Source organism: Xyrauchen texanus, chromosome 3 (genome assembly GCF_025860055.1).
Source record: "Xyrauchen texanus isolate HMW12.3.18 chromosome 3, RBS_HiC_50CHRs, whole genome shotgun sequence".
In the NCBI taxonomy this organism is placed as follows: domain Eukaryota; kingdom Metazoa; phylum Chordata; class Actinopteri; order Cypriniformes; family Catostomidae; genus Xyrauchen; species Xyrauchen texanus.
Genome location: NC_068278.1, coordinates 12,724,239 through 12,796,327, shown reverse-complemented (window position 1 = coordinate 12,796,327; position 72,089 = coordinate 12,724,239). Strand labels below are relative to the sequence as shown.

At 37.1% G+C, this 72,089-nt stretch overlaps 2 protein-coding genes across 3 annotated transcripts; both read left to right on the top strand.

The window, feature by feature from the left end:
• Positions 1-16,831: 16,831 nt before the first annotated feature.
• On the top strand, positions 16,832-27,314 carry LOC127622126 (layilin-like). Its single transcript, XM_052096070.1, has 8 exons — positions 16,832-16,948; positions 17,364-17,381; positions 18,460-18,757; positions 18,913-19,070; positions 23,177-23,221; positions 23,547-23,633; positions 24,418-24,520; positions 26,673-27,314. The coding sequence occupies exons 1-8, from the start codon at positions 16,873-16,875 to the stop codon at positions 27,022-27,024; spliced, it is 1,137 nt and encodes a 378-aa protein (XP_051952030.1). The 5' UTR covers positions 16,832-16,872; the 3' UTR covers positions 27,025-27,314.
• Positions 27,315-29,680: 2,366 nt separating this feature from the next.
• On the top strand, positions 29,681-71,782 carry LOC127620736 (serine/threonine-protein kinase SIK2-like). Of its 2 annotated transcripts, none has more exons than XM_052093943.1 (15): positions 29,681-30,039; positions 31,988-32,104; positions 33,615-33,678; positions 40,179-40,340; positions 46,347-46,471; positions 46,898-47,021; positions 49,678-49,904; positions 51,023-51,175; positions 51,823-51,981; positions 52,881-53,097; positions 57,459-57,722; positions 59,422-59,582; positions 62,283-62,402; positions 66,044-66,138; positions 68,321-71,782. In XM_052093943.1, the coding sequence occupies exons 1-15, from the start codon at positions 29,902-29,904 to the stop codon at positions 68,763-68,765; spliced, it is 2,571 nt and encodes an 856-aa protein (XP_051949903.1). In that variant the 5' UTR covers positions 29,681-29,901; the 3' UTR covers positions 68,766-71,782. The 2 variants fall into 2 exon arrangements, with proteins under 2 accessions (XP_051949903.1, XP_051949908.1); XM_052093948.1 differs by having other exon boundaries at positions 68,286-68,457.
• The last annotated feature ends 307 nt before the right edge of the window (positions 71,783-72,089 follow it).

Here is a 72,089-nt window from a genome sequence, read left to right as displayed (position 1 = left end):
ATGAGTATGTTGGTTGTTCAGTGGTTTTGATATTGGTGCTTATAGAAGCAAATTTAGAATTTTACCTTTGTTGAAAAAATACATGAAAACTAAGTTGATTATAATGAGTGCTAGGCTAGGCTGTATTGCTATAAGCTTTGTATGGCCTTTTGGTGACTGACAAAACTGTGCATCTATGGTGCAGTGTAATGTTCCAGTGGCTTGTTCTTTGAACTGTGGACCAGAAAGTTCTAGATTTGAATCCATCCTGGGAAAGGCTGGACCTCAGTAATTTCTTCATATTCAAAAATAAATGTTGATGCTATGTACAACTGAATTAAAAAATAAGCGATTAATAACTCATTTGAGTGTCTGCATGCACGTATAATTTAGTTTAGACAGTTGGCTGGATTCTTTAGCGTTCGCAAATACTACAAGAGTGTGATGAAATCGCCTTTTGCTGGGCAGAGCAGAGTTAAAGCGGGACCGGTCTCACTAATCTGATGAGCCTGCTCTGCGCATGCGCCGCGCTGTCCCGAGGTTAACAAATTCCGAGTCGCGTGCGACCAATTTGAATTTAACACAGAATTCTCTGTTATAAACGCATCTGATATGAGACACTTAAAGGCTCTGTGCTGAAGCTAGTTGAAACAAGATTAAACACCCCGTCTTATTAAACTACAGTGACGAGGTAAACAGGAAAACATTGTTCAAATCACAATGGTAATTACAGGCTTTTCATTCCACAAATCAGCACACTTATAGAAATATACCTGACAGTTACTGTAGTAACATTAACTGTAGTAGTAACTATGGTATTTTGCCAGAAATAGTGCATATATTTGTAATACATTTTAATATTATTAGGCTACAAAAAATATGAAATATTACATATTAGGGCAATAAAAGTCACTTTTATGGAGGTTTTTTTTTTTTTTATTTCTACATGTGTTTAGGACACTCTTGAATTAAGGATGAAGTTATCACTTTTTCTCCTTTGTAAATATGTTCTTTATGTTCTAATGACCTTCAATTGAAAATGGGTGAATTAAAGGTAGCTACACTCAGTAACTCTTTGTTCATGTCATCTTGGACTTACAATGACACCTATTGGTGTGGATGCAGCATCATTCAAAATCAGCAGATTTCAGTTACAGATGCCAGTGTAGAAAATCACTATTCACAATCAAACTTGATTAATTTAATCCAGGAGTGAAAGTGTCCAATAACAAGATGGTTACTGAGATTAAGCAAATAGTATTCAGATGGTCACGTGATTCTAAAATGGCAGCCCCCATGAGGGCATGTAGAATAAAACACTTAAGGTTACAATAAGGTGACTGATATGACTACAGTCCTCATCTCATGTAAGTGTTAGTGATTTTATACATACAGTATATTTCAAAATTATAAGGAGTAAAACTTTTAAAGGGGAAAAATTACTGAGTGCACCTTTAAATAACGAAGAGTCTGGCAAAAGGAAAACAATTGATTGTTTTGGATAATATTAATATGTAACGAGTTAACATAGCCCAGATAAATTTGTTGTTAATTAACTTTTGCTGTTTTTCTGTAGTTAATATGAGTACATTTTGCTGCCCAACTGAAAATCAATGCTTTTTTTTCAAATTTTCATTTCTATGTGACAAAAATTCAGTATTAATATTGTTAACTGCATTTGCGATTAAAAAAAATGTCTGTATTGGTTTCTGTCCTTTAATTTTTATATTTAATTTTGATGTATAGAATATGTTGTGTTTGTAGGTGTAATTTTGGTAACATTTTGACCTTACCGTGGACCTCACTAATTTTCAAACCCTGGCTACGGCCCTGATCCTGGGGCAACTTGGCTTGTTGTGTTTGCTTGTTCTGTATATCATATGTGCAGTGGTTGCCATGCTGTTGCTTGGCCCCATAATTGCTGCTTGCAGCTACTGTATATTCATTATTAATAATTTTACTCCCCAATGGGAGTCTATGGCAGCCCATAGAACCGTACATAAGAAATGATTGAATTTAGCACACTGATAGGGGTGGTCATGAATAGCCCTCATACCAAATTTGGGGTCTCGGACATACTCTATAGCATCACCACCATGTCAAACATTCGGTTTTCTTTTGTGCGTATATTTTTAACCATTTTTCTTAGAGACACAATCCTTGTTTTGTCTGATTACTATCCTCCTGATTATTCTAATTTACCCTTTATATTAAAACTACGGCCATTACAGTGACTGCCATCTTGGATTATGTCATTCATCGTTTTTTCACTTCTGCTCCTTCAAATGTTGAAAATGTATGCAAACACATACTGTAGTTAACAAGGTGGCTGTGAAATAGGGTTTGAGTCTGTATCTCGGCAACGCTGTCCTATCAAAACAGAACTCGGCATGCCTCATGAGGACCATGGTCTGAGGGCACATGCAGAGTTTCGCGTCAAGAATTGTGAAATTAAATTTTTTTTAACCATATGTCCTAAAATTATGGGGTTGGTGTCTGTGGATTCCTTATGTCATGCGGATTTCAACAATAGCCTACTAGTTTTTCCCCTTATTGGCCATATTGTCTCTCCACCACATTTATTAAAAAATAGATATTTTTTAAATGCATTGTCAGATTTAAAAGAAAATTAGACATCATCGACATCATGTGCTGATAATTCTTGAGGAGTTTGGAGACAGCGCCACCTATAGTTAAAAAGATAACCCACACTTGTGTGTTGACTCTAACTTCAGGAAGTCTCTTTGCAACTCATTGGACAAGTTCATTGAGTGGCTCAGTGTGACAAAGCACTGATATATAAATCAAAAGGTTATGAGTTTGATTGTGTGTCACATTGATGTCATATTGTACTGGACAACTTTGTATTGTTTACTGAATAGTTGCAGGGCTTATCACAGATAATTTCAGTTTGAAGGTATACTTCTTTATCTTCTTTTTCTTTGTCTTAGTGTTGTTCTTCTGATATATTTGGGAGTGATGTCTTTTGATAAGATTGAGAAATTTGGAAACAGCATCACATATAGTTCAAAAGAACATGGTCTGTTTAGCATGGTTATCATGCTACTTGATATGATAGCTTAGCATGCTAATCGGTTAGCATGCTAACTGTTGGATTTTCTGTCTTATAAGTCTATTTGATCACAAGCAACATTAGTTTAACATGCTAATCAGCTAGTATGCTAATCAGATAAATACATGACCATGTTATTTCTTCTATGTTTGATATCAGCCATTTTGAATACCTTTTAATACAAAACCTGATGAATCTAAACTTTGTCATCAACATTGTGTCATCAGCACATGTGGTCCAGCAGTAAGGTGCACCATATGTGTGTACTTTGGAGATTGAAAGGTTGCTGGTTTGAAACCAGCTTGGGGTTGATGGAAAAACTTTAAGTAATTTAGGCCTACATCAAGACTGGTTTGTTCTTTCTATTGTGTTTTATATCAACCATATCAGCACACCACCATTTCAAATCATTTTTTTATTCAAAACCTGCTGACTCTCAGCTTGGTATGTCTCTTTAGCACCTGTGAAACTTTTCTACTTCTCTAATTTATTTGGTGACTTGTGAAGATGTCATATTCATACAATGTGTTGTGCTTATTATTGTGTAATGCTTGCCATATCGGAGATTTCGAATTTTGTTAACTGATTGGTTAACTGGTTTCACAAGCAAATTTTATTTTCCACTTTGTTGAAAAGTTACATGAATATAAAGTTGGTCATGGTAATAGCTGTGCTCGGCTGTAATTCCACTAAGTTCAGAATGTCCCTTTGTTGACTGGTAACTGTTTTCCAGTCTTTAGGTTGTGTTTAGTATTGTGCAGTGGTTGTCATGCTGGTGCTTGGCCCCATAATGGCTGCTTGCAGTATATATATATATATATATGGGTGTTTCTGCAACTATGGGCACTTTTGACTATCCCAATTTAAAAAAAATCAACCTCTATGAATTTCAATTTTAACCATCACGGTCTGTAATACATATAAAAATGTACACAAAATAGAATGTAGTCGTTAAGATTTTTATCTGGAACATGTTTATTTTTTATGTTTTTCGGGTCATTTTCTTAAAAAGTGTCCTTAACGCAACGTTACAATAACATTCATTTTATACATTTTTCTTTAGTAATTTCTATTAAAAAATGTATATATTTAAATAGCTTTTTCAAATTTGATGCAGTTTTGTAAATACTGATATAAAAAAAATTATATACAAAATAGGGAATTTCATGTTTTTTCTATGCCATGTAAAAAATTACAGTAACCTTAGATGTCAATTGTTTCCATACACACAAAAGATAACATATTTAACTTTTTATGACAGATGTTGCAATTTCAATGTGTTAATCATCTCAGCTTAAGTGTAAAAAATGTTTTTTGCAAATGAAAATGTGAAAAAAATGAAAATAGAGCAGTGCTGCGGTAATGACATCTTGCTGTCGGTAAGGACACAATGTTCAACTGCCACGAAATCAAAAACAGGCTACTGTAGAGAACAACAGTAAAAGAACCAGAAAACAAAAGATATTGCATGTGTAAAAGATAGTAGCAGTTTTGCAGTAAATAACTATTTTAATTAACTCTTACTCTTTTAACTGCTTCAAAAATATTGTCTCCTAAAGTTGATGTTGCACGAACATTAATAATATACTAAACTAACACAAACCCATAACACTAACCGCATCTCACCATAACATTACATTTTTGTACCATACCCAATTATTTCTCATTTCAGACTGAGAAGTAATCTCATTGCAACATTTAGGCTTTTGGTACATGTACAGGTAACTAATTAAAACGAGAACAGAGTTCCTTACAAACTGAGTCGGTAAGCTTCATGTGTCTTGATGTCACTGGTTGTGGTTCTGGCACAAGCCCAACAACATTCTCATGAGTGTACCAGATCACATCATCCTTCATTGGCCAAAAAACCTATTGGCCCCAACCCTGTGCATTGTTTTGACGAAAGCACAACTTTGAGTATCAACATCTTGGATGATGCCTGGATATGGGTCATTGTCATACACAATTACACACCATTTACCAATCAGCCCCTCGTTTACATCAGAAATTTTTTTATCGCATTGACTTCCTGGAATGACGGATGATGCTGATGGAGGACTCCTGTGGAATCTTTCCTGCAATCACTTTTGAAGGGATCTGCTTCTCCTTGGGGTTGGTCAGTGACTTGTTACCCTCTTTTAGTTCTGACATAATGACATTATGAAACAGTAAGACCCGTTTAATTTGGTGTTGGGATGTGCGAATCTGGTGGCAAACTTTGGTTTGGGGTGAATCTGTTGGGGACAGTTTTTTTGAAAGCCTGAAACAACGCTTCCTGTATTTTTCAACTGAGGCCACTGACTTCTTTAGCTTGTACTTTGCATCTCTGAGTTCGCAGTACATCTTTGATTGACACTTTTTACTTTTTTACGCCCCCTCTTAAAAGCAGCTTCCACATTAGGTGAAGGTTCTAGTGGAGCAGCAAGTAAGTCCTCATCAGATGGGGATATTGGTGGTGTGTTTGTTGATACAAACTTATTTGAGGCATTCGGTACTTTTTGTTTTGCCCTCTGGTTTTTTTTATTTATCCTCCACTGCCTTCTTTTCAGGTTTTTCTCTCTTTTTGTTAGCTGGGAGACAGTTTTTATCTGCCCACTTTCCTTTCTCTTTTTGTAGCGCTCTTTTTCCTTCTGCAGATATTCTGCATATCTCTCTGGGTCTTTTTTCATTTCCTCTCTGCATTTTTTTGATCGTAATGTTGATAAATTTGGTGTCATCTAGGGTTAAAAAATGGCATGTTTATATATATACTAATATATATACTAATATATACTTCAGTACTAATAATATACTGAATATTTGTAATTTAATATACAGTAAACCTTGAATTTGTCTCTACCGCAACACAAGGTCTTTACCGCAACACCTAAATTTGCTGCGGTAAAGTCATGTTGCGGAAATGACATTTTTGCTAATATATTAGCTAATTGGCAGTTAGCAAGGCCTACCACATTAGTTTTGACTCTTAGCATCTTAATATACATGAATTCAACAGTAAAATAAATTATTTTTAAAATGTAGTTCAAAATACACAATTATTAAGCTGAATGGTAAGGACGCACAATAAATACTAGAGCAGAAAAGATGATGTTTACCTTATTTTTTTGGTATCTTGTGAGTGAGGTAGTGTGGTGGCCTAGTCTGTCAGCAATGTGCTCAAGAGATAATTTCTGTTTCCATAGAAACTAGACTTGTTTGCGTTGGATAAAATTTCATAATAAAAGCTTTTTTTCATTGTTGCGGTAAGGACTCAAAAGTGTGGGACAGGCACATTTAGTTAAAAAAATCATAAAAATGATCAGTAAATAATACAAAGAATTTTAAGATGCTGTAAATGAATCTGTATATTAAACAATTCCATTTGAAATAATGTCAAATTGTAATTAAATTAGCTTATTTTATGTATCTCAACATTGAGACCACAGGTGTGGGACATTAACAAAAATGGTGTTTTTAGCTATAAATGCTTCATAATATTATATTTAATCACATTAATCAGTAATTATATTTTTTGTCAAGGTGTGTAATGGCACTGTGAATATATTTATGAAACATCAAATGACAAATTTTAACATAAATCTAAAATTTCACTGCTGGGACTTAAAAGTGCCCATAGTTGCAGAAACACCCATATATATTATTTTTTTATTATTATTTTTTTTTGTTGTTGACAATTTAACATTGATGTTTGATAAAGAAGCAATGTGGAAGTAAACTATATTACAATACATGAATAGTAAGATATGACTATTGTCATTTGTTTGTACTACTGAAATTATCTAAATTGTGCATCTATTTAGACTCAATGAGTGCCTGAGTAAATACTTATGTGTATCTTATGTGTAGATTATGTGTTATGTGTAGCTCAATATGTGTTTGAAAGACAGTTACTCATGAAATTACAGTGTGAAAGTAATTAATCCTGTTCTAGATTTGTCTTGATTTGTTGCATTATTTATTTGATATCTGAAAAATAAAACAAAGATATATCAAAATATATTTTATTTTATTATTTTCTAATTTTCTTGAAAATAGTTAGAAAATTTGAAAATATCTAGGCATTTTTCAGATCCATTTGTGATAAGTGCCAGGTATCTAAATATAAGTGTTTGGTGCCCTCATGTCATCCTAGATGTGTGACTTTCTTTTTTCTGCTGAACACAAACAAAGATTTTAGAAGAATATTTCAGCTCTGTTGGTCCATACAATGTAAGTGAATGGTGACCAGAACTTTGAAGCTCCATAAAGCACATATATTTTCAATCAATAAAACTCCAGTGTTTTAATCAATGTCTTCTGAAGTGTTATGATAGGTGTGGGTGAGAAACAGATCAATATTTAAGTCCTTTTTCATTTTAAATTCTACTCCCTGCCCAGTAGGTGGTGCTATGCACACACAAAAATGTGAATAGGCTAAAATAAAAGAAGAATGTGAAAGTGAAAGTAGAGATTGACAGTAAAAAAAGGACTTACATATTTATCTTTTTCTCACCCACACCTATCATATCGCTTTAGAAGACATTGATTTAGCCACTGGAGTCATATGGATTGCTTTTATGCTGCCTTTCTGTCCCTTTGAATCTTCAAAGTTCTGGTCACCATTCACTTGCATTGTATGGACCTACAGAGTTGAAATATTCTACTAAACATATTTGTTTGTGTTCACCAGTAGAAAGAAAGTCATACACATCTTTGATGGCATGAAAGTGAGAAAATTTGTGAGAGAATTTGCATTTTTGGGTGAACTATCCGTTTAGTAAACTGAACAAGCCGCAGAAATAAATTGTTTTGAGTGTGCCTAGTTTGACAAAGTGGAATTTTTGTGTCATGGTGGTTTGAGATACCTAAAACTTTAGAAAAAAGGTTATATAGGCTGTATGCCACCTCTTGAGTCATTTGGATAAACATTGTGAGGCATTGGACTCCCAAATGAAATGGGCAGCAGCAAGAATGTGATGAAACGAAAACTGTTTGTTTTTGCTTACTCCCTCTGGGCAAGCCTAGACCTGTCTTCACATGGACTAAATGGTCTCTCTGGTAACCTAGTCCAGAGAACCATTGTCCACTATAAACACAGTTTATACATTGCCACTTCTCAGAGTTGACATAGATATGGGCCTCTTAGATGCAGTGTTGTTGTCTCCAAGGCTCCTTATGCTTCACCTTTTGTTTCCTACAATCTGAAGAATGATAACAGGTAACGGCTGAGCAGTACTACACTTTAATCCTTAGATACTGTAGAACCATCATGGGTTATAATATTACAGATGCTTAATGCATTAGTCATAAACAAGAGTGGCATGATCAACTGTAGCTTACCATTTGGGGAAAAAAATATCAAAGGGTTTGGGAAATTAACTTCACAGTGTTGAATGCTACTGTATTACATCAACTAGAGGGTTTCCCTCTTTCCACAGAAAAACAGCGCCAGTGTGTTTCGCGCTCTTGTGACTCCCGCCTCTGATGGCGCTGAATTTGAACATCTACAGCTATAAATACAGATGGCGTGTGCTGGAATGCGAAACAGAAAGAGATGACTCTTGAGAGAACGCAGAGCTACGGACGAGTGTCTACAGGTGAGATTCACCCTAAATGTTTGCTATGGTGGCTCCAGTCTGTTATGAAGTCAATTAATCGCGAGCAAAAATTGCCTTGATTTTCTAAGAGCTGTTCGTTGAACCCCACCTGGAGTTGTGACGTCAGCAGGGTCGTAACAACAAAGATGAGCACAAACCTGAGGCAGTTCGTCAGATGACTTCTCACTTTAAGGACTATTGTTATTTATTTATTATTTAATTATATTATTGATTATTTTTTTTCTACAGTAATCAGTGAATGTAAAACAAATGGTCTCTCTTCTACATTGGTATGTAAACTGTATTATGTCTTTTTTAGGCCTTAATTTCAATTCCTATAGGGCTACATACATCATGGTTCACTGAACTGGGGGGATTAAGACTGAAGTTGCTGTTTGCTGATATATTTGTCCTGGGTTGGTTTGTAGGCAGTGTACTTAGCTGATTGTTTAATGTAGGTTACAATCACTAACCATACTGCCAACACAACGACCTACAAGGAAACCCACTGAAAAAAAAGCCTGATATAATTATTTTACCTGCTGTTCTGACAGTGAGTGTGACCATAAAGGCTAAATTATAACCTGTTTGTATTAAACAACTCAGATTTTAAGATGCTTGACTGCCACGACATGCATGTTCATGTGGTTTCTACAGAAGACATTAAGATAAAATCAAGACAGAAATGGACCCTGCCAGACATACTGTGATGTCATCAGGCAGTGTAGTTAGTTGATTACGATGTGTAGTAATCACTAACCTCACTACCAGGTGACGACCAGTTAAAACACAACGACTGACAAAACAAATGTTTATGTTTCTTTGTTTGGATGGATAGTGTATCTCAAATCTCATAAAGGGAAAAATCATCATAATTCATTCTAATGTGTCTGTGATATTTATTTTTATTTTTTTTCATATGATATTAATTAAATATGTATTTCCAGAACTGTATTTTATTATATTTAATCATTTAGAAAATTTGGCCCAGAAAATATCACATTTATTTTTAGCCAAAATACGTATTTGTAATTTTCAGTTTTGTTCAAGGTGAATAAAATGTTGTTTTTTTACTGTCCAGAGGTAATTATTTAATAATGTTTTAATATTGGAGGGTTTTAATATAAATCCTAAGATCAGTGTTGCGAAATGTAGTATATAAAGGCTTTTTTTTTTCTTTTCTTTTTTTTTTGAGTGACTATCTGTTCTCCCTTTTGGACTGGTGACCGACATCAAAGTCTGTCTAGCGAGTCAGTCCACTGGCGGCCATCTTTGGAACGCTCTCGGGAGGCTATTTAGTGCAGCTCCTATCTACTTAAAGCCCAAAAACGATTGGTCAAGATTACGATCAAAGGACATATTTCAAATTAGTAGTAAAGTATGACACAACTGGTATCCATAAATTGTGCTTCTTTACCTGAGATTGGGCTAAAAAATGAACTTTTCTCGTATTGTATAGCTATCACGCATGCGCGAATTCGAGTCGAATGACAGGCGATTTCTGTCTCTAAAAGCTGATTGGCTCTTTTACCTGTTAGGCGGGACTTCCTTTCTACATCCGTCGGCTGCCGATGGGCGTTCCAATTTCTCCCATTCATTTTAATAGAAAATTAAGCCTCTGCTAAGTTTCTTTGCCTAAATTACCTGCTAGAATGGCAAGCTCGCTAACTGTTATGACTGACAATCTAGACGAAAAGGTTTAAGACAATCTTGCGGAAATCGAAAAACATTATAAGGTGTTTGATGGAGCATCGCAAGAAGTTGTGGCGTGTGCAAAAGTACTCTGGAACTCTATCTCCTTACATTCGCCAATAGAGTCTCGTCTGACATGTTCAGCAACAACGAAAATACATTTGATCAGTTGCAAACTAAATGCGAATGAGTTGTGTAAAGCCTGTAATATTACATAACTGATTTAAAGAAAATAGGATAAAGAAGAATAATCCTGTTATTTCATTTTATAATATTAAAATATTTATAATTGAATATTTTTCATATTGACATGGGGTTAATTGTGCCCAGGACATATTCTGGACAGGTTATTTGAAGAAAAAAATATATATAAATAATAATAATAATAATAATAACAAAATCTCAGCAAGAGTGCTATTTGACACACAAAAATATGTTTCCCATTTTATGCTATAAGAAATGTCCCAATCTAATAACATTTTAACATGTGTTGTAGAGTTGCTTGACAGGCAGACCCAAGCAGGGATGGATTACCGACTGGGCCAATGCGGCCAGGGGCCCTTGGAGATAATTGGCCCCAGGGCCTTTGCAAGTCATAATCTGTAAAGATATCATGTCAAAGTGCTTTAATCGATGAGGTAATAAGCACTTGCAAGCTAAGCGGGAACAAAAACAGTAAGAAAGCCTCTACTAGTTGAGGGATCTGGCAGATGTCAATCATCAGTCGTCTCACAAATAGTGCACGTGCCAAAATTTAGGTGTTTGGAATGGTCCGAGCTTCAGTCTCAGTTCTTCCTTCCTATAATCTTCTTTTCAGTGCATTGCAGCATAAAGCTTATGAGCCAGCCTATAGTGGGCAGCTATAGATCTCTTATAAAAGATTATTTAAGATTGGGGAGGTTTCTGAGTGTGGATCTGGCAGGCAGGATTAGCCAGTTTTAGTATAACTGCTGCATTAGCAAAAGGATCCTCTGAGGAGCATCAAGGCAATTTAAGATCACAGCATACATTGGAACTCTATACTGCAATTAGCTATACAGTGTAAAAAATAAATCACTTTCCCTACGACTTAATTTTTTGCTAAGGTGAGCAACACACTTCTATTGCTCAAATTTAGGGAAGGGTGGGGGGCAACCTTAAGTGCTTTATGAAACATTGGCACATAACTCCAGAGTGATTCCATTTTTACAGAGAAACTGCTAACACAAAATATAAAAAATAATTTGGACCGGGTTTAGATCTCTTTAAAAACATTGCACTGTTTCTCTACAATGTGTAAAACACTAGACATGTTGTGCTTCATATTACCAGTCGATGAAATTATACTGATTATCCACTTTCAGTGAACGCTTCAATGCTTTCAAACAGAGCTATCTGATTATGCTGCAGATTGAATTTAAAGGCTTCTATTGCAGTCTGTCACGTGTAAACTTTCTCACAGAGGAGCAACTTGAAATGTTATCCTTAAGAGCATGCTTAGCCTCTCCTAAGCCACGCATTTGTGCAGTGATGAATTTCTCCACATTGCTACTTTCCCAACACTGCACTAACCACATCTTCTAATCGGATTAGCAGGAAAGCACTGGTCTTGCAGATCAATTGATCTCAGTACAAGAATAAGGGAGCATTGATTTACTGCTTTCGGAGTGTGCTGCAGGGGCAAGAAACTGCTCATTATTCTACTGAAAGACTTAAGAAGAATCAGCTCTTGGCACATTATAGAAATGGTTCATCCAAATATTACAATTGTGCCATTATTTACTCACCCTCATTTCGTTCCAAACCCATATTTTGTTATTTTTTTCGTGGAACACAAAAGAAGATTTTAAAAGAATCTTCGTGTAGTTCTTTCTACAAGATGCCATTAAGACAGTTCCAAGTGACCAGTAGCTGTCAAGCTCCAAAAAGGAAGTAAAAGCACCATTAAGAGGTCAAAATTAGTTCATGTGCATGTTGTGAACCATTTTAAGCATGCAAGCATTAAGTATCTAAATGCCTTAACTCTTTAGTGCAAGTCATTGGGCATGGCCATGAAGTGTTGGTAATTTCTTGCAAGCTTGTGCTAAAGCTAGGCTCAAGTGGGTTTGGCAAAATCGTAAAATGCTAACCGGGTCAAGGGAGGTTATTTTCAGGTACTGTCTCCATCCTATCATACAGTCCATTCCCTGACAAGCACCAGTGATATAAACAAAGACGGTACATTCATAAAAAGTTGTTAGTGTAAATGGACTATATGCAATACATTGGAAGAATAAAAATAAGGATTTACATAATTTTTTGCATCCTTGTTAAATGGTACACGTTCCTTTTATACGCATGGAAAATGTGGTTCAGGATATGGATGTAGTCTCTGTTAAATTATAGAGAATGTAAGTATTATTAATAATTTTCATCTACTAACACACAAATCATGGCTAGTATTAACAGTGTCCCGCACTCGGCCTGCACTTCACTTCTACCGTTTTGACATTAACTTAATTACAATCTCCTGGTGGAATCTACAAACTGCAAATGCAGGAACTGAATTTGGACTTTACGCTGAGATAAGAGGTGGTATTGAAATTTCATAACAACCAAATTCTTAGGAAAAATAGCAAATTGCACTCTGTACCACTTCATTTACATACAATACAGCACAGTTTATGTGCCTTCACCCACAGTAGCGCAAACACTCCCACTCACGCCCATTTGAACTTTGCGCTGGCATGAAAATTGCACTTAGAATTAGCGTTCTCACGAATATTGGATCATGAAAATAGAGCCTTAGTCATTTTATTTAGCAGTCATCCAAACATGATCACACAGGAAGTTAGCATGTTGCTACCTAAAGTTCCATAACCCTGACATCGTACTCATTATGCTGAGTTACTGACAAGCGCAATCTCCCATCAGACTTCCATCAGTTCATGTGTGTTTACCTTCTCCTTACCATCTCACAGGACCTGAAGTGGGAGACACACATTGACTACATTGTGAAAAAGCCCCAGCAGAGGTTGTATTTCCTTCGCCAGCTGAGGAAGGCCACAGGTGCTGCTGATACAGTTTTACTCAGCAGTCATTGAGTCTGTCCTCTACACTTCAGTAACTGTCTGGTTTGGTGCAGCTACAAAATCAGACATCAGAAGACTACAGAGGACAGTTCGGACTGCTGAGAGGATTACCTATACACTTCCAGAGTGAGGAAAAAGGCTTTAAAAATCACTCTGGACCCCACTCACCCAGCCCACTACCTTTCTGAACTGTTGCCTTCTGGCCGTTGCTTCAGAGCTCTGAGCACCAGAACCATCAGGCACAGGAACAGTTTTTTCCCTCAGGCTATCCACATCATGAACAGTTAAAATTGCCCCATTGAGCAACAATTATGTGCAATACACAGTTAAGTCTATTTATATTATCCAACATATCCACTTCTGCCATTACATACATTGCACTGTACATAATATACTGTTTTTTGTTCTTTATATAACGGATTTGTAATAGATTTGCTCTACGTGTGTATGTGGGTATGTATGAAGGTGTGTGTCTGAGTGTATGTACGTATATGTATAATTATTTATTTTTATTCTTCTTTTTTTGTTTTTAATTATCTATGTATTGCTGCTGTTTTTGTATTGTTTTTGTATTGTTATGCTCCTGTCACCAAGACAAATTCCTTGTATGTATAAGCATACTTGGCAATAAAGCTGATTCTGATTCTAATTTAGATTGTGATCGCATCCAGAATATGGTGTATTTCATTCATACAGCACACGAGAGAACCTATGCGCAAAGTATGTTTTAAGAAGACTTGGAATATAACACTAGTTATATTGTGTGGACTACTTTAACAATACGTCATAATAGGGAATAAGCTGTGTAGAGTTAGGATTTTGATCATGTCATCCAAATGTGCATTAAAAATAGAGTATAATTTCACAAGGTACATCTGCAATACAGTATTCCATCTTCATGTGCTCTTCCACATTCTAAAAAAGCTCATAATGAAGTCAGTTATTCATTAGCATGCTTCTGGTTGAAGACAAGATGGAGTTCAACAGGGCAGTGCCCAGTGCACATCTTACTGTTTATGTTTCTGCTTTCCCACTGTGAGTAATCAACCTAGAAATCCCCAAGATGGATGGCCCTCTGGAGGAAAGATCTAGTTTATGAGTTTACTCTTAGCTAATTAACCTCTTTTTGAATCCCTCTGAAACTGAGAATTTTACATTGGATGTTTTGCTTAAAAATGGCTTGGCGCTATCAAAGAAGCATTTTAGGCTGAATAATAAAAGAATCCCTTAAAAATCATTGTTTAATGTTGTTAGATTACAAAGTTCACTACAATGTTTTAACTTGCCCAAATGTAATTTTGCTTGTGCGTTACCACTCATGCATTCAAAATGTTGTATTCGTTTTAACAAATTACAGCATGACAGATGTTTACATTTGGTGATAATAATCATTCAAGACATTACATTACATTATTATAACTGGTTAACCTGCCATAAAATGACATCGGCTTGAAAAATGGTTTCAATGTACAAGCATGTAATTGATTTAATGGAATGGCATTAAGTGCAGCCAGTCCTGTAGCCAGAAGCTATGGGTGCTAAATCAAAATGATGAGGCTTGTTTATAAGTGCAGCTGCTCCCTATTCAGCAGTACTGTTATACTCAACAAAATATGTATCATCTTCAGTATACTACAGTGAAGTGCAATTCCTGAGATAACTAGTGAAAAAGCTTATATTCTGAATTTCTCTATACTACATATGTTCCCATAACAAATTACATAATCAAGCATAGGTCCCCTTTTTGCTTTAAAGAAATGCACTCAATGTGGCATGGACTGCACAAGTTTGTACAAAATCCATGATATCCAGCATGATTTGAGAACGTTCCCAATATCCTCTTGTTTTAAGACCTATGTGTGTTTTGTGTTATTCTTCTTTCAAGAGGGAAATTTGACCTAATTCACAGTATGACAAGATTGATATCAAAGATCAGTTATAAAGTCAGCAGAATTAGACAAAGTTGGATAATGTACAAATGTTGCTTTGTTTACTATTATTGGGAATAACTTTAACCCTTACCTCTTCAAGTCACATACTCAAGTGATGATGTCATTTGCAGCCCAGTTTGCTGCCCCCCACTTCAAAACTCGTTCCAGCCAAGTGTTTTATTTCTCTCCCATTCATTAGAGTGCTCTCTCTACCTTCCTCAGCACTTTTTCCCCAGAGCCTCAGCGTTTCTCAGGGCATCCTCCCCTATGGAGAAAGAGAATAAAGAAGGGGATGGACTTCATCTAGACTTTGATGTGTCTCTCGGGAGCAGCCTGATGATTACAGGGTGGTGGTGCTTTATCCTGTCCCTGTTGAGCATCTTACAAACCTAGTTTGCAAATATAAGTTGCACTGAAGTCAGTTGTTTTTAGAAAGACCATATATTGCTAGTAATCTAAGGTCTGTTCATTTGGGGGGCTGGGGTGTGATGGATTCTTCATTGAATTGAGCAGACTGTTGTGTTTTTTAGCCATGTAATGTCTTCAAAGCTATATCTAAAATGGAAATGTTCTAATGTTTTTAAACTCAGCAAATAAAGAAACGTCTTTTCACTTCACTGCTTTTATTTTCAGCAAACTTAACATGGACTGGAAATAGCCTCCCGAGAGTGTCCCAAAGATGGCCGACAGTGGACTGACTCACTAGACAGACTTTGATTATACCTTCCAATAAATTAATAGGTATTGTGTGCGTAATAGAAATGTACTGCTGCAGACAGTATAAAGGAGATATTTTGCTGATGTTACTTCTATAAATCACATCCATTTATAAAAGGGCAAAAACACATAGGGCCTCACCCCCAATTATTATTTAAACTTTACAGGAAAACTGGTAAAATGGCATTTGTGCTTGAGAGAGAGAGAGAGAGAGAGAGAGAGAGAGAGAGAGCACTGACAGTTTCTAACAATTTCATTATTCCTTGGACAGCCTAGTAAATTGGAGTTGCAGACCGAATAATGAAGGGATATTGGAAAATCAACTGACTTAGCGTAGATATTGATCTGAAATGTCTGATGTTTTCTGCTCTGCTCTGTAAGGACAGTTCAAACATTGATTAGCTGCCCTATTATCCAAAACAATTTCTTTGCTGACAAATACGCCATGCAAAATCCTTTACTTAATGTCATGTAGGAAGACTTTATCAGCCTGTTTGGTATAATGGTTTGTAGTGACATTACCCCCTTATCTACGCCCCTGATTATACATATCTGTGTACATCAAATAAAATGAGCTTTAAACACTAAAAAATATTGTTTAAATACCAGTCAGCTCTCGGTATACTTGTAAAATTATATTTGATTAGTTCATATGTTCAAATAAAAGCACATGACTTGTTATTTGATGACGTTTCGCGCCCGTGTCTCGTTCTGACCCGCCTCTCTCTGGACGTTGGACGTTTTCTTCTACTGGATGTAGAAGTGTTCTTGTGTGGATGCTCATTCTTAGTTGTCTTGGCATTTCTTATTGGGGTTCTTTAAACTGTTACGTCTAGAAAAGTGGAAGTTTAAAAATGGATTTGATGAAATTATCTGGATGCGTGTTGATTTTATTCGGCGTCTCCGCGTGCGCGTCAACGCTTCTCGGTGGTGAGTAAAAGTGATGCATTCCACTTTCAAAAGATTAAACTCTAGATATTTTACTTAGATTAAAAATGTTATCATATTTGAAATATTACTATTTCAAATATTACTATTGTGACTCTTTTATTCTCTTAATTACTACCATTGAGGCATCATAAATAATAATAATAATAATGTAGAAATCGTTCTATATGCAAGTTTTTTGTTATTTTAATTATGTGTATTAACAACTTTTTTTTTTTTTTTTTCAATTATTGCATCGTTATCTGTGCAGTTATCTGCAGGTTTCATGTTTAATTAATGTTGATTGAGTTGTTTGAATATAGGAAGGGATTCCTTTAGATCATTATTTAACTGTGGCTTCCCCCCTCTCTTCTCGGCTTGTAAACCTGATGTGTTGTCCATTCTCCATGTGGTGCAGACATTTACGAGCCTAGAGGTATGTCATGCCGCAGACACTAATGGTTTTCACTAAATTAAAGCAATTGCTCCCTATCAGATCTTATATCTATATAACTCAGTATCCTAAGGGGTAAATGTAATCATAACATAAACATAGGGCATCCCATACTTTAAAGCATGTATTGATATTGTTAAAAAAAATGTGGGTACAGAAAATGGTTCTTTTAAATTAATAACGTACATGCATCTGTGTAAAAAATAAAAAATAGCTTGTCATTTAGCTAAAATATTTGACTTACACAGTATCCTGCTCGTTAAACTCGTTAAAGCGGCTGTCTCCATTGGAACTTCTGGGTTTATGTTCCATGTTTAAGGGTCAATCAACTCATTAACTCATGGGATACCACACCATGCTTTTATAGAGACCTTTTTTTTTAGATTTGGTAGTATACAAATATTATACCTTCACTGAAGGTGCAAAGATGTTCCTATAAGGTCCCACCACAGTGAGAATCTCATTTATAAAAGTTTAGCAAATATTTTCCTTTTCAGTGCTTCAGAATGGAATTTCTTCTTTCTCTCTATTGTGTGTTTAGTAACTTTATCTCAATACAGCACAAATTATAGTACAAAATGACAATCACAGTCATGCGAACTATATTAAAACATGAATTCATCAAAAATGCTACATAAGAATATGCAAAATCCTTAACAATTAATACAATTTTAGGATATAGAACAGAAGAGCGACATGAAAAGAGTAATTAAAATAAAAAAAAAATGAAAAATCACAGTAAAAATCTTCTTTGTGTCTCTTCGTCTTCAAATGATTATTCCTGAATGCTTCCATTGTTTATGCCTCTCTGTAACATAATGCTGTCAATTGAGCAACTTGTATTGAACCCAGAATATTCTTTTAAGACTGCCAATCCATTACACCATGTGCTTGCCTCAGGCACTTGTGTAAATCCATAACAGCACAGTAATGCACAAAAACAAAATGTTGCAGATAGACATAGAATTAAACATCTTCATAAAACAAAACAAAATTGCATTGTCTTTGGAGCCCAACTGGAGCCAATGTCTTTCCATCCACCTATACTGTCTCTCTCAAGGCCAACAGATCTGCAAGCGTGGCACTGAAAAGCCCTGCTATAAAATCGCCTATTTTCAGGATAGCCAACGTAAACTCAACTTTGAAGATGCCAGCCGAGCCTGCAGGAGTGATGGTGGAGACATTCTCAGTATTGAGTCTAAATCTGAGCAGAAGTTGATAGAGACTTTTATCTACGAATTGAAAGCATCGGACGGAGACTTCTGGATAGGGCTCCGTAGGGATCAAGGCTATGAGGAGGTGAATGGAAACTGCCCATCCCAGTACTACTGGCTAGATGGAAGCCAGGCAACCTTCAGGTGAGATGAGCGATCGCTCGCTCGCTCTTTTGTTGTCCATATCCACATGCTTTCAAACCAATTGACATTTTTAGATACTTACAGTATATTGTTGTGCATAAATATCTTAGAACTTAGTTTATCTTAGAACATTTCAGTGCATGTGTGTGTGACAGGAATTGGCACTTGGACGAGCCTTCTTGTGGGTATGAGGTGTGTGTTGTGATGTACCATCAGCCCTCTGCTCCTCCTGGTCAGGGTGGCCCTTACATGTTCCAGTGGAATGATGACAATTGTGAAACCAAGAACAACTTTATCTGCAAGTACACTAAAGGTTGGATAGGCATATTTTTCCTCAGTTGACTTCTCAGTCTGTTAATTTGACTAATACTTGTATTATTTGAACAAACTTACCCAGTTTCATGACCAGTGTTCATAATGGTTCAAGACGGCAAAATTGTATGAGTTGGCCCAAACAAATCATACAACTTTTACTTCCATAGAGAAAATATCTTAGGATTTCCCTATCTGGTGTGAATTATTATGAATTGTCATGAGACTATGTTGCCAAAATCCAAGTGACTTACTTTGAAGGAGGGACCCAAGCAATATCTATGGACCTGAATATCATATTGGGGGTGGGCTATGTTTAGTAGACAACTAACCAGAACACCCTTGTATAACAATTTGCTTATAATCACTCAGATCGCTAAAGGAATAGTTCACCCACAAATTAAAATTTTCTCATCATTTACTCACTCTCATGCCATCCCAGATGTGTGACTTTTTTTCTTCTGCTGAACACAAACAAAGATTTTTAGAAGAATATCTCATCTCTGTTGGTCCATACAATGCAAGTGAATGGTGACCAGATCCAAAAGCACATAAAGGCGGCATACCAGTGCGGCATACATGTCTTCTGAAGTGATTTGATAGGTGTGGATGCAAAGTCCTTTTGTTTATGATAAATCTCTACTTTCACTTTCACATTTTTCTTCTTTTGATTTTGGTGATTTTTATTCTTTGTGTATTTCTCCACCTTCTGAGCAGGAAGAACAATTTATAGTAAAAAAGGTCTTAAATATTGATCTGTTTCACACACACATAGCATATTGCTTCTGAAGATAGATTTAACCACTGGAGTCTTATGGATTACTTTTATGTAGTGATCAACCGATATGGGTTTTTTAATGGCCGATGCCGATATCCAGAGAGCAGGGTGACCGATAGGCTGATACAATGCAGATATATTAAACAATTTAATATAGTAAATAACAGAAACATGAAATTTCTAGAAACTGGATAAACTCTTATTTAGCACTATATTTACTCAATTTCACACTAAACCTTTAACTTTGTAAAAAAGAATCTTAAAAATTATATTGTATTTTAAATGGTAGATAGCAGTTTCTTCTGATTTCTGTTTAGTCATCAAATTTTAGTAATTTATTTGCACATGAAGAAATTGTTAATATATGAGGAAGAAGGAATAACAGGACACACAGTAGTCCAGAAACCATGTTTAGCAATCCCAATGGCACATGCAGTGCATAGTGAATAAGACATTTACTTATAAGAAACGCTTTTACTTTGAAGTTGCACTCACACCCTCGTGTGGATACAGTGCGAGCAGCAGCAATCTACTGTACTCATAGTTTAAACAGCCTGGATCGCCTGCTTAGATTGTCATGGACTGACTGTCATGATTTGTGAATCAGAGGAACTTTTGATCCTGATTCTGAAGTTTTGATTCTAGCTGATAGAATACACGCTTCAGAGGAAGATAGTAGATGCTGCTGGATCTCAGTGCTGCATTCTATCTTGCCTAAAAACTCAAGGTGATAGAGCTTTTGCTGTGGCAGCCCCTAGACTTTGGAATGAGCTTCCATTGGTCATAAAATCATCTCCGTCTCTATTCTCTTTCCAGGGGGCCTTAAAAACATGTTTATTTTCCCTAGCTTTTAATTAATTGCATTATACTAGGTCAATTTAATCTTTTCCCGTTTTTATTGGTTTTAAATGCTTGTTGCATTCTTAAGCTGTATTTATGTGATTTTATTAATTTTTGTAACTCCATGTACAGCACTTTGGTACCCAGTGTGGTTTTTGAAAGTGCTCTAGAAATAAAATTGAGTTGAGTTGAGTTGAGTTGAGTTGATGAACGTTTGATGGAAGAAAACGCTGGATTTTCATGAGGTTCGTGAATTAAATTTTTTTAAACGAGATATTTGCATATGTGCAGATGGTATATACAGTATCTCACAAAAGTGAGTACACACCTCACATTTTTGTAAATATTTGATTATACCTTTTCATGTGACAACACTGAAGAAATGACACTTTGCTACAATGTAAAGTAGTGAGTGTACAGCTTGTATAACTGTGTAAATTTGCTGTCCCCTCAAAATAACTCAACACACAGCCATTAATGCCTAAACCGCTGAGAACAAAAGTGAGTACACCCCTAAGTGAAAATGTCCAAAAGCATGGTGGCCAAGACTAACAGCGGTTTAACAGGACAGGTTCCACTCCGAACAGGCCTCACCATGGTCGACCAAAGAAGTTGAGTGCATGTGCTCAGCATCATATCCAGAGGTTGTCTTTGGGAAATAGAAGTATGAGTGCTGCCAGCATTGCTGCAGAGATTGAAGGGGTGGGGGGGTCAGCCTGTCAATGCTCAGACCATACGCCGCACACTGCATCAAATTGGTCTGCATGGCTGTTGTCCCAGAAGGAAGCCTATTCTAAAGATGATGCACAAGAAAGCCTGCAAACAGTTTGCTGAAGACAAGCAGACTAAGGACATGGATTACTGGAACCATGTCCTGTGGTCTGATGAGACCAAGATAAACTTATTTGGTTCAGATGGTGTCGAGCGTGTGTGGCGGCAACTAGGTGAGGAGTACAAAGACAAGTGTGTCTTGCCTACAGTCAAGCATGGTGGTGGGAGTGTCATGGTCTGGGGCTGCATGAGTGCTACCGGCACTGGGGAGCTACAGTTCACTTAGGGAACCATGAATGACAACATGTACTGTGACATACTGAAGCAGAGCATGATCCCCTCCCTTCAGAGACTGGGCCGCAGGGCAGTATTCCAGCATGATAACGACCCCCAAACACACCTCCAAGATGACCACTGCCTTGCTAAAGAAGCTGAGGGTGAAGGTGATGGACTGGCCTAGCATGTCTCCAGACCAAAACCCTATTGAGCATCTGTGGGGCATCCTCAAACACAAGGTGGAGGAGCACAAGGTCTCTAACATCCACCAGCTCCGTGATGTCGTCATGGAGGAGTGGAAGAGGACTCCAGTGGCAACTTGTAAAGCGCTGGTGAACTCCATGCCCAAGAGGGTTAAAGCAGTGCTGGAAAATAATGGTGGCCACACAAAATATTGACACTTTGGGCCCAATTTTGACATTTTCACTTAGGGGTGTACTCACTTTTGTTGCCAGCGGTTTAGACATTAATGGCTGTGTGTTGAGTTATTTTGAGGGGACAGCAAATTTACACAGTTATACAAGCTGTACACTCACTACATTACATTGTAGCAAAGTGTCATTTCTTCAGTGTTGTCACATGAAAAGATATAATCAAATATTTACAAAAATGTGAGGGGTGTACTCACTTTTGTGAGATACTGTAATAGATGTTTTATTGATATTTGTCTTTTATCATGAGAAACGTTACAGGGAAATGCTGAGGAGAGACTGTTAGAACACATGTTTCAGAGGAAGATTTATGAGCATTTCATAGGGTGCTGGATCTGTGTGAGGTTGGTTTATTACATCTGTTTAAACGAGATATGTGCATATTTGCAGATGTATTTGATATTGGTTTTATTGATATTTGCCTTTTTATCATTGGACAAGACTGTTCAAAGATACAGGGAACTGTTGAGGAGAGACGGAGAATGAAACAGGCGAGCACTTTAACATTATGAGCTCAAGCGCGTCTGCTGCTGCTCTGATATGCAGACCGTTTAAATGACACTGTGTTGCACACTGGTCTATTATTGTAGTAACACAATGGCACATAACAACAACACAAACCATGACTGGTCGTTTACATGTCTCAGTCACTTCATATGTAAGCAGGCGCTTCTCAGCGCCCTCAAGAAACAAACTGACCAAAGGAGAAAATATATCGGCCGATTATTCGGCCTCTGTGATCAGGGCCCATTAATGCATGTGTGTTCAGGATACGAAAGAAAGTCATACACATCTTTGATGGCACAAGGGTGAGTAAATGATGAGAGAATTTTCATTTTTGGGTGAACTATTCCTTTTAGCAGCAACCTAGCAATGGCCTGGTAACCACTAACCAATAAAATGTAAACATATTTAACGTAGAACTAGTAGAAGCAATATTTGAATTCAGAACTACCTAGAATTACCATAACTGTAAATATGTGTTAACATGGTCATAATATGTTTTTTCAGATAAACTTGCAGCACCAATCCCTAAAGAAAATGGAACATTTGGAGGTAATCTCGAGATTTACTAAAGCTTTTCAATACAGCTCATGTTAAAACTGTTGTGCTTCGAATAATTTTAACAATGCATGTTTATTTAATATCTCTGCATTATTAGTATTCTTTTTTTGTTAAGTAAGGACACCTAATAGTGTAGATTCATTTATTTGATTTTGACATTTTATATGCATTTGATAAAATCTGCATTATTTATATATTTATTTATTTGTTATGCATTTGTTCTGCACTTTTTGTGTTTGGATTAAACTATAGAGCTGCTTGAACAATCATTCTTGATGTCTTACACCAGATAATGCTTAATTTCCATTTATTTCAGATGCTCTTCCGACACCCAAAATACCCAGAGAGCCTTCTGCCACAGTAAATGATGATGGCATGAGGGTGATTCTATCTAACCCTGCAGGTGAATCTTCTCAACTTCCCCAAGATTCACCCAAAAATGAAAACTCTGTTGCCATTTACCTTTATATAATTCACAACCAAGAACTTTCATTCTGTTAGGGAGATCGTTAAGGACTGATAACCTCAGTCACCATTCACTTTCATTGCATTTGTTTTTTACATAAAATTAAAATAAATGGTGACTGAGGCTAACGAGCTGCTTAATATTTATTTTTGTGTTCCACGGAAAAATGTACATAACATAGTTTGAAACATCATGATGGTCAGTAAATGATGACTATGAACTATGAAAATGGGGTTGAAGACTACGATAGCAGTCTTCAGTTAATCAGATAATACAGTGTAGTCCAAAGGTGAGTGACACATTGGTAATCTGGGATTTATTATTTTACTTTAACCTGGAATAAACAAAATTGTTGTGGAAAAAAAATTTCAACTCTTTTTCTGAAGTCCACAGTATGCTCTTGGGACATTCACAGATCATGCTGGAATAACATCTGGATCATCCAGATTTACACAATCTTGTGAAGTCAATACCAGCTCAAGTGCATGATGTTATTAAAGCAGAAAGGGGACATTAATTGCCTACCAAATACCATGAAGTTCAAATTTTCCCTTTTGTTATGGGGAAGTTTGTCCCCACTACATGTTGAATTAACCAAAGTTGATGACTAAATATCTGGTAGATTTTTTATGATGTAAACTCAGAACAAAAAAAAGTATAAAGTATAACTATAAAGGCTTCATTGATTACTTTAACCATTATATTGTTGCATCTCTTTTAGACAATGCTCTCAATATTGCCTACATTGTACTGCCTATCATACCACTACTTCTGCTACTGATTGTTGCAACTGGAGTTTTCTGCATCAAGCTTTTCACAAAGAGGTGTGTTTTTCACAGGTCATTTCATTGATCACACTGCAAGAACAATCATTCATCTTAATTAATATTTTGGTCTTTTTTTCCAGTGAAAATATCTAAATACTATTTAAACAATATATGTTTAAGATATTAAGTCTTGTTTTAAGATAAATTGAACTAAATATAGTGAGATTCTTGCTTAAAAGTGCACTCAGTAACTTTTGTTTTTATGTCATCTTTCACTAACACTGACACCTAGCGGCTTGGATACATCATTTTAAAATCAATAGATTTCAATTACAGATGCCATTGTAGAAATTCACTGTTTACAGTCAGCCATTATTCATTTAATCCTTGATTGAACATGTCAGGGCGGTTACTGAGATTAAGTGAGTAGTATATGACTGGTCATGTGATCATAACATGGCAGCCCCCGTGTGTGGACCCTGTCCACGTAGAATAAAACAGCTTGCAGATATTTTGGGAGTGAAAATCTCAAGATTTTATGCATACAATACAAAAATACAATACATTTCTTAAGGAACAAAACAATACAAAATTATTGAGGGAAAAATTACACCTTTTTTGAGTGCACCTTTTAAACAAGGAAAAATCTAAACTATTTACAAGTGCGGTTCCCTTTTAATTAAGTGTCTTATGCAGTTGGCTTTTTTTGTTTGTTTGTTTGTTTTAATCATAAAGCTCACAAAATGTTGTTAGATTGCTTTGAATCAGATACTGTAATATCCATAAAGTCTTAGAGTCATTATTGTGTAGTTTGATTAAATATGATGTGTATCAAAATTAAATAATTAAAAAATAATTTTATTTATTGAGCCCTGTGAGCAAGCTGACAATAAGAAAAGTGCTGCATTGCAAAAATATTCTGATATATAAAGGAATATTCTGGGTTCAATACAAGTTAAGCCCAATTGAAAGCATTTGTGGCATAAAGTTGATTACCACCAAACAATTATTTTGACTCGTCTTACAATGAAAGTGAATTGGGCCATTTTTGGAGGGTTTAAAGCAGGGCGGACTGGCCATCGGGAGCACTCTGCTGGGTAATTTGGGCTGTTCCGCTGCTGAACAAGTATAAAAAATATATGACAGTATTGATCAGGACCTGCCCGTCCTACAGGCGACATAGGCAGCTGCCCTATGCTTTAACATTCCCGCACGGACCCCATTACAGAGCGAAAATGTAATATACTATGAAAGATTTTGAAAGGTTAAGAGAAGCTTTCATTTTTAAATCAAATAATGACTTTTATTTTGAAATTACTTACACATTACACATTTCTGTATGCACGCAGTCACTCTAACTTTTTTAAACAGCATTTTCTGGTGTTGTATGGCTATGTATAAATATATTTTAAAATTATTCGTATTAAATAAAAAGGTCATTAAGATCTTTAAAAACTTGAAGAAATGCTAACTTGTCACAGCATCTAAAATGCACACTAAAATACATTTTAACTTAACATCTGCATGTTGGGAAAAAATCCACTCATCACTTTTACAGTAGTTTAATATGTTTTAAAGTTATGACAGTTTTTGCACTGGTGGGGCCCGTTGTCATGACTAGCAGTCAATAATAATGTCTTTTTTCAACACAAAAATCTGAAATTGAGCAGGAAAATTAAATCAATTAGGCGGTGTGTTGTGGTGTGGTGTGCTGGCCGGGTTTGGAGGGCCACTCTGGGCCAGAAAGTCCAGGGCCACTTTTTAGTCACAGTCGACCTCTGGTTCAAATACAGAAATGAGAAGCTTATCATTTTATAAAAGCACTTATATTCATTTGTATGTTAAAACTTGTGTATTATTTGTGTTGTAAAGTTGTTTAAATCATCAATTACAGAGTTTCCAACGTTATGTCGGCATGGCAGTGAAGTTATAAAATTGGCTATAACTTTACACAGAAAAGGTTATTACGTGATTTTATCAATCTGAAATCATGTTAACATGCATGTTGTTTATGTCTTGTGGTTATACTTTTGAAACAGAGTGTATTTTAATGTTTACAAATTGGCCCCCATTCACTTCCATGGTAAGTGCCTCACAACATTATGCCACAAATGCTTTCAGTTGAACAACTTGTATTGAACACGTAATATTCCTTTAAGTTTGATATATCTGATGAAATTTAACAGCATAATTTCATCCATGCATGTAGGAAGAAAGAACAATCTGAGACCTGTCCAAAGGAAACTGGATATTGGGCAGCAGGGGAAAGATGCCAAAGCCCAAGCCCTGATGTATACAATGTCATCCGAAGGCAGCATGAATCCGACCTAGCCGTCACACGCCCTGACATCAAGAACACCTCCTTCCTGGGTTCTTCTCCAGACACTCCACCGGGAGATTATGACAACCTGGCAAGCAAGGACAGTGAGAGCGGTTTTGTGACACTGGCCAGCACTGAGAGCGGCTTTGTTACCAATGATATGTATGACACGCTGCAAGGCCGTGGAAATGGGAAATACTACAGAGATCAAGGATGGATGGATGAATTATATGACTACTGAAATGCAAGAAGAACATTAGTTTGATCCTGGATTCTCCCTTTGAGAATAAACCAATAGTGGCTGTTGATGTGTTCACTAAGTGTTGGTGTAAGATATCCAATATCATTACAGGTTCGAAACTGTGGAGCACGAAAGCTTAAAAGAACATTCAAATGAGGTCTGAAAATATGTGGACTCTGTGCAGCCTTACTTTAGGATCTTCAATATGCATTACATGAATGAGAGAGAACAGTTCTACATTATATTTCCCATCTACCATCAATTTAATGGCTACCAGAGTTTCAATGGAACAACATCTGAAGTTTTCGGGTACTACATTAGTATCAGCTTTTTACCTTTTTTTTTTTTTTTTTTAAAGCTATGTTTCTAGTTTTTTTGTAGACTCCCATTACACATGCTAAAATAACCACAACTGTAATACTAACCAGTTTCTCAATGCATCTTCAAGCCAATTTTGGCTACTGCAGGGATGATTTGAGAAGCATGCCAAGGGTGATACAACTTTTAAAAGATGAAATATTATAATATTTCAACAAACTGCTCAACAAATCATAATGAGATGGCTTGGGTATGAGCTTGGATGTTTTGCATGACCCTGTTATGATGCTTTTTTTGAATGTGTCTTTTCCTGTGAAATAATGAATGACCAAAAATCCTTCAAGTTTCTTATGCAAAAATATTTGAATGTGTATGCAGTTGTGTTGATGAAGCCTTAATAAACAAAACTAAAAAATCATGAAAAAAAAAATATATATATATATTTCTTTTTACATTTTGGTAAATATAATATTAATGCATCATTAATTGGGACTGCTGAGGTTTTGTATGCGTGTGCTGTAAGGAGAGGGCATTATTGTAGAAACCGTTTTTTACAACAGGGGTCGCTGTCTGATTTTCAATCACAGCTTCATCACCGATCCTCCAGCTGGTCATTTAATGGTTAGACGGAGACCTGGAGAGTCCTTCAAGTGTCACCACAGTGTCTCGCACCCACTGTGAAATGTAGTGGAGGATCGGTGATGATCTGGGGGTGCTTCAGAAAGGTTATCCTGGAAGAAAACATGCTTCCTTCTGCTCTGACAATGTTCCCCAACTCTGAGGATTGGTTTTTCCAGCAGGACAATGCTTCATGCCCCACAGCCAGGCCAATAAATGTGTGGATGGAGGACCACCAGACCAAGAACCTGTCATGGTCAGCCCAATCTCCAGACCTGAACACCATTGAATGTGATTAAGAGGAAGATGGATGGCCACAAGCCATCAAACAAAGCCGAGATGCTTGAATTTGTGTGCCAGGAGTGGCATAAAGTCACCCAACATGCAGTGATGTGAAAGACTGGAAGAGAGCATGCCAAGACGCATGAAAGCTGTGATTGAAAATTAGGATTATTCCAACAAATATTGATTTCTTAAGTTAAACATTAGTATTGTGTTGTTTAAAAATTAATACGATCTTGTTGTCTTTGCATTATTCGAGGTCTGAAAACACAGCATTTTTAAAAATATATATTTTCTGCAAATAAATTTTCTAAATGACCATATATTTATTTGGAATTTGGGAGAAATGTTGTCAGTACTTTGTAGACTAAAACAAAATTGTTAATTTTACTCAAACACATAATAGTAAATCCAGAGAAACTGAGAATGTTTCAGTGGTCTTCTGTATAAAAGCTGTATAAAAGATAATACATCTTTATAATCGTTTTAATAAATATAATTTTAAATAATAAATCAGTATTGTGCATGCAAAATTACTTTTCCATGTTTATATAAAAATCTTTATCTAAATACATAGTAGGCATTTCCTTAACAAATAGGTATATATATATATATATATATATATATATAATTTTGCATGCACAATACCGATTTATTTTTTACAATAATATTTATTAAAACGATTAAAATTTTTATTTTTACAATACTGATTTATTATTTATTACAGAATATAATTTTTAAATATAGGCATTTATTATTTTCTCATGAGCAGTGCTCATTTTATTACCATTATACCCTGTTCGATTTTTCCGTGTGGTTCATCGTCGTAATAAATAAACCAATAAATAAAAAATATAAAGGGTTGCGATTATGTCACTGCATGGTGTTTTGAAGAGGGAGAAGTAGATGCCTGACATTTATCTATTTAATTGTTTATTTATTTATTTGCACATTTCAGGCAAAATCATATTTTTCTTTAATGACAGTCTGCACATTCTTGGAACATTCTCAGTCTTTAGAAACAAATGTTTAGCCTACTTTGGTTTGGTGTCAGCGGCACTGTTCACCTCATACAGAAGAAGCTTGCAGAAAAATCTTACATAATTATTAATATATATATCCATCCATCCATCGTCAACCGCTTATCCTGTGTACAGGGTCGCGGGGGCTGGAGCCTATCCCAGCTAACATTGGGCGAAAGGCGGGGGACACCCTGGACAGGTCGCCAGTCCATCACAGATATATATATATATATATATATATATATATATATATATATAGCCGGTATAGCCGCTGACTGACGCACGCAGTGGATAAGGTTGTCTTGGTGACACACTGGTCGCGGATATTCAAGCCGTTTTGTGAGATCCGCCCCCTTTATAAAACCTCTTCAGCACTGACGTCAATGCATGTCGAGCGCCAGAACATCATTCCTCATTCCGAGCATCAGAGTGGAATGCGCTCTCATTTCACAGACATGTAGAGACCTCATCTGGGAACGAAGAGATGTGCATGAGCCCTTGGCACCCATATGGCCCGTTTGCATCTTAGCGTTGGCATTAAATACCTAATCACAACTTGAATTGCTTTGTAAGTGAGCAGGTGAAGGTGCCCAACTCATTCACACACCTCTTGATTCCGTAGCTCCTCTAGAAAACTATGGTCATGGCCGCCCAAGACCAAAAACCGTCGCAGCGGGCTCCGGTTCGCGTCGGATTTTATGATATTGAGCGAACGTTGGGAAAAGGTAATTTTGCGGTTGTGAAGCTCGCGAGACATCGTATCACGAAATCAGAGGTGAGTAAACACACACTTTAGTGTTTGTAGTTTGCGCGCGCTTGAATGCAGTCGAAACAACTTCGACTTGTACTTTTATCCTAGATAACAAAAAAGGAAATAATATGTCATAATTTGCTTAGGCTATTTGTATGTTATAGTTTGTATAGGCCATAGCTGTATATAATATTTTCAGTAAAAGTAGATTATGCGTATTTTCCCAGTCAAAACGGTCACCTTTGATCTCTAGGACATAGTGGTAACTGCACTATTACTAGAAAGATTTTCGGACGTTCCAGTTGTTGTTTCGCAATAGGCAGTTGCAATTTTTTAAAGTTCTTTCAGTTAAGACATTTTACAAGAAAGAGCCTAATTTTGGGAGATTTTGCAATCTACTCAAATACTTTTTAAACCTATGTAGTAACACGTGAAATACTATGTATAACAGTGGTCTTAAAGGAATATTCTGGGTTCGGTACAAGTTTAGCTCAATCGACAGCATTTGTGGCGTAATGTTGATTACCACAAAAATGTATTTAGACATCCTATTTAAAGACTATAAAAAATCTGGGTTCCAGTGAGGCACTTACAATGGAAGTGAATGGGGACAATCTGTAAAAGTTAAAATACTGTTTCAAAAGTATAACCACAAGATGTAAACAATATGGGTGTTAACATGATTTTAGTGTGATAAAATCACTCACTAACCTATTCTGAGAAAATGTATTTCCAATTTTACAACTTCGTTGCCATGACAACGTGGTTAAGTAAACCCTTAAATGACTGTAATAACAAACATTTAAACAGCATTACAGCTCAGATAATACACAAGTTCTAACAGAAGAATTAATGTAAGTGCTTTTATAAAATTATTAGCTTCACAATTTTTGACTTTAAAGATGAACTCAGTAACTTTTGACTTTGTGTCATCTTGGAGTTACACTGACACTTAGCGGCTTGGATGCATCATCTTTTAAAATCAACAGTTTTCAGTTTCAGATGTCATTTGTAGAAATGTAGTATTCACAGTCAGCCAGGATGACTTTAATCAATGAGTGAAGTGTCAAATAACAGGACGGTTACTGAGATTAAGCGAATAGTATTCAGCTGGTCATGTGATTCTAACATGGCTGCCGCTATGAGGGGACCCTTTCCTGGTAGAATAAAAAAGCTTTTATAAAGTTACTGATATAAACAAGGGTGTAGATTTGGCTTGAACATTGTTGCAGCATGAACCATTCAGTACAAGTTAAGCTCAATCGAAAGCATTTGTTGCATAACATTTATTTTTCATAAATTGAAGTTACAGTGATATTCTTACAATGGAAGTGAATAAGGCTGATTTTTGGATGGTTTAAACAGAAATGTGAAGCTTGTAATTTTATAAAAGCACCTGCATTAATTCTTCTTTTAAAACTTGTGTATTATTTGAGCTGTAATATAATATTTATGGTCGTTTTAGGGTTTTTTGACATCATCATGGTAACAAAGCATTAAAATTAGATATAACTTTACACAGAAAAGGCTAGTAAGTGATTTTATCACACTAAAATCATGTTTACACACATATCATTAATATCTTTTAAAATCGTAATAAATACTTTCGAAATACCTTTGAAAAAGTGAGCATTTTAATGTAAAAAATTGCCCCCATTCGCTTCCATTGTAAGAGCCTCACTGGAACATTGATTTTTCTTTTTTTAAATAAAAGGAGGAATGAGACAAAATTTATTTTTGTGTTAATCAACATTATGCCAGAAATGTTGTCGATTGATCTTAACTTGTATAGAACCCAGAATATTCCTTTAAGTAAAAATTATTTTTGTCTGTCAGTACATCTAAATGCATGCTCGAAAGAAACAAACCTTTATTTCTCTGGCACCTTAGAATTGGCTTTATGCATAAGCAGCTTTAAAATGCATATAACAAAAGCCCTCTGTAACTAACATTTAAATCTGCTGAATTACAGGTGGCCATTAAGATCATAGACAAGACCCAGCTAGATGCTGTGAACTTGGAGAAGATCTATAGAGAAGTGGAAATCATGAAGATGCTGGACCATCCTCACATCATCAAGCTTTACCAGGTGCTGCATGATCACCATTGACTGTACTTACACTACTTGAATGTACTTCCTGCTACTAGAATGGATATTTCTATCTGGAAGACTCGCAGACTTGAGTGAAATTGAAGATTACATTTATTTGATGAATATAAAACAGAAAAGTAACGTCTCTCTTTGGCGTATGCCCCATTTGGCAGTCCGAGGAAGTTGTACTCGGAACCGTCATATCCTGCCGGAGATAGGAGGCAGGGGCGAGGAGCCTACCCCCATGCAGGATGGGACAAAACTGGTGGTGGTGGGGTGGTGGAGGTTGCCATGTTAGCACACTGAAACAGCAATGTGATAGATTGTGAGCAGACTTATAAAGCAACGGCTTACATGTGATTGGCTGGGAATAACCCAGCTTATGGTGCGATGATGTACAGCTGCTAGTCTTCCCGCTAGAACTACGCTGCGCTTACATTTACTGAAAATGGCCTGTATTCATAGTAAATGTATGATGAACTGCCCATAATGTTTTTATGTCATAATGACCTGTAAGACTTATGTGTTTCTATATAATACAGCCTTTTGAACTAGACTAAAATCCAATTGCTTTATAGGGTTAGCCGTATGTAAGATTTTTAGGTCACACTGGGTCTGGATGCTTGCCATATCAACAGCTGCCTGTACTGTTACACAAAAAAGTAGCATCAGCAGCAGAAGCAGCGGTCCAACTATGGGTATTAGTTATATTGTGATTTGCCTGACTGACATCATACAAAGAGCAGGCTTTTTAAAAGCTGCCCACCATTTCTTTGGATGACTGAACTGGGAATATCAGGAACCCAGAGAAATCTACAAGCAGGCAGAAAGAACTATGAATGAACCATGGCACAGTTATGGCAGCAGATGGAAATGCCATGGTTCTTTAATATACACTACTAGTTAAAGGGATAGTTCACCCAAAAATGAAAATTATCTTATTTACTCACCCTCATGCCATCCCAGATGTATATGGCTTTCTTTCTTCTGCTGATCACAAATGTTTTTTTGAAAAAATGTAATTCCAATTTTTTTTAGAAGAATATTTCAGCTCTGTAGGTCCATACAATGCAAGTGAATAGTGACCAGAAATGTTGAAGCTCCAAAAAGCAGCATAAAAGTAATCCATACGACTCCAGTGGTTAAATCTATATCTTCAGAAGCGATATGATAAGTGTTGGTGAGAAACAGATCAATATGTAAGTAAATTTTTTACTATAAATTTCCACTTTCACATGAACTGAAAGTGAAAGTGGAGATTTATAGTAAAAAGGGAATTAAATATTGATCTGTGCATTGTATGAATCTACAGAGCGGAAATATTCTTCTATAAAAAATCTTTATGTTCAGCAGAAGAAAGAAAGTCATATATCTGGGATGGCATGAAGGTGAGTAAATGATTAGAGAATTTTCATTTTTAGGTGAACTATCCCTTTAATTTGCATGTGTGTTTGTGCCCATTGTGTTAGATGGAAATGCTGTCAGTCACACCTCTTCTCTTTCATAGGTCATGGAGACCAAAAACATGCTCTATTTGGTCACAGAGTATGCAAGAAATGGAGAGATATTTGGTGAGTGTCTGTTTCCCTAAATTTATACATAGATCCTTGCAAAAGTTCTCCTCATTTTGATCTGTACTCTCCCCCACACTGTTACTCATAGAATTTCAAATATTGCATATGCAGCGAAGGCTTGCCTGCAGTGGATTGCGACGGTTATTCCACTTTTCTGTTTATCGCATCAACCTAATGGATGAGCAGAAGCTGTTTTTTTTAACCTACAGTATGATGATTAGCTGTGTCACCTGTAATGGAAAAAGGTCTTGGTGTTTTAGTCGAGAGTTACGTGTCCAAGGAAACAAACACCTCACCCATAACAAACTGTAAACCTGCAGTAACCATACAGTCATACTTGAAAAACAGTGAATGAGATTTATAGCCTCATTACAGGGGCAAAAGTTTGCATCTGAGAAGGTAAAACAGGGAATATTATATAAAACTGCTGTCTAAAAGAGGAAAAGGGTAATTATTTGTCCAGTGAGGCTTCTGTTATTGTGTTAATTTGCTAGTATTTGAGAGCATTTGTTGTCATTCACTAGTATGATTTCCAGAGTTTGCATTTCCTGGACATCAAAATAGCTCACTTGTGTTTGGGAACAGGGTGCTTTGGAAAAAGGTTGTAATGTGTAATGTGATGTGAGGGGATTGGGTGTTTACAAAATGATCTGTCTGTCTGTTAGGCTTTGGACATTCTATATTGTTCCTTAGCATTCTGTAATACTTGATTAAAAGTCATAATAATCATTATAACCATAATTAGTTGAACAACAACAACAACAAACAAATTAGTCATATGATCATAAATGCATTGTGAAGATTACATCTGTTCAGGTTCACACATATTTATTTAAGTATTGTAATATGTATTCATTTATTGGAGGGCTTTTCCAACTGAGTCTTGTTTCCTCCCAATTTTTCTTCATCATCTTTTTTTATTTAGTTAGTTAGTTTGTGAGTTAGTTTTTGTCACCTTTGGCTTGTCACTGTAGGGTTTAAGAAACTAGACCTCGTAAAGCTGCTTTGGAACAACATGTATTGTGAAAAGTAACATTCACATCAATTCTGCGGTGAGGTATTTTTGTATAATGAACTGTGTAATTCATTATAGTTGTCCCAAGCAACTGATTTCCTACAGCTGTGCTAGTTTAATATCTCTCATATTAATTGGCTGTCTCTTGCTTCTGCAAAATTATATAATTGCAACTCAAATCATGATTACATTTGCATTGTTTTTTTATTTGATTATGAGCATTGAAATATGCAGTATAGCATACAGTCATTATCATAGCTTTCTAGAAATATATATATATATATGTAGTATGAGAACCCTTTGGAATTACCTGCTTTTATGTATATATTTTTCTTAAAATCCAGTTCGATCTTCATCTAAGTTAATCATGAACAAACACACAAATGATTGTATTGTTCTTGTACTTATTGAATACATCATTCAGACATTCACAGTGTAGGTTGTAAAAAGTATATGAACCCCTAGGCTAATGACATGAACAAACTGAGTCAGCAGTTAAAAAAGCTGGCAGATGATTTATTACTGTGGCTACTCTCCCTAGAATTGGCTGCCCAGCCATGATGACTTAAAGGGCACACCGCAGAATGCTTAATGAGTTAAAAAATAGGGGTGGGTAAAAATATAGATTTTCCGATGCATCGTGATCTTCTTGAATGATCTCGATATCGATTTTTAAAACCCATTTGTCACTGAATAATGACAAGCCCCCTCGAGCTTCCACGCTCGTTCCGCCCCCTCGAGCTCCCACGCTCGTTCCGCCCCCTCGAGCTCGCACGCTCTTTTTGCTCGCTCGAGCCCTCACGCCCACTTTGCTCCTACTCGCTCACATGCTCGTAGGCAATCTCCCTTCCTCGAGTTTCTCACGCGTTTCCAATCCCCCAGAACATTATGACCACCTGCACTCGCGTCATCTGCACTCCTGCACATTAGTTTCACCGGCACTCGTCTCATCACCTGTCATGGTTTACACCTGCACTTGCCCCTATATATATCACTACCCTTTCGTCTCACGGTGGTTGGTTATTGTTCTAGTTTACCCCGCATCTTCGCCCCCCGCTAGTCTCGTCTAGTTTTGTACTCCTCTCGTTTACCCCTTAGCTTGCCAGCCCCCCTTGTTCCCCTGTCTTTTCCTCTCGCTTGTCTTGTTAGTATATTTATTCCCCGGCTTCGACCTCACGCTCCCTTTGACTACTCTCTCCCGGATTGCCTCCTTGTTTATATCTTGATTCCCCGGCTTTTGACCTAACGCTCACCCTGACCATTCTTCGCTGGATTTGCCCTTATTTTGTACTTTTATTTAATAAAGCAGTTTTTCCCCGACATTGTGACTGTCTCAACTTGTGTGCGCCACACTAACCCCATTTAATATATAATTAGTCAAATTTATATTTTCATATTGTACCTAGTTAAAAAGTCCTCTGTATAATTCTCAGAATTAGGTGGGAGGAATTTATTTAATATGTAAGCATCATCAGGGGAATCAAGTTTATCAAGATATCCTACAGGATAATATCAGGGTGACTGCGCATCAGCTGAAGCTCAGTAGAAGTTAGGTGATGCAGCAGGACAATGACTCTAAACATCGAAGTAAACCAATTACAGAATGTCTTTTGGAGTGGCCCAGTCAGGGCCCAGACCCATTCACTGGAAGCCAAGAGTTTGGAATAATGTACAGATGTTGCTGTTATGGAAAGAAATTGATTCTTTAATTCACCAAATTAGCACAGTGGTAAAGACACTGGCTAACACCCCTGGAGTTCGCTAATTCAAATCCCAGGGCGTGCTGAGTGACTCCATCCTGGTCTCCTAAGCAACCAAATTGGCCCGGTTGCTAGGGAGGGTAGAGTCACATGGGGTAACCTCCTCATGATCACTATAATGTGGTTTGTTCTCGGTGGGGAGCATGGTGAGTTGCGCGTGGATGCCGCGGTGGATGGCGGGGGCCTCCACACGCACTATGTCTCCATGGCAACGCGCTCAACATGCCACGTGATAAGATGCACGGGTTGACGGTCTCAGACGCGGAGGCAACTGAGATTCATCCTCCGCCACCCGGATTGAGGCGAATCACTATGATACCATGAGGACTTAAAATTCCAAATTTGGAGAAAAAGGGGAGAAAATCTACTTCAAATAGTTCTCATCAATACATCCTCCATGTGCAGCAATGACAGCTTTGCAGATTCTTGGCATTCTAGCTGTCAGTTTGTCCAGATGTTCAGGTGAAATTTCACCCCACACTTGGTAAATGGTCTGCACTTATATAGTACCTTTTTAACCTTAGCGGTATTCATGTATAACCACTGCGTCTCATGCACCCATTCACACACCAATGATGGCAGAGCTGCCAAGCAAAGTGCTAGCTTGCCATTAGGTTAGGTGTCTTTCCCAAAGACACTTTGGCATGTGGAGTCGTGTGGGCCAGGAATTGAACCACCAGGCCTGCGTTTAGTGGATAACCTGCTCTACCACCTGAGCCACAGCCGCCCCAACTGTCTTGTCGGGGACTTCTCACGCACCTTACAGTCTACCTGATCCCACAAAAGCTCAATGGGGTTAAGATCCATAACACTCTTTTCCAATTATCTGCTGTCCAATCTTTCTTTGCCCATTCTAACCTTTTCTTTTTGTTTTTCTGTTTCAAAAGTGGCTTTTTCTTTGCAGTTCTTCCCATAAGGCTGCACCCCTGACACTTCTCTTTACTGTTGTTCATGAAACTGGTGTTGAGCGGGTAGAATTCAATGAAGCTGTCAGCTGAGGACATGTGAGACGTCTGTTTCTCAAACTAGAGACTCTGATGTACTTATCCTCTTGTTTAGTTTTACATGTGGCCTTCTGTCCTTGTTAGAGCCAGTTGTTCTTTGTCTTTGAAGACTGTAGTGTACACCTTTGTATGAAATCAGTTCTTTTGGAAATTTCAAGCATTGTATAACCTTCATTCCTCAAAACAATCATTGACTGATGAGTTTCTAGAGAAAGCGGTTTCTTTTTTGCCATTTTTGACCTAATATTGACCTCAAGACATGCCAGTCTATTGCATACTGTGGCAACTCAAAAACAAACACAAAGACAATGTTAAGCTTCATTTAATGACCCAAACAGCTTTCAACTGTGTTTGATATAATGGCAAGTGATTTTATAGTGCCAAACTTTCAATTTAGCATGATTACTCAAGGATAAGGTGTTGGAGTGATGGCTGCTGGAAATGGGGCTTCTCTAGATTTGATCAAAAATGACTTTTTTCAAATAGTGATGGTGCTATTTTTTACATCAGTAATGTCCTGTCTTTACTTGAATGCCAGTTGAATGCCACTTTGGTGAATTAAAGTACCAATTTCCTTCCAAAACAGCAAAATCTGCACATTATTCCAAACTTTTGTCCGCCAGTGTATACTATATATATATATATATATATATATATATATATATATATACTGTATATACTATGAGCTGGAGACTCGCAGAGATCATAATCCTGAAAAGAGTTAATTTGGTTTCCCAGAATGTCCCTGTCTGATATTTGAGATTGAAGGGCTTTGGTTGTTTTTGCTGCTAGATTAGGTTATCTCATCTAAAGTTGTAATTGTAGAACATCATTTGGTTAATCGTTTCCTCTATTAAAGACAATTTTCAGAAAAAAACTTCTAATGTGAGGTGTGCTTCCTTATAATATTTTCCTTCTTCATTTTTAATTTTATTGGGAAACTTTCATTCTGCAGTGTGCCATTTTTGTTGTAGGTTCTTAATATCATTTTCAACATCATCATGCATTAGATGCTTATTTTCATTAGTACCTACTGGGTGCAAATGACACTTTGTCATATACTAAATCCATAGGGATTGAAGCCATCTGACAACTCAGTATCGTACCATCCCACTTTTGCTGCACCACACCACTTCACAGAGCATTCACATGCACAGCGCATCCTTTAAAGTCTCCTACATGTCCCTAACACATGGGCTGTATGACGCACGCAAACATACGCATGCAACTGCCGTCTTCGTGCTCTCGTCAACTGAATTAATCAGAGGACTGCTGTTTTATCAGCACTCAACTCGCATCTGAACTAGGCATGGCTGACAGTCTGGTCCTTTTGTGAATGCATGGTTGGCTGAGTATGACAGGTTGGCCTTTTTTTGCCATGTTTTGGAGGGAATTAATGCATGCTGGTTGCTTAGGTTTATTTTGTTGGATTAGATTCATGAAAAGCTGGTGGCTGCATATTCATGACACTCTCATAGCAATAGGTATTAAACAAAAACATGTGATACAAGTGAATACTGTGTCCATTAAGCCCATTTAATAGACTTATGTGGCAGCGGGGGAGTGGTCAAGCGCCCGTCAGAGGGAGAAAGCGGTAAGGGCGCTTGCACCTGAGCTAAATTATGTTTAACATCTGTCTCTAATTTCAGTGAGCATGGGGAGAGCGGCATAAAAACGGGCACAGATCCTCCAGACGAGGGAGAGAACAACGCGTCAATCTAGTGTTGGCATAGACAAATAATAAGAGATTTATGTGATGCAGAGAAGTTTTGTTTTGTTCTGTTCATAGAGACATAAAGTTTGTATAATATTGCTGTGGTTATTAAAAAGAACCCTTACTTCTGAAGAGCTCTGCGTCTTCGTTCCATCCTTATTGTCAGTCCTTTTCACAACTTAGTTTAATAATAGCCTCAATTAAGAATGAATATAATGTTTTGATATTTTTCCTTGAGGTCCATTTAGCACCATGCAGACTCTTTTGCCAAAATTCTAACCACTGCCCACAGGTGACCAAAGCTGGAATTGTTGTAAAGGTGAAATCTCCACAGGGTGGTGCCAAAAGCGAGTTGTATTTTTAGTTGTAAATAATGCAATGGATTTATCAGGAATTCATAATGTATTAAACCCAGCCCCTAACCCAAACCCTAAACCTAACAGTCAGAGTTCAATTTAATTTCATAGAGAAAATATTTTTTTGTGATTCACAAAACAATTCCTCTGAGATGTCCACTTAAACTGTTAAAGAAATATATTCCAGGATCAATACAAGTTTAGCTCATTATCTGTTGATTACCACAAAAATATATTTATACTCATCCCTCCTTTAAAAAATAAATACAAATCTGACTCAAAACATCTGGGATATTGTTAAAAAGAAACATGAGTCGCTAATTTCTAAAACCTTAGCAGAGCTGCAGGTGCTGCACACAGCCAGAAACAGCAAAGTTTGACAGACTTTCTCTCATTGCATCATTATCATTAGTTATTCTGGTGTCTAGGACTAAGAGTATCTATCCTTTAAGTATCTAACCCTAAATGTAACCCTAACCATGACCCCTTTAATAAGCCCCAAAATGCACTTAATCAGATCTGTTAAACAGAAGTTTCCCTGCTCATTTTCACCAACTGCCATTCTCACAAAAAATTAATGACTATGACATGTTGCCTGGATGTGCAGATGACAACCCAATAACACCTGATCCCTCTCTGGCAACACAGACTACCTGGCCAGCCGCGGGCGGCTCAGCGAGATGGATGCGAGGAGGAAGTTCTGGCAGATCCTATCAGCGGTGGAGTACTGCCACGAGCGCAACATTGTTCACAGGGACCTGAAGGCTGAGAACTTGTTACTGGATGCACACATGAATATTAAAATAGCAGGTAAGAGAATGTAAATCTGCCCTGTTAGTTCTTACAGTTAGGGAACAGGTTATAAGAAGATATGGAGTCAGTGAAACCAGTATGGTGAATCAATCTCCTGTCCCAGTAAGCAATCCATTCATAGGTTGACATCCGTGAAGAGTGTAAACACTGTGGCTTTGTGGTGCTTCCAAAATATTGGAGGCCATGTCCACACTAACACGTTTTCCTTTGAAAACGCATGTTTTTCTCTACGTTTTGGCTTTCCTTCCACACTGAGATGGCCTTTTGACAGCGAAAACTGAGCTTTTCTAAAGTGCTTTCCCAAGTGGATACATTTGAAAATGGTGTCTTAACGTTGTAGTGTGGACAGGGAAAACTGAGATATCTGAAAACGATGACACATTTGTTGTCATGTGATGCAGTCATGTGATCTATTCAACCCAAAGCACTCAAGATGGCCGCCCATGTTGTAGCAAAGTTGTTGTGCCTGTTATTCACTCGCGTTGTTATAGATAAATGTTAATTTGTAGAACCTAGACATTTTGTTTCCTTCAAAGGTGACGGGAAGTTTATTCGGAATTCACGTCCGACAATGAAACACAAGGACAATTGAGTTTTAGACTGTACATGTAACAGCAATTTTTGGAAAATGCTTGAAAATGGCAGTGTTGATGGAGAGTGTTTCGAAAGCGTATGTCATAGAGGGATCAAAGGAAAACGAAGGTGGCGCTGTTGGAGTGTTTTTGAAAAACATGTGGCAGTAGTGGCCCAGAAATGACACAATTCACTTTTAGAATGCATTTTAATGGCAAACATTAGCATTGTTTAAGCATGTGGAGTAGAACATAAAATGCCTCCTAAAGCTTATTTTGGTGATATGGTGAAATTCTGAGAGTTCAGTCTAATATCCATGACCAATTCGATCCAACAATCTACAATCCAATCTTGTTATATGTATATATTCATGTTGTTGATTCTTTTGAGTACAAATCATGTCATATTCATGAAGTAATGGTAATTCATTCAATTAAAATGAATCCAGTGAATTTTTTGAATGTTTTCTGCTTTATCAACCATAAACTAATCTAAGTCTAATGCCTTGGCCCTTACCCTCTCCTGTGCATTCCACAAGTCAAATCAGATTATTCTCTCACACCGTGCACACATACAGTTCATACTGGATTTAGTTTCCCAGTTCATTTTTCAAACTTTGACATTTACTAAAGTTAGAATGACCACAACTCGTAAAGTTCATGCAGAACATTGTATCTGCTGTGTAGAATGGTGAAATCATTGATGTTGCATTCATGTTGTAAAGCACATAACCCTGTTTGCACACTAAATACTTAAAGTGAACTTCCTTTGGAAAAAGTATATATTGCATGTCTATATAATAATATTTGTAATTATAATTTTGGACAATATTTGCAGCGATCATCTTTACTGGCTAAAACTTCTATATTTGACCAATTAACAAAAGTGTGTGAGACTGTGCGCTCTAAAACTACTGTAATATTGTAGTAACTATGAAAAATAAGTTTAAGAACCGTGTTTTCTTTTGCTCAGGGTGGCGAACTCCAATTTGCCCACGATTTCAGACTTTTGTTGGCAATCTCCACAAAACTGTTGGCAAGCGAAAATCGGCCTTAAAATCGTGTAGTGTAAACTTGGCATAAGTTTGCTGCTGGAAGAGGTATTAGGGAGGCCATCAGGGGACGCTCACCCTGCAGACTGTGTAGGTCCTAATGGCCCAGTACAGTGATGCGGACACTATACTGTAAAAACGCACCATCCTTTGGATGAGATGTTAAACCATGGTCCTGACTCTCTGTGGTCATTAAAAATCCCAGGACACTTAAAAGAGTAGGGCCACTTGCCCTTATCAATCATGGCTTCCTAATAATCCCCATCCATTAATTGCCACTATAACTCTACTCTCTTCTCTCCACCAATAGCTAGTGTGTGGTGAGCGCAATATGGCTGCTGTCACGTCATCCAGGTAGATGCTGCACACTGGTGGTGTTTGAGGAGAGTCCCCTGTTCATTACAACAATGTTGTGTACATTTGTTATCATTAGATTGTATCATAGAATGTATAAGTGTGTTTTTTCAACTTTGGGCACTTTTAGCACTGTGGACTTCTAGAAAGTAAAGTCTCGTAAAAAATAAATTCACACATTTACTAGTTTAATTAATTAGTCTGCTAACAATGTCCATCTGTGTATGCGTCATGGGAGATTCATGTCATGTTTGTAATTTTTTATGAAAATTCCCACCACAGTGTAATTTCCAGAACATCTCATTTCAGTATTGTGTGTTTAATAGAATTCCAAGTGGAAATTATGTTGATGTATATAATTGTTTTTATGTTTTTTAAATAACATGATAGACTCAATGGCTTGATAAGGCTAATTTCATAGCTAACATTATAAGTTTTTAAATACTTGCATTTGTTTTATTATTATTTGGCAAAAGAACAGCTTGGTTGGAAATTAAGCCCAATAAATATATTCTGCTTACAGGTGATTTTTATCTTGATTTTACTTATTGTTTTTTATTTATTAAAACATCATAGGCTACACGTATTTCATCTCAAGCATGCTCTTTACCAACACTTAGTAGTCTGACTTTTGAAACAAATTATAATAATACAAATAAATTGTTTGATGACGCCGCAACTGTGGGACGTTCGCAATTTTTAAAAAATGGGTAGAAATCATTTTCACACAATAAATATTGAAATGCTTTGTTTATTTGACTATTTGTTTATATGATCATATAGTTTTAAACATGTAATAGTTTGTATATTTATAATACATTTTCATAGTTTAATATTGAAAGGCGGGGTCTGGGACAATGCTAAAACAATAAAATCGACAGTATAAATAAAAATTATTTCCCAAAAATAGATTAATAGATAATAGATAGTTTCTAATAGATAAAAGTAGTCCCAAAAATAAATTAAGGCCTGGTAAAAAGTTTCCAAGTCAGTTTTAAAGGAGCCTTCGTATATACAGTACATAAATAAATGTTGAAATCTTTTAGTTTTAATCAAAATAAACCATGACATGAAAGTGCCCAAAGCTGAAGAAATACCCAAATACATTTACATTTACATTTATGCATTTGGCAGACGCTTTTATCCAAAGCGACTTACAGTGCAATTATTACAGGGACAATCCCCCGGAGCAACCTGGAGTTAAGTGCCTTACTCAAGGACACAATGGTGGTGGCCGTGGGGTTAGAACCTGTGACCTTCTGATTAACAGCCCTGTGCTTTAGCCACTACGCCACCACCACTCCTAAACCAAATATCAGTCTTACATTGGCAATCAGCCACCCTACTTGATAGATATTGCCGTTGGTCATTAAAAAGCCCATGTTGTTCAACCACTAACACATACAGTGTGAAATTAATTTAGACTAATGTGTCACAGATCAGAAAAAGAACTTCCTGAAATACCTGCACCTGATTTGAGCTAAATTCCCAGATGTTATCTACACATCATGCGTAATTGTTCAGAAAAAGAATCCACTTCTGTTTTTTTTTTCATGAATGTTATTGCATTTTTGTGATGTAGAAAAATGACTGCGGTACAAAGACGCTAGTGGGAATGGGGGTGACAGTGAGGCGCATGTAGCATGCTGTGTGCTATTAGTACCAGTCACTGCACAGAGAATAGAGCCTTATGCCAGACAGTTTGTCTGTATTTATGTCATACCAAACTGCGAGAGTGGCACTGAAACCGCATTATAGGGCGTTGTCATTATGTCATTCGTGTAAAGAGATAACAGTACGAAGCAATCACAGCAGAGGCTTTTTAAAATGCAAAACCGCATCTTTCAAAACAAGTAAAAAATCGGGTGCCCTTTTTTTTGTATGCATACATTTCCAGAGGACTTTTTTTGCTGCTCGGATGTGAAGAGCATATCTCTGATGATTTGGTCTTGGAAGAGGTTAATGTGAAATGTTTAAGTTCTTATAGAAATCTTACTCTTTAGATTGGAGACTGTGATATCTTGGTAAATCTGAGCACATTTTGGGACATTGTTGAGATTTTTCTGAAACACGAGAAGACACATGAAAATTGATGGGGGTCTTTTTCTCAGGAGAAACATCCGATTTCCAGTTGATGTCTATTTACTCTCAGTCTAAGAGAAACAATTGAGGTCTCTTCTAAAATCAGCCTCAATCTTGTTCGGCTTTCCCCCCTTCACTTTTATTATATGCCTGCATTATGTGTTTGCATTAGTTACAAGATGCAGTATCCTTCTTTATGGCCAACCTCAAATCATGTACCCCATGAGTTTATTCATTCCCACCCCCATACAATCATTCATCTACGTCATTAGCAGTGACGTACATCAATTAATCTTTAAATGATATGGATTATTCAATATGCGTCACTGCTATGCACCGCTGGTTGTCTGTGAGCAGACCAAGACAGTTCCAAAGTCTGTGTACAGTCAGTCAGTGATTACCATCTGCCTCACTCACTTCCTCCCGACACTGATTCATTAAAGATGTTTTTGCCTGCAATTGACATGCAACCAGGAATCTATTTAGCCATCTGGACAGTTTATATTATTGGTGTCATATATGAGTTTGCACCTGTGACCAGATCTGTCAGATTAAATATAATTAGTTTCCATATTGGGTGCACAAGTCTCTGTTTGAACTGAGTGTTTGGAATAGCGTACTTCCACACTACTTGTACACTTTTAGCAGTATGCAATATGAAAAATGTGTACAGTAGGCTATGCAAATTCTCTGTATGCACGATGACTTATTTGCTCTATTTTGCAGTATACAACAGAATGCACTACAATGAATACCGGCATAATGCAGTGCATTTTTTGCATGACATTACTTTCCATTTCTAGTTTGACAAAAGGATTGGAAGTAATCAATAGCAAATGTAAAAAGCACAAAACTGGAATAAAAAGAACACCACTCTCCGAATTAACATGCAATGTAATGAGGTCAAAAGACAACAATGTATCATTTGAAGTACCGGTATTTATTATTACATAAACAGCTTAGTTAGTTCCACATATTAGTTTATTTAAAAATAATTTAATGCAGTGTACAGTTTAAACTGAGCAGTATGCAGTAAATTAAAATTCCAAACATAGGACAAAGACATCAGCTCCTTTAGTTTAGTTGGTCAGGTAGAGTGTTGTTGTTGATTTATCAGATTGGTGTGATTCATTCACATAATGAAGTTTCAAAACTAAGTTTGGGAAAAGCTTGTTCATCTAGGCTTGTCAATCTTATCACAAGGATATATACTCACTGAGAACTCACTGATTAGGAACACCTGTACACCTACTTATTCATGCGATTATCTAATCAGCAAATCGTTTGGCAGCAGTGTAGTGCATAAAAACATGCAGATATGGGTCAGGAGCTTCAGTTAATGTTCACATCAACTATCAGAATGGGGGAAAAATGTGATCTCTGTGATTTCGACTGTGGCATGATTTGAGCTGACAGAAAGGCTATGGTAACTCAGATAAATGCTCTGTATAATTGTAGTGAGCAGAATCTCATCTCAGAATGCACAAAATGTCAAACCTTGACGCAAATGGGCTACAACAGAAGAAGACCACTTTGGGAACTTTATTAGGACCATAGTGTTCCTAATACATTTCTCAGTGAGTGTCACAGCAGTGACGACTCTTCAGGCATCCCTCAACCTCCCCATCTCCATCTTTACATTTTATAGTGCCTATACCAATTACTAAGAATTGTTTTTTACTTTAGAATTTAGTCATTTATCAGATGCTTTTATCCAAAGCGACTATGTCTTGCTTCAGTTAGATAGTCCGAGGGTTATCTCAGAGCTCAAGCCCAGTCCTGTGCTCAAGCTGATCCATTATGGACAGTACAACAAATCTGTTTACCTTGATTTGCTTCAGGACTATATTAACTTATTTTCTTTAAAAACGTTCTAAGTGGAATGAAAATTGTGGGGGCTGATATTGTTTTCTGATATTCTGTTTTGGGATTCTGTTTGGCAGATTTTGGCTTTGGAAACTTCTTCCGTCCTGGGGAGCCCCTGACCACTTGGTGTGGCAGCCCCCCATATGCAGCTCCAGAGGTGTTTGAGGGGCAGCAGTATGAGGGTCCACAACTGGACATCTGGGTAAGAGCTTCTATTAAGATGTACAGACTGTGTCTAGCAGACAGGGTTTTTATGACTCACGTACACAACTGTGAAATTCTGGAATTGCATCTTATTACCCTTACCAAAAACCTTATTGTTGCAGTACCATGGAACATTGACGGCATCAGAGTTTTTATCATATTTTGAGATATATATCATGATAAATTCATGGACCATGGTATTTACATTGTACTCCCAAAAATGCCACAGTATCACTATGGTTGCCAAATGTCAATTTGTGTACTTTCAGGCAGCACAGAGGATTGCGTCAACAACTAATGGTTATTTAAATGATTGAAAACATAATTGTTATTTCTTGTTTAGTGTGTGGGTGGTCCTGCTAGTTCCTAGTCAGAGTTTGAGGTTTATTTATTGATTTTGTGTGTGTGTGTGTGTGTCATTCAGAGCATGGGGGTTGTTTTGTATGTGTTGGTGTGTGGCGCTCTTCCGTTTGACGGCCCCAGCCTTCCCGTACTTAGACAGAGGGTCCTGGAGGGCCGTTTCCGCATCCCCTACTTCATGAGTGAGGGTAAGGAAGTCACAATAACACTATATATATATATATATATATATATATATATATATATATATATATATATATATAATGTATACATATATATAAAGTATATATATATAACACTTTAAGATCGGGTCGGCCCACAGAGAAAAACAATATCTTCAAAATATTAGTAACTACATTCTTGACCAACACAAAATAAATCGTTTTAAAGCTTAGAAGCTGTAATTTACAATGCATGTAGGCATTATGACCTAAACTGAACAAGTGCTTTGAAATTTGCAGATAAATCACAAGAGTTTCGGTTTAATAACTTATTAAAAATATTGCATTGTACGTATCATTGTAATGTGTAAATACATCAAACTTACTCATCATATAGACATGTGCCATATATCATTGGAAAGCTTTAAAAAAGTAGAATATAAACACTGCTATTTATTTAACTCAGACAAACATTTTGCGAGTAATAGCTAAGTATATGTCTTTGACATACATGTTACATGAAAACAGGTGTTGCTTGTATGCAACGTTTTCGCTTATATCTTTACAAAAAATAAACAGAAGTTAAAATATCATGCCATTTATTAGATGAGGGGATTCCTGTTAAATCAAGCCCACACACAACATTATCTTATGCATAGATCATTAGATAATACACTCGAATTCATCTGGCTATAAACATGTTAGCTTTCCTGGACAGAGGTCCAGCATCATGGAAAGCTAAATTAATTGTATTAGGATTCAGATTGCTGCAACCAGAGGTGGAAGTTATCCAAATATGGGCAGAGAGGATCGTTCACTCTAATTACATATGGCCACACTAGATGGCACCAAGTACATGACACAGATCCAATGATGGCTCAAATAACACAGAATGGAACTGAATGAGATCTCGTTACTCATGCCTGCATGCTTTGGAGAGACAGCATACCTTTAGTCATTGTTGTATTTGCATGTATTTTTAGATCTATGTTTTATTTGTTTAGAGAGATTTTTGGAGACGTGTGGACACTAGGATCTAGGATTACCTTTGTAATGCTATAACCTTTGATTGCTTTGTCATATCGGCACAACATTTAACTCAATTGCAGTTGACATTATTGGTAACAAAACCTAAGCAGTTTTTTACATCCTGATATATATAAGAATACATAAAAAAAAAACTTATTCATCAGTTTCTTAGACTGAGAGTATATACAGTTGTCTTGTACATGCTGATGAGTAGAATGTAACTGTGATCTCACACAAATTCTGAGTCTTTAATGCACCAAGATCTAACCATGTCAAAGAGCAGGGTTGGCTTTATTAAAAAAAAAAGTTTGCTGGTCTTAGTTAGTTTATGCTCTTCTCCCAGCCTGACCATCTGAAAGTGCCCCAAACCCCTCTAAAACCAGCCAACGTACCCACCTGGCCATGCTGGAACTGGAATAGCACCTAAGATCAGCTGTTTAATTGAACGCATGTTATGTAATTAGATTACTTTTTGGAAGTAGCCTGTTACTTTCTGAATTTACACCGCAATAACTGCCTTTTGTTTTCAAATGAGTAATGAACATGGCATTATTTAATATTTATTACATTTCTTTACTGACAAATGTAATTGAAAAGCTTCTGAATATCATAGTAGGCATTCACAGACAAGCACTTGTTTACAGCAAAAATTATATAATTTTTTTTTTTCCAAAAACCATTTTCAATTTTAAAATACTTGCTAGTCAAGCATAGCACTGACATTCTGGAATAGAGAGAGACCATCTAGCCATGACCAAAAAAGTAACGCAAAAGTCACGTTCCCCAACACTGCTTAAAGTCTCTCAAACATCTAAACCCATGTATCAAAAATAGCTGGTAAATTTACATTCGATTTCTATTATTAGTTGACTGTTAAACGTGTTAAAACAAATTACGCAATTAATGCACTTCCCGAAAATTCACTAAGGTTTTTCTCCAATTCCTGTGGCTAAAATTGTCGTATGTACAATTCCAGGAGGTACACACTCAACTTGACTGCACATCCTAGCACAGAAACTGATTGTGTGGAGAAGTGTATGCTTATTCATTACGCACAATGCATGTCCAGGGCATAATAAACATGGATTTACTTTATGGAGAAAGACTTCAACTGCAAGTGGTGAGCCAGGTGTGGGAGAGATACAGGCAAGCTGCCATATCTCTTTTCATAAGAGATATATAAAATAATAGTTTTGATATTTAAAACTTAAGCAAATCAAACTTAAGCATTCAATTTGGATTGTATTAATGTATAGTGTCTAATAAATGATTGGCAACATACACTTATAAAGCTTCAAGTGTTGAATCTGCCCATTCGATCGTATTATTAAAAAGTTCACTGGAAAACAGCAGAGGATTTTTCCCAACTTTTAATTACAGCATGTCCACTGATTTTATGGTATGTATATTTGAATACACTTGTATCAAAGATTTATACCTGTACCTAAAATTATATTTACATTTACAAAAATAAATGATGACTAGCCAGTTTCTTATAAAGTAAATATATTTATGATTATAATTTAATGTTTGTTTTAAAATACAGTACTATGATTCATGACAATTAATCACAGAAAACTGTGATTAATTGGTTATTTTTTATCGATTCACAGCCCTATTCAAAAGCTTACTCTCTCCCTACATCCCCATTCAGACTGTGAGCACTTGATCAGGAAGATGTTGGTTCTTGACCCAGCCAGGCGCTTGTCCCTAAGTCAGATCAAAGAGCATCGCTGGATGATGCAGGAGGTCCCGTCCCAGCGGCCAGTGCTCTACAGACAGGGTCTACCCAGCGAGAGTAAAACAGGCTTGGTTGAGCACAGTGAACAAGTGCTGAGACTGATGCACAGCCTCGGCATCGACCAGCAGAAGACCATTGAAGTCAGTTAATAACACTTTACTGGCTTTACAAGCATGTTGTTTTGCTTTAAAATGCGGGTTTTCAAACTGGGGTCCAGGGGGCCAGTACGGGGGTCTGCAAAAATTTGAAACATTTGTTTTTGTTTGGTTTCATTTGTTTTTTATTTTGTGTTTTGAGTTGCCTTGCGTTGGGCGTTTATTTTTTTTCGTGTTTTGTTTTGACTGTCCAAGTGTTCTTATACAGTTTAACACAGTTAATACGTTTACCATATTTGACATTATTACCGTTCTGCTGTTTTAAGATTGGTCTAAAACTGGAGCATCAACCCATGTGTTCCTTTTCAATACACACAAAAATACAACAATACTCTTGCAAGGTTAATGATGTATCAGTTAATAATGTAGAGAAAGACATTCGTAATGGCTAATTTAGATGTAAATACATTTCTGATGGGATATTTAACATAAGTAAAATAATTTGCTGATTTTTATTTATCCTTGAATGTGGATGCATTAAAAACAAAATGTGATAATAGATGAATCAAAATTATTTTAACCTATTGACAGCCCTCATTTTTTAAAAGCAAGAAATAAAAAGAAAATCTGCTAATTTGTTTTCTGATATTGATGTTATTGATATTATATACATTTTCCAGATAATATTTCTATAATTGTTTTGTACAGTGATTATTATTATTAGTCCTATGCATTTATTTTTTTAAAGATACAAATTAAAACATTTTGTTTTGGCTTTGGTACAATGACAAATTAAAACAATAATTTAAAATTTTTTGGAAACAGCACGTCTTTATAATATTACTTGTACTATTTTTCTTACTCTATAAATGGATTTTAATGCATGTGAATATACAGTTGCCTGTATATCTAAAAAAAAAATGGGTCCCTTGCAAGAGGATCATCATATTTTGTGGTCCTTTGCATTAGTTTGGAAGTTTGGAAACCCCTGCTCTCAAATTATCCACCCCCTCTCTCTCTCTCTCTCTCCTCTGAATTGCAAATCTGCTTCTCCCGTGGAGCTGTTTTTCTGAATATAATAAAAACCTTGTGGTAGAAATTTGACGTAGTGTTCTCTCACCTTTTTTTTTGCTCTTCAAAACCTCTTGCTGTTCCTGTCACAGTCTCTCCAGAACAAAAGCTATAACCACTTTGCTGCTATCTACTACCTACTCGTGGAGCGGTTGAAAGCGCATCGCAGCAGTTTCCCTGTGGAACAGCGTTTGCATGCCAGCCAGCGCCGTCCTAGCACCATTGCCGAGCAGACTGTTGTCAAGGTAACCCCTTCTGTGAAGTCTACCCAGACATATTGAAATGCCATTGGTATAACAATGTAAATATTGGAGTCATGAGGAACAAAAACTGTAATCCAGCAACCCTTCTTTCAATTTAACCTCTGCTACCGTACTCCACTGAAACAAGCATATTTGGTTGCGTTGCTTGCAAATTCATTTAAAGGGGGACAGCAGTAGAGAGTAGATTTCATAACATCTTGGAGACTTTTTAGGAAACCACGGTACAGTGATGGTATCAGATGTTCATGCCATGGTATTTTGATATATACAGTGGTACTGAATGACTACCACTGTTAACCATGGCAGATGTAACATATATTACATTTATTACAAATGCAAACTTTTTGATACCTTTTTTCTGACAAATTCCTCCATCCTATTCTTAAAAGCTAATGCAGTTTACTTTGCAATTCCGCACTTATGAAAATGTACTGTGGTGGTACCATGGTACAGCGATGGGATCATATTGTATTACCATGAAACTTTTGAGATATACCATTGTCCTGAATGATTACCATATGTATATGCCATGGTACTCTGGGGTACATATCCAAAAAAATGGTATTACCATGGTAAATGTTCCAAAAATGTTCCTTTTTGCTTACAAATGTCTTTGTTTCCTCATGCAGACCAATCCAGTTCCCTCCAAAGTTGGCACCACTCCACAGGCAGCACGTCACCTACACTCTCCTGTTCTGTTGCAGTCCACCACAGATACATTTACTTACCCACAAACCCCTGCTTCCCCAGACAAGACACTCATGGAGGAAGATGTGGCCACTCCAAAGGTCAGTCACATTTTAGCTCAGATGTCTTAAAGCCTGTTCCTGAATGGATGGATGGATGGATGGATGGATGGATGATGATGGATGGATGGATTCAAATTATGTTTAAATTGGATTAATGAGGAAATAAAATGGATGTTTAAGAGAAGGTTTGGACTAAAGGACTATGGCCCTCTATGAGCATTGTTTGACACATCAAAATAATGTTATTTACTCCATCTTATTGCACATAGTGAGAGAGAGAGAGAGAGAGAGAGAGAGAGAGAGAGAGAGGGAGATCTCATCCTGCTTTCGGGCTTGAGGCTATATTTTGTAAGCGCAGGCTGTATGTTTTAAATAGCAGCGTTATTCATTGGAGCTGCTGTATGACGAAAGTTAAAGCTTTTGTCTGCAGCATGTGAAGTTCCTCTGCCTGTGTGTCAGCCTGATCTCCTGCTCATTACTCATCCGCAGTATCTCAGCAGCACTTCAGCCTCCCAAAATAACACCTGCGTAGATATTAAGTAATAAAAAAAACTCTTTATGATTTGAGTGCAGTGTGTCACCACTGGGGCTTTGCGTCAGTGTAGGTATATCTCAAATGCTTACTGATAGTTATTCATAAATGACTCATACTGTACCAAGGGAATGTATAATGCAGAAGTCTGGGTGGCATGATGGTATACGATGGTAGAAGTGTGTCAATCGGGGTTGCACACAAAAAACTTTAATTTATAGGAAATATACAGTAGGTTTATCAATAACTTTAAAGATACGATAACATTTGGTCCTGGTCCTGTTAACTGAGTTATACCTATAAGTACACATAAAAAGAAACATGCCCTGCATTGAAAATTGCATACTGTTAGAATATGTACTGTATCTGATGGACACAATTCTCAGCCTGTGTATTTATATTTTAGGTGGATGGCTGCTTGCTGGACCCACTCCCTCCAGTTGTTGTCTGCAAAGTTAGCAGCTCACTACCTAGCAACGTTATGGAGACGTCAATCGATGAGGGCATTGAGGCAGAGGAGGAGCATGCTGTGCCCCTCGCCGCCTTTCATACAGTTCGTTTCAGTCAGCGCCGGCATACACTGTCTGAGGTCTCCAACCAACCTGGTGTGCTGCCTGTCACAGGTTAGTACTGCAGTTCTGTGTGTCTGGTTTAAGGTAGGGATTGTTGTGTTCATACCAGACCTTTAAAGGAAAAGTTCACCCAAAAAAGAAAATTCAAATTTTTCACCCAGATGTGGATGATTTTCTTTCTTCTGCAGAACACAAATTAAGATTTTTAGTAGAATATTTCAGCTCTGTAGGTGCATACAATGCAAGCGAATGGCGACCAGAACTTAATAAAAGTAATCCATAAGACTCCAGTGGTTAAATCTATATCTTCAAAAGCAATATGATAAGTGTGGTTAAGAAATAGATGAATATTTAAGTAGTTTTTTACTATAAATCGCCACTTTCACTTTCACATTCTTCTTCTTTTGTTTTTGGCGATTCACATTCTTTGTGCATATCACCACCTACTGGGCAGGGAGGAGAATCTATAGTAAAATAGTTCAATATTTATATTTTTCTCACACACACCTATATTGCTTCTGAAGACATGGATTTAACCACTGGAGTCTTATAGATTAATTTTATGCTGCCTTTATGTGCTTTTTGGAGCTTCAAAGTTCTGGTAACCATTCACTTGCAATGTGAAAACCTACAGAGCTGAAATATTCTTCTAAAAATCTTTGTTTGTGTTCTGAGAAGTAAGTCATATACATGTGGGATGGCATGAGGGTGATTAAATAATGAAAGAATTAATATTTTTGGATGAACTATTCCTTTAAAACACTTCACCTGCTTTGTCTCAGATTTTATGAATGGAAAGTATTGTGGACATTTTTTCATGAGATTCACACATGAACATAAAACTTATTACACAAATCTAATAAAATCAGGTCCAAAATAAACTTTGTTTCCGACCCAATGATGAATGATGTAAGAAAAGGCCTTAAAATTGTTCGTAATTGCAATAAAACATTTTTGCCTCATTTTACATTAAAAAAAAAATGTTGTCGGGGCCTGGCTAGCTTAACAAGTATTGACGCAGACTACGACCCCTGGAGTCGCAAGTTCGAATCCAGGGTGTGCTGAGTGACTCCAGCCAGGTCTCCTAAGCTACCAAATTGGCCCGGTTGCTAGGGAAGGTAGAGCCACATGGGGTAACCTCCTCATGGTCACTCTAATGTGGTTCTCGCTCTCTGTGGGGCACGTGGTGATTTGTGTGTGGATGCCGCAGTGAATGGCGTGAAGCTTCCACACACACACTATGTCTCCGTGCTAAAGCACTCAACAAGCCACGTGATAAGATGTGCGGATTGACGGTCTCAGATGTGGAAGCAACTGAGATTCGTCCTTCGCCTCCCGGATTGAGGCAAGTCACTACGCCACCACGAGGAGGAGAAAAGGGGGAGAAAATTATAATAAATATAAAAATATAAATATATATATATATTTGTCAGTTCCTTCTGTCCATTGCATCAATCGTTGCATATAGACAATCTTCTTCTCTTGTTGAAATGCAAATCATTTTTTGTGGTAGCTTTTTTTTAATCACTTTGATTTGTTCGTATCAGACCTTTTTTTTTTAATTTATATAAAAAAAAATTGTTAATTATTTGGTGTAAATTTATAACATTTTGCTTTGTGTTACAGTATATTACCCTGGAATTAGTAAAAAAAAAAAAAAAAGTTACCACAGCTGTAGTGGGGTATCTAATACAGCTGCTGAGGGAGTGATAGTAAAATTGGCCTCTTCTCTCTTCTGACTGCTGTAACCAACCGCTCTCTATTTGTTTCCTCTTGTGGAAAGTCGTGGGAACACAATAGTGGATTTTTTTATTTTACTGTTGGAGAATATGGGAACAAACAATATAATATTGGCTGTGGTCTCCCATTTACCTCTACTGAAGTTTACCCTGTAATTATTTATTTCAACATTGTAAAACCATTTTAAAAAAGGTCTATGGTAATTCAGAATGCTTTACATAATAATAGAAAAACTAAGGCACAAAAGTCCATTTTAAAATCTTTAAAAAGAAAGTGAATTAGAATAAATTATTTTAAAACAAATATAAATAAATAATTATAATACAATTATAATGTCATTAAAAATGAAAAATAACAGATAATAAATAATAGTTTATAAGATTATTAATAATAGTTGAAATAAACGAATGCAGTGCAATGCGTAATGGAAAGTGCATTAAGTGCACAGTGCTTAAGGTCCTACAAAGTTTCCAGCCAACTGTCCTATAACGTCCTGGTTACTTTCGTAACCTCCGTTCCCTGTTGGAGGGAACGAGATGTTGTGTCAATGTAGTGACACTAGGGGTCGCCCTTGAGAGCCCCAAACACCTCTGATCTTTGAGAAAAGTCCAATGGGAATTGGCGAGTGGAATTTGCATGCCACTCCCCTGGACATATGGGTATAAAAGAAGCTGGCTTGCAACCACTCATTCAGGTTTTGTGCTGAGGAGCCGAGACAAGGTCCCGGTCATTTCAGAGGGTAGTTCAGTGTCCTCCATCAGGGAACGGAGGTTACGAAAGTAACCAGGATCTGTCACTCAGCAAACACGACCTCTACAAACACGGTGACCAAGATGCGGGTTTACCTGTGGGGAAACTGTTTCACGGGATATACGTCACACAATATTACCACGGGCAACCAGCGCATGTGGACCACCTACCCCAGTACAGGGCCTAGTTAGCACACGTACTGGGCCGGCAGCGAGTTTCTCCGTAAACTTGCCTGTCATAGGGCTAAGTAGGAAGGACATCCAGTGTCTATGACTTCGGGAGCACGACTGGGGGTAAAAAGCGCACGTCTTCACCTCAGGGAGGGGAAAGGCGATATGCGCAAGCGGTACACCCGGCCAGCTGTCCCGGAACTTTCCTGCTCGTACCTGAAAATACACAGGACGAGACTGGCTCAACCCGGAGATTGTAAAACCTTGATGTTGCCTAGCCCGCTGCTCTGCCAATGTCTGCCAATGAGGTACCATTGGTCAGGGCCCAGGAAGCCGCTACACTCCTAGTAGAGTGTGCTCGTAGCCCCAAGGAGGGCGTATATATTATCGCCCGTCTCAGGGGCGCTTTGAAGCCATCCTCGGGTTCTTAGCGGCTGGTCGCGAGACAGGTGGCTTCTGCTTCCAGTGGGTGTCTCCATGCCGGGGCCGGCCTAATGGGGTGGGCTGTGTCAAAGCTGTTGTTGCTGCCGCAGGGGGAAACCATTGGTGATGAGCAGACGGGGTGCGGTATCTTGAACTGCGCCAGTCAGAATGTGTTGGATGGCCTCTGTCTGCTTCTTAACCGTCAAGAACTGCTGGGCAAAGTCCTCAAGATTGTCGCCGAATAGGCCAACCTGGGAAATGGGGGCGTCAAGGAATCATATCTTTTCAGCCTCCTTCGTCTCTACCAGGTCTATTCTGGACCGCCAAGGTGGACATCGCCTGCCCAAGAGACCGCGTCATGACCTTCGTCGCCCGGAGGGCAAGCTCGGTCGCTGAGCGCATCAATCCCGTGTCAGGACTACCCTCGTATAGTTCTTTCAGCACCTTGGCTTTTTGCACCTGCAGGAGAGCCAAGGCGTGCAGGGCGGAGGCAGCCTGTTCAGCCACTCTGTAAGCCTTAGCCGCCAGTGACGATGTAAGCCTACTGGACGGGAGTCTCGGATGGTTCTGCGAGGTGGCTGCGCTCTGCTGGCACAGGTGCACCGCAACCACCTGATCCATCTGGGGAATTGCAGAGTACCTCCCGGCAGCCCCGCCGTCAAGGGTAGTGAGAGTGGGGGAGCCCACAAATCGGGTCCAGGCAGTAAAAGGTTCCCGCCACAATCTCGTGAGCTCATCGTGCACTTCCGGTAAGAAAGGAACCAGGGTGTGGCATGGCCATGAGTGGCACTCTGGGCCCTGGAACCAATCATCAAGCCGCGAGGGTTCCAGGGGGAGTGGAGGGTTCCGACGCTCGCAGCTGCCCGGGAAAGCATGGCTACCAGCTCCGTGTCAGCCTGTGACTGTTGCGACTGCACCCGAGGATTGTAGCCCAGCCGAATCCTCGCGTCAGACTGGATGAGAGGAATTCAGCTTGCTGAACACAACCGCTTGGCTCCGAAGAAAAAATCTGAATGAGTGGTTGCAAGCCAGCTCCTTTTATACTTGTAAGTCTGGGGGAGTGGCATGCAAATTCCACTCGCCAATTCCCATTGGCCTTTTCTCAAAGATCAGAGGTATTTAGGGCTCCCAAGGGAGACCCCTAGTGTCACTACATCGACACAACATCGAGTGCGTGACAGATAGGGAACTCCCATCAATTAACTTACCAAAGCAAATTTATACTTGCATTTTACACTTGTCAAGCCTTCATTTTGGAGCCTGTTATATTCAACTTAAGTATAAGTACACTTAAGTTAGAGTACACTAAAAAGGAGCCTCTCGCCACAGGTCTCAACCCATCTCTCGGCAGTATGGACTCAGAATACAGCATGGGTTCTACTCAGAGTGACTTCAGCTTGCTTGAGGAGAATCCTGCTCTTAAAGATGTATTAAATACTACACCTGCCAGCTCCCAAGCACCGGTCTTCCATGGCATGAAGCCCCCGAATCCCACCCTGCAGCCACTTAACCCAGAGGGACGTGATGCACATAATCACTCACTAATCAGTTTCAGAGAGGGACGGCGGGCTTCGGACACTTCACTTACACAAGGTCAGACTGAATTGTCATTTTTATTTGTTCTTTGGCAGATACACCATCACTTTTCTCTTAACCTCTGAAACAAAGAGGGCTGGGATTCTGGTCAGCAAACTAGGCAAATGAAAACTTCATAACCAAAAATTCTAAATATTCAAATAAATCTATAAGCCACAAGAGGTCGAGCGTTACAGTGATTTTACCACAGGTAAGGAGTGTTCTTAGGTACAACTCGAAGTATTAAAAACACTGTAATGCAGGACCTTAAGTGGTGTTTTGTTTTTATAAAACTGCAGCAACAGCAATATGAGAAGACAGCCAAGTTCAATTTAAAGTTACAGTTATTATTAATTGGAATAAAGTTTAATTGGAATAAAGTTCCACCAAGCAATATAGTTTATTATCCTAACTGTAGGCTGTTTACAGTTGCTAAGCAATGTAGCAACTTTTCCCATTACTTAAAGAAACAGTTCACCCAAAAATTCTCAGATGGTGTATGACTTTCTTTCTCCTGCAGAACACAAATAAAGTTTTTTAGAAGCATATCTCAGATCTCTAGGTCAGTATAATGCAAGTAAATGGTGGCCAGAACTTTGAAGCTCACAAATACATATAAAGGTAGCATAAAAGTAATCCATATGACACCAGTGGTTAAATCTATACCTTCAGAAGCGATATGATGTGTGGGTGAGAAACAGATCAATTTTTAAGACTTTTCTTTTGATAAATTCTCCTTCCTGTTCAGTAGGTGGCGATATGCACAGCTTGCATAAAAGAAACATGTGGAAAAAAAAGAAGAATATGAAAGTGAAAGTGTAGATTTATGGTAAAAAAAGGACTTAAATATTGCTATGTTTCACACCTAGTGTCATATCACTTCTGAAAATATAGATATAACAACTTGATTGTATGGATTACTTTTATACTGCTTTTATGTGATTTTTGAAGCTTCAAACTTCTAGTCAGTTTTTACTTGCATTGTATGGACCTACAGAGCTGAAATATATTCATTTAAAAATTAATTTGTTTTCTGCAGAAGAAAGAAAGTTATACACATTTTGGATGACATGAGGGTGAGTAACTGATCAGAGAAAATTCCTTTTTAAGCGAACTATCCCTTTAACAAAGAAAGTGCGGTCACATTAATCAGGTGTTGTTTATCAGTGTTTTACAATGGCTTCAACTAGACTTCTCCAATCAGAATTCACAGGAAGTATCAGTTTTTGTTTAAAAAATCTATTATAGTTTCTCAAATGTAAACTATGCAGCTTCTCTTCGAAATTGAAACTTGTTTTCCTTTTAAGCTTATTTGATATACATCAGGATGATGCAAAGTTTTCTCCATGCTTGATTTTCAGACATGAGTTCAATCTATGACATTTAGAATCTTTATTGTTAATGTCTTTTCTCTTTACAAATATGCTGATCAGAATTCATCAACTTTAGTATGCAATGAAATCCTACGCATATGCTTACTCATTCCTTTTTAATTAAAGTGAACACAAAATCTAGAGTGATCATCTTTAGCACTGTTGAAAATATCACTCATTCTGACTGATCTCTGACCCTCCATTAATAATGACCATGTTTTAAACCTAAACATAATCTCAGTGATTCATTTCTGTACTAATTATAGCAGGAGGTGAAACTATGAATCAGACCACCCCTGCAGCAGCCACAGTCTTTTGTATTCTTAGCATCTGTGCTTTTACAGGTTTAGTGGCATTCAAACAGCACCTCCAGAACCTGGCCAGGACCAAGGGCTTTCTGGAGCTGAATAAAGCCCAGATAGTTTTAGGAGGTGGTGGAGGAGACGCCAACCCCACCATCAACCCTCAGGAGCTGATAGAGCCTCACCATCCACTCACTCACCAGGTCAGATCACTTGAGGTGGAAAGTAATGAATTACAACTGCTCTTGATAGAGTACTTGAGTTAATTTGTCACTGTAACTTTATCTAGACCTCTCTTTCTCCCTCCCTTCCCAGAGAGTCCCCCAAAACTGCTAAACAATTACCCCATTTTCTGACAAGTCCCCCAAACCCCAGCCTTCTACTTGCCACCTCCTTGAAAGCTGCCACCCACCCCATCTCCTCACACCTCTCTGGAAATGATGGCCCTCTGTCTGACTTCCAACCCCTTAATCAATCAGAATATTGGTCAGAATCACATTTTGTATATGTTTGTCCCCCAAATGTATGACCGCTCCATCGCCCAAAATGCAAAGTCTGGGGCAAAATAAAATTTGAGTGCCCAAAACATCACACAAACAACTCTGAACCTTCAACCAAAATCTTGGATCTTAACCCCCCCAAAAAGACATGGGTTGTGTTTCCAACTTCTGATTGGCATCGCCAGCAGGTGGGTGTGTCTTAAAGACCAAGCCTATACAATCTTTAGAAGGGATCCAATAAAATTGTAACCGTACTTTTTGAGTATAAATAAATAATAGTAGATTTTATTTTATTTCAGTTTATTAAAAATGAAATATGAAACTTTTTAACCACTTTTACAGAGTACACAAAAATGACATAACATCCCTGAATATTAGGAGAGTTACAAGCACTAAATTTGCTTTCCAATTGAAATGTGCCTATGCGTGATATGACTTTACTTGTAACTTTCTGTCTCAAAATAAATGTTTAAATGCATTTAAAAAGACAATATGTAACTAACCATTTAGGTTTTTTTTAACATAATCATGTTTTTGGAGTTGATGTAAATGTCTGAATTTGACTAAATATGCTCCTTAATAAGCCTATATTTATAACATTTTAGCATATTTACTGCATTTAGTCCTAATCCATCTAGTCCCTCACTTGAAATGTCAAATTAAGTAAATGCAACATGAAAATGAATTGAAATGCTTTTTAAAAGCAACATTTAATTAAGTTATCTAATAAATTATCTTTGGCAGTCCTAATATACACTGATGAGCCAAAACATTATGACCACCTGCCTAATATGCAGTTGGTCCTCTGCGTGCCGCCAAAACAGCTATGACCTGCCGAGGCATGGACTCTAGAAGACCCCTGAAGGTGTCCTTTGGTATCTGGCACCAAGATACTAGCAGCAGATCCTTCAAGTCCTGGAAGTCGCGAGGTGGAGCCACCATGGATCGGACTTGTTGATCCAGCACATTCCACAGATGCTCAATCGGATTGAGATCTAGGGAATTTGGAGGCCAGGGCAACAACTTGAACTCTTTATCATGTTCCTCAAACCATTCCCATACAATGTGTGCAGTGTGGCAGAAAGAGTCCACTGCCATCAGGGAATACCATTGCCATGAAGGGGTGTACATGGTCTGCAACGATGTTTAGGCAGATGGCACAAGTCAAATTGACATCCACATGAATAGCTGGACACAGGGTTTCCCAGAAGAACATTGCCCAGAGCAACTGGCTTGTCATCTTCCCATAGGGCATCCTGGTGCCATCACTTCCCAAGATAAACGGTGCACGCGTACACGGCCATCCACGTGAAGTAAGAGAAAACGGGACTCATCGGACCAGGCAAACTTCTTCTGATTGGAACTCAACGTTATTTGCTTCACCTGTGAGTGGTCATAATATTTTGGCTCATCAGTGTATTGCTCAGATATATTGGGTACGCAAAAAAGAAATACACATAGGCCTATGATAAGAAATATTTTCAATATCTTCTTTATTGTCACAAAATAAAACAATACTTGACAGTATGGTACGGTCCACCATGGTAAGAAATTGTTTTACAGTTCTCAAATGCAAAATTCAGAACACAAAACTGCACAGAACTATCCTCTGTTCAAGTGATGGACGTTTCTTAAAGAGACAGTAACAATGTTTGCAGTGTCCATAACAGTTATATGCAGAGTTTTAGAGACACTAAATTGATCAGTAACACTTTACAATAACGTTCAATTTGTTAACGTTTGTTAATAACATTAGTTAACATGAACTAAAAATGAACAGTTTTTATTAAGCACTTATTAATCTAAGTTCATGTTAATTTCATCATATATTAATTCACTTTTAAATCAACAGTTGTGTTTGTTAACATTAGTAAATACAATATTAACTAAAAATGAACAATTGTATTTTTATTAACTAAAATTAATGAAGATTGATAATAAATGCTGTAAACAATAAATTGTTAATTTTTTGTTCATGAGAGCTAATGCATTAACTATTGTTAATGAATGGAACATTATTGAAAAGTGTTACCAACTGATCCATCTTATACTTAAATCAAATATCATATATTTATTTAATGTATACTGTAGGTTATTAAACATACTATACAGTATGTAATATAGCTTTTTGCATAAAGTAATTTGTAATTACTTCAGCAAAATACTTATTTACTCTCACATGAGTTATTTCTCACTGCTTCTAAAAGTGAATAATTTCTTCAATTGCAATAGTTTTACTCAAGTAAATATTTTCAGTACTCTTTCCTCTATTCAGGATCATCTCAGATTTGTTTTCAATTTGATTATCAGTTGTAACAGCGGTCACAAAATAAAATAAACTTTTAGCTTTTTTTTTCTCCAGCTTATTATTTTCTTGACTTACAAATTCTTTCATGATTTCAGGGAGATGTGCGCCAGTGTCCAAGTGGAAAAGATATGACAGCTTTCACTGGTAAAATGCACCCTTATCTGCTGTCAAGAAGACAGAGTTTAGAGACACAGTACCTCGCTCAGCGACTACAGGTTTCACAAAACTGAATATTACTTTATTGTTGTACACCTGGGGTGCTCAAACTTCTGAGATCTACTTTTTCATAATGCTATTAGTAGTAAGATCTACCATGCCTTTGAAGGCAGTGTTGTCACGATAACACAGTTTCAGTAGTCGGAACCAATACCAGTGAAATTTGACAAATACCAAAATGAATACTAATTTGTTAATAAGGTAAACATTGTTTCAAGTTCTCAACTAGTTATTCACGGCAAGGAAACAGTCAAAAATGTATAACAAAAATTAAGAAAGCAGTGCTTACAATTTCTAACAGCAGTATCAATAAACACAGGAGTGGTGGTGGCGTAGTGGGCTAATGCACTGAACTGGTAAGCAGAAGGTTGCCGGTTTGATCCCCACAGCCACCCCCATTGTGTCCTTGAGCAAGGCAATTTCCCTGTAATCAGGGCACTGTAAGTCACTTTGGATAAAAGCATCTGCCAAATGCATAAATGTAAATATTCAAGTATACATTCAGAAATGTAATGTAACATGAAACTACATGGATTACAGAGCTTAACTGCATGATTACAATACATTCATATTTTTTAAAGCTACTAAAGTTATTCAGCTAAGAGCAGTGAATGGTTGTCTTGTTTTCTTGTTATTGTTGTTTGATGAATAATAATATCATAGGCAGAAGCTGGTTTATCAGGCTGCATTTAATGCAAAGATCCGATATTTTGATACAAATCTGCTTTTTTTGTCCTGGTATTTATTTACTTTAGACATAACTGATTGTTTTTCTATTATTGCCTCGCCAAGACAGGCATTTTGAAGTGTATTTGACTCTCTCACACCATATCTCCATTACCATGAGAGCACATCAGCACACAAACAGAAATGAGCCGTCCGTCTGTCAGACAGTGCGCAGAGGGCAAATTTAAAAATGGCAGTGGACGAGTCATTTATATTCATGAGGAAAGCCATACCTGATTGGTCTGATAAACTATAACCGTAACCCTACCCTACCCATAAATCTATCTCTAACCAATATCAGACTTCCCCTGCGTTTCGGAATTTTCGCGGTGGAGCCAAAATTAGGAAATAAAAGTCATCTTTAAGATTATAATTTTTTGTGTAGTTTCTCTTTCTACTCCCTTTCTCTTCTGACCCTTTAGCAAGATCGACCAGTGGTTGTCTTGCGATCGATGTGATGAGCACCCCTGTTGTACACCATAATGTGTAAATGGACCAAAATATTTAATTTATTCCATATAGATAGACCTCTTGTTGCTGCTCGGTAAATTGTAGTCACTAAAATTAAGCTTAAATGTAAATTGGATGAGTATGTCATTACATTTTTTCTGAATTCCTTTTTCAACCATTTATTTAAATTGTATCATCAAAATGAGGTCTAAATAAATTAACAGAGGTGGGTAGAGTAGCCAAAACTGTTCTCAAATAAAAGTATAATTACTTAAAAAACACAATTGCTCAAGTAGAAGTACTAACATAAATGATTACTTGAGTAAGAGTAAGAAAGTATCCAATTAAAAGAGTACTCAAGTAGTGAGTAACTCGTTACTTTCACAAATGTCATAATAGACGTTTACTCCCCTATATTCCATACATAATACATATTTAACATGTATTACAGAATTATTATTATTATTTAAAATTCTGTCATTATTCACCATCATGCTGTTCCAAACCTGTATGACATTCTTTCTTCCATGCAACACTATACAAGGAGATATTAGACTAAATGTTTTATATATATATATATATACTGAAAGTGAATGGTGACTTATACTGTCTGTCCTTAACATTCTGTCCAACATATTTTGTGTTCCACAGAATACAAAGGGTCACACAGGTTTGGAACAACATGAGGGTTGGGAAATGATGACAGAATATTAAGTTATGGCTGAGCTATTACTTTATAGAGATAGTTTACTCAAAAATGAAAATTATCTCATAATTTACTCACCCTCATGCCATTCCAGATGTGTATGACTTCCTTTCTTCTGCGGAACACAAATTAAGATTTTTAGAAGAATATTTTAGATTTTTTTTTTATTTTTAAATTCATACATATCTGGGATGGCATGAGGGTGAGTAAATAGGTTTGAGGAACATTTCTAGTAATTATTACTGTGAAAACGTGAAAATGTCCCACAAGGACATTATATATAATGCTGAAATATAAACCAAAGAAAGATCATGCTTTAGTAATGCTTACTTTCACTATGTCATAGCTTTTAAAGTCCTGCATGGATTCTTATTTCAGTGTAGTTACAGTTTTCATAAGTATTTAGATCATTAGTTCTGCACAGCAGTTCCGCCGCTCTCTAAACACAAAGTATGCAACCTGCATAGGGCACCAACCCCCGGTCGCAGAACACTCGGTGTCTGAAACCGCCCCCTATCCACTATACAGTGCACTATATCGTGTGTCCGCCATTTTGTAGGAGTGTCTGAATTCTGATGTACACTCAACAACAGTTAAATGCCCACAATCCACTGTGGGGAAGACTTAAGAGCTGGGAGTTTACTGCCTCCTTCACTGCATTTCACTCCACACACACTTCACTGTTTTATTTCATGCTGAATGTGTTAAATTACTTTTTTACTTGATTAACATAATAGCATATAGAGACGCAAAACATACAGATACATTTTCAAATGTACCTTTTATTTGATAAAATGTGTTTAATCTTTAAATGAACAGAGTATATATAAAAAAATGACAAACAGAATGAAGATTTATTATATTAATATATTATTTAGTAAGAATAACAAGTGAGGCCCAGCTCAATTTCCACTGTCATAAAAGTCCTATTCAATAATCTCTCAATAAATTACACATTCATTTAAATGTAACCAGGTAATGTAATGACAGGAACGGCGCCCATTGTAAAGAAGTAAAAGTTAAAAGTAAAAAGTACCCACTTTTAAACGTTGGTTTAAAACTTTAAAGTTTTCCCCAAAATGTTACTCAAGTAAATGTAACGGAGTAAATGTAGCACGATACCCACCTCTGTAAATTAATTAATTTAAACTGTTATTAAATGAAAATAGAACAATACATTTTTTACATAATATGGTATTATTTTTTTATTACATGAAGTGCTTTTATACAGAATCTCACAACACACTCCAAAATACAACATTGGAGTTATTTTTGTCAAATAAAGCGCTGCAAAACAGAGAATCACAGATGTGAGATATTGCTTAAATCTAAAATAATCATTATTGATTTTTTATCAGTATTATTAGTAGTAGTAAATTACATAACTATAAATAGTACATAACTAAATTAGTGATACTTTTTTCCATTTAATTGGAGCTTTTATTTAGAAGTGATGCCCTTTCAGTTTGTGTGTATTTGATGGTAGATTCTCACCTCCAGAAAGCAGGTTGCTACTGTATATGACCAAATGTGATTATTAAACCGCAAACGGCTGCTAATTAATTAAATATATACTGTATGTAGTCTGTACTAGGACATAACGTGATTTTAATTTGTGCGCTGAATGTTTATGCAGTGACAGTCATACATCAGATGTATGTAGAAGTATGAGCGTGGTGTCAGACCTGATTCCAATATCAATATCTGTATCGGGACATCCCTAATAGTAATAGTAATTGACTATGGCTTTTTTTTCAGAGGGACAGTCAGTTGGCGAGTGGTCTTGGAAGTGCTCAGATGTTTTGTATAGAGCCTGCACCGCGCACTTTAGAGCAACATCTACAGGAGCACAGGTCAGAGACAACTACTTTTATTTTCTTTAAGGGATAGTTTAAAAATATATATATAATTTAAATTCAGACATCATCCCACACAAAAGGAGTGAGCAGAATGTCTAACTTTTTTTGTCTGTATAACAAAAGCAGATTTGTCCAGCTCCAAAAGGACAAAAAAAAAGCACCATAAACGTACCCCATACGACTTGTGCGCTATATTCCAAGTCTGATTGGATCATATGATAGTTTTGTGTAAGGAGCAGACCAAAATTTAAGTCGTTATTCACAGAAATTCTTGACTTCTGCCATAGCTCTCCTGTTGCATTCGCAGTATATAATAGATGTATAGTAGATAATTACATAATTCTCCTTTTGGGGTAAACTATCCCTTTGTTTCTTTAACTTTGGGCAATTTCATGTCCCAGGGGTTGTTTTATATTAAAACTAACAGATTTCAGCTTTTGTCTTTTTGTTATATGAAGGTCAGATTAAAACTGACTTGAACATTTTTAATCAGGACTTCATCTTTTATGTTTGGTACTTTTCAAATTCCTTTAATGTATGGATTTTAAATATTTGAGCCTTGTCCCAGACGTTCAATATGAATCTATAACAACTATTATAAAAATACAATTTAGAACACGTTTAACCTCCTGAGACCTGAGCGTGACTGCAGTGTGCATTTTACATTTCCCTTTTTGATTTGCAACTAGTAGCACATAATAAACATGCAAAAAAACAACAACATTCTAGAGCAAATCATTTTCCTAAAAATGTATGTGGACAACATATGTGGACAGCGGGACTAAGTTATGATAAATAATGCCAAACTATTGAAAGTCAATCAAATATTTTATTGTGTTTCCAGGAGTGTTGGTTATTCGTGTTTTAGAGATGTTACAGACATTAGATCAGAAATGTGCACAATTAATTCTGATTCAAACATCATCCAATCACTGCCAACCATGTTAAAATAAAATTTTGTTAGACAAATTCTGAATCTATGTACTGATAACCATTGTCACGTCATCTAAACATGTTGAGTGGTCCAAACATCATCTGCAGCCTGAAACTGAACTTTTGATCAGATGTTAGGAGTGAATGCACTTGGTTGCATAGGAAAGCTATAGGATGCTCCCTAATTAGGGAATGGCTTAACCTCCAGTGTGCTGTCTGTCTGCACTGGTCTCAGAACAGATCTCAAGTTATTTTCATCCTAACTCTGTATACAGCCTACATTTTTCAGCTTTTGGATGCATCCATTGATTCTCGTGATGATGCACAGTGAATATACAGTTGGATATGTTAAGGAAAATGAGCCTGTAGTACTCACACGTTTAGCAGTGTGCCATTTCGCAATAAATCAATGACAGTTTTTAAATGGCATATTAGATGAAACTAGAGACTCAAATTTTGTGACCCAAACAGGTTTCAATGTAAAAAAAACTTAAGTTCACTTTCTTACCAGATGTAGATTTTTTTTGGCCGTTTCTCCCAAAGACAAACTCAGCTGAGATCACCGCCATGTTGTTTTCGCACATGACATGGTGTATCGAAAGTTTAACCCCTTACTCAGAGTCCAGAGTCTCCTGAACTGAGATGAGTCAGTTTAAATTTGAATTATGCAAAGCCAAAACATAATGCCCACGCATGTGGAGGCAGGGTCTCAGGAGGTTACAACAATATCTAAATCTAAACAAAGAGTGAAATAAACAAACCATTTCAAAATGTATTGTGTGAAAATTACTTTTAGCACATTTTCAAATATTACAGTTATCCCAGTTTTGGCATCATGTCCACCACACCAAACAATTTTGCCCCTAAAAGTGTCAATTTAGAGCATGCTTGAGATGAAATACGAGACAAGTGATGTTTGTACAGCAGTACCACCGCTCTCTAAACACAAAGTATGCAACCTGCATGTTGGAGTGTTATTTCCAATCATTGTATAATTTTGCCAAACTATGCAAAATGTGTGAAAATATTACTTAATTGTGTTCATTTAGGATACAAAACATGTTAGCTATGAAATTAGCCTTAGCAAGACAAAGGAGTCAAAGCATAGTTTTCTTAAAAAAAAAACAAAGTTCTAGTAAACAATACAGAATTTGAGATGTTCTGGAAATGACACTGTGGTGGGTTTTTTGACTTTTGTCACTCTTCAGTGATGACACATGCATCTTTGTAATCATGTGAGCAGACTACAGCAGAAACGGCTCTATCTTCAGAAGCAGTCTCAGGTACAGGCCTACTTTCATCAGATGCAACTGGCAGAAGATGCTTTCCCCAATCCTCAGGACTGCCGAGACCCCCAGCACAGCAGTAGCCCTCACTCCAGCCCTCCCTTCACACGGACCCAAACCCTAACCCCTTTCCTGGAGCCCAGCACCTTATCTCTACCATACGGCCCCAAAGCAACACGCTATCCAGACTGGCCGTCACCACCTACACACTCCGACAGCCACACAAACTACACACCATCCCTCCCCACAGAGCCTCTCTACGCATGGAGTCCCGCCATGCCACCTCTCCCTCCGGGCAATGTAAAGAGCCCTTCATCCCAGCCCGCACCTGAGACCCCCTTCCTGGACTGTGAGATGATGGAGACCGTAGAAGCCCCACAAGGCTGTGTACTTGTAAACTAAATGTGCACTGGAGGTGAAATGGACCACTCTGAGGCTGGCTCTCAGGGACAAGATGGTATGGTTTGTGTCATCGGATAAACCAGCAGACCCTATAATCTCATGCACTTGATCCTGTGGCACAACCAGTCATGAAAACTACGTGACATTTTTGCAAAATGATATTATGTGGTTCCTTACACATGTCACGGCAGTTAATAGGTAAAATGTCCACAGGGTGGTGCTAAATGCAAGTAAAATTTTCTTCTAAATAGATGAGGTTTTTAAGGATAATACTCTTGAGTTTAAATCTTAAAAACGTACCTCCCTACCCTAAACCTTAAACCTAACCGATATGGTCATAAAATCAAATGTGACATGAAAAACACAATTTCTGAAGCAACCACGTCATTTTGTGGTGCTTCTGTGACATTGTCGGCGCACGACTCCTTAGCATCAGAAGTGTTACGCTCCATCAGTTGAGCTACCGCGATAATTCGATTTTGTTTAGATGTCATAAGAAAGGAAGTCTTTTTGAACTGATAAATACAGGTCATTGTTGATATAGCGCCTCTAGTGTTCATTTCACCAGAAAACTGCCATGATATGTACAAGCCACCTTAAAAATGATTTTGCAAAAATGTAGTTATAGCAATGTGATTATATGAGACAGGTTGCATTTAACATTACAGACCATATTTTACAAAGATGTATGTGAGATGTGGTAGTGTCCTGAAAATTTGTTCGGTAAGCACAGATAAAATAGTGCAGCTGCCATAGAGTTTTTGGTCAGTATTAAAGCATTATTCATTTTTTCCTATAATACTCATAACGAGTTTCAGTGTTTTAAAAGTAGTTTATCGTTTCATCCTTACATTATCAGTAGCTACTCGAGTTTTTGTTATTAGTATTGTGTAATTTTTAATAAAAGATCATTAACAGAAAACATGTAAATATTAGGACTTTTCTAATGTGTAAAATAAGATGATTAAGAAATAATGTTAACATCAACATGAAAAGGCATTCACAACAGGGCGGGACTAATTTATTGGATTGTAAAAAGTGAGTAAAGAGTTCACTACAAGAATGCCTAAAAAGTGATTTGGCTCTTGGTTAACATAATCCAATAGCCAGGGTGGCCTATAGGTGACATCAGAAATATGGAAAGTAGATTCAGAGGCAGAGCAAGACTCTTTGGACTAACATGCACTGATGAATCCTGCAAGTAAAAATCCCATAACTCTTTCCATAGATGAATTAATTTTCCACGATTACTAACAAACATTTAGGTTGTTCATCAATGGTATATGCTTCCGTTGAAGCCATTTGACTGTGTTATTCCTTGTGAACAACTACACTACTCGTGATTCATCAGAGAAAGATCCACCAATCAGAGAACTGCGGCCAACAAAGCCTGTGAAAAGAGCCCAAGAGTGACCGCCCACTTCCATGACGCACTGTGAATGCCGTAATCAAGTCGGACTCCATTCAGCCTTAAACTACCTATTTGTGTATATTGAAGTATTTTGCAGTAAACATAAAATATACTGTTTCTATACTTCTAATCAACAACCAAAAATCAACAGTTTTATATATTTGCATCTTTCTTTATTCAATGACATCATTCGCAATGCTTCATGGGGCGGTAGTGCGTGCCCTCCTGAAAGACGCTAGAGTACGCAGTCTGTCTATTTGTCCGATTTTCGAATAATTTTTTGCTTCAAATCAAACTTTGTAAATATGTGATTCACCTTGAAGCAGGTTGGTTTAGTCCATCACTTAGAACAATTTTTAAAAGGATTTTATGAGAAGCCTATGGAAAACATTAATGGGGAAAAATACTTCCAGAACCAAGATGGCTGAAAAAGTGGGCAGGCACTGTTGCGCTCTATAAGACCAGAAACATGCCACCTGGCCCTATGGGGAACTTTTAAAGTGGGGTGGGGAAGTTGTAAAGTACAAGGTTACAGTACATGTTTTTTTCTGCCAATATGTTTGCTTGAGTTAAATGGATTGAGCCAATCAGAGTCCAATAAAAAGATGTATGATACATCGATGGAGCAGCATTGTGACTTCATCTTACAAGTCTGTCTAATCTGCACTACCACTCGAACTGGAGGTTAAAAGAACTGTTTAGAAATATTCAGTGTTGTGCCTTTCGATTCTTGTTGTTCCTTTGGAGAATGTCTGTTTTTAGATTTTATTCTTCAAGTAAAGCTTCCTGTTTAGAATTGCTGTATAAAGCACACTTTTGAAACATATCTTGAACCAAAGTCTCCATTTAGGTTCTATTTTTAAGTCCACTATGTGGATTGTTTTAGAACCATCGAGCTACATGATATTTAGTTGTCATGGTCCCACAGTATATGCCATCCAAAAGTATAGCAATATCTAGAATAATAGTTCCTATGTTCAAAAAGAGTGTAGGTAGTGAATGTGTTGTCATTTTATGGCCTCAATTAAAAATATCTTATTGTGGCTATTTAGAATTCTTTGTCAGGTCTTTCTTATTGTTGATATTACTACTATCCTTCAAAAGTGAAAGTTTTGTTATACAGTAGTTGTTTTATCCAGTGCAAAATGTTTCCCATTATGTAATCACAATGTTAATTTTGTTATATTTACTTGGAAAATACTGAGTTCCATGCATAATGGGGAAAATAAAGGTCACGCTCCTTGAGTACAACATTTGGCAAGAGTGTATTAATACCACATACTTCATATACCTAAGAACATGCATCTCACATGACTACCTCCTCAGGTAGTAAATATGTTCTGTGGTTAGTGACAACATGACACAGATGCTGTTGACAGAGCTTAACTTGTATTGAATCCTAAACATTCCTTTAAAGCTGTGGTTCTCAAATTGTGAGTCTAGACTAAAAACATTTGGTTATAGGTCTGTTCTGGTTAGGCTGATGATAACTGTGAACAAAAACAATGCAATGTGAGATAGAATACAAGGTTACTTTAAATGGGACAAACATGTTTTATGTCGCTGCTGAGAGCATGAAACTGCCAAAATTCAATAAACATTTAGAAACCAAAATTTGTTTACAAAATTGTCCATTTTCCTAAACAGCACATATTATGCTATTTATTTTACATATTGACAGGCCTGTGTGCTTAGTACATTGAAACGTACAGTGGCAAGAAAAAGTATGTGTACCCTTTGGAATTAGCTTGTTTTCTGCATTAATTGGTCATAAAATGTGATATAATTTTCATCAGTCACAAGTTTAAGCTAACGCACACAAAATCATAATCTTTCATGTCTACGTTCACAGTGCTGTGGGAAAAGTAAGTAAACCCTTGGATTTAATAACTGGATTAAATGTCTGGTGTAAA

Coding starts and splice junctions, on each gene's coding strand:
- LOC127622126 (XM_052096070.1), top strand. CDS start 16,873: ATGGATTTGATGAAATTATCTGGATGCGTGTTGATTTTATTCGGCGTC. Junction 23,634..24,417: donor GATTCTATCTAACCCTGCAG/GTGAATCTTCTC, acceptor CATCTCTTTTAG/ACAATGCTCTCAATATTGCC. Junction 24,521..26,672: donor ATCAAGCTTTTCACAAAGAG/GTGTGTTTTTCA, acceptor CCATGCATGTAG/GAAGAAAGAACAATCTGAGA.
- LOC127620736 (XM_052093943.1), top strand. CDS start 29,902: ATGGTCATGGCCGCCCAAGACCAAAAACCGTCGCAGCGGGCTCCGGTT. Junction 51,176..51,822: donor CCGAGCAGACTGTTGTCAAG/GTAACCCCTTCT, acceptor TTCCTCATGCAG/ACCAATCCAGTTCCCTCCAA. Junction 66,139..68,320: donor CAACATCTACAGGAGCACAG/GTCAGAGACAAC, acceptor TCATGTGAGCAG/ACTACAGCAGAAACGGCTCT.